At 46.5% G+C, this 72,089-nt stretch overlaps 2 long non-coding RNA genes across 2 annotated transcripts; both read left to right on the forward strand.

Moving 5' to 3' along the window:
- The first annotated feature begins 48,134 nt into the window (after positions 1-48,134).
- Positions 48,135-49,433, forward strand: LOC123133684 (uncharacterized). The gene is made up of 2 exons (XR_006465348.1): positions 48,135-48,262; positions 49,155-49,433. It is a non-coding gene; the product is annotated as an uncharacterized lncRNA (long non-coding RNA).
- Positions 49,434-51,255: 1,822 nt separating this feature from the next.
- On the forward strand, positions 51,256-52,193 carry LOC123133685 (uncharacterized). The gene is made up of 2 exons (XR_006465349.1): positions 51,256-51,600; positions 51,699-52,193. It is a non-coding gene; the product is annotated as an uncharacterized lncRNA (long non-coding RNA).
- Positions 52,194-72,089: the final 19,896 nt, after the last annotated feature.

The following is a 72,089-nucleotide window of genomic DNA, read 5'->3' on the forward strand; positions in this document are numbered from 1 at the left end:
CCGGACACCCCCTAATCCAGGACTCCCTCAGTAGCCCCCGAACCAGGCTTCAATGACGATGAGTCCGACACGCAGATTTGTCTTCGGCATTGCAAGGCAGGTTCTTCTCCAAATCCCATACACCTGTCGAATAGTGTCCGGCTTCTGATGAATGTCATGCTCCTCAGCTTCCGCGCCCAATAATGGCCATTTTCCACATGTCAAAAGAATGTGAAAAGACAGGGGTTCTTTTTATCATTTACCCCCTTAGCTGCACAAAGGGGCCGCCTATAAAAGAGACGGGGATTTTAGGTCCGAAATCACACCATCTTCCCTCCGCGAGCATCCATCAGAGCGCATTCCGCAAAGATCCATTCTACCATGGCCGGTCAATGCAGCTCCTCCTCTCGCCCCTCCAGCCCTCGGCCCGGAGATTGGGAAAGGTGTTCCGTCCCGCACAGCGAGCTAGTAGCGCTTCAAACCAAGGGGCTCCTCCCTCCAGCATACATGGTCCCAGTTCGAGCCGGGCTTGCTACCTATAGTGGTGGAGAACAGGCTGAGAGCATCCCCAATCCCTCCAAAGGAGAGTGGGTATGCTTTGTCCCTTATTTAATAAGAGGGCACAGATTTCCAATTCATCCATTTCTCCGGGGGTTACTGGAGTTCTATGGCCTCCAGCTGCACCACCTCACGCCTGCCTCCATACTGCATATTGCGGGCTTCGTGGCCCTTTGCGAGCTGTTTTTGGGCATCGAGGACCATTTCATGCTATGGAAGAGGTTATTCTGCCTCGTGCCCCTCTCTCAGGAGGGGTCGATTTATCAAGTGGGCGGAGCCGAATTATGGCGCATCGCCGGGACCGGATATCTATCCAGAACCCCAAAGAAGGCGTCCGAGGACTGGCCTTCAGAATGGTTTTATATAGACGACGTCCCTCTGCCGGACCCTGTGCAGATTGGCCTCCCTGAGTTCAATAATGCCCCTTAAAGAAACGCCTGAGCTGGCGTCCATGGAGCCCTCAGAGGGAAACTGACAAGGACGTCCTTTACCTGATGAGCCGGGTAAGGTTGTTAGCTCATTCTGGACTGACCATGATCGAAGTCATGGCCACATGCATTACGCGGGGGGTGCAGCCGCTTCAGTACAGAGGCCACCTCATGTGGGATTTCAACGGGGAGGACAACGCCGCCCGGTGCGGCCGCAAGGGGCCGAATTCGGCTGCCACTCTAACGAATATCTTATCCACTTTGTATAAGGGAGAAGAGGAGGAATTCCTCCGTGTCAAACCCACGGGGCGGATTCTCTATGTAAAATCCTCCAAGCTAGGTAAGCGAACACTTTCACTTGTCTATTCGTTTTCAAATTCCCGTAGTTAAGTACTTAGTCCAGCAAATTTAACGCAGGAGCTTCGCCAGACTATAAAGGAGATAAACAACCCTCCTCCACAACCCGAGGACCCAGAACGGTCCCTCGACCCGGACTCCCAAGAGGACCCAGACTTATGCGTGGAGCTGATTGATGGGGTGTTTCATCAAATGAGTAAGGACAACACCTTAATGGCCATTATGACCGATTATACCGGACTACTTCCAGCCTCAAAGGTCACCGAGACCGAAGTCCCAGTACTTTCAAGAGGATCCATCCATGCTTATTTTTGATCACCATATACCAATGGCATTTTTTGCAGGGGAAATCCTTGAGGTGGAGGGCCAAGCCCGCGGTGGCTAGCCAACAAGGGCCATTGAGGCCCGGCGGGCTAAAAAGAAGTGCTGATCGGATCGATCCGCCAACGCAACGGTACGGCATGCGACTTTAATGCCTAGGGTTTATGCCTTCAAGGCACAGTAACATTCATGCTCTCTTCAGGAAGAAGAGCGCCCGCCGGACTATATCCACCGGCCAGGCTTCAAGGCTGGGTCCGGAAGAGGAGGTGAACACGGGGCGCGCACCGGACGCTCCTCCGACAGAGGACATGGACGGGCTATCGGCCACCAATTCGGAGGTGGAGAGTGCCATGAACCACAGGCGTCGCCGGACTGTTCTTCATGACGCATGTTTTTCCCAAGAGGCGTTGGACGCCTTTAATACGGGAGATGCGTACCTCTGTGCCGCTCAAAATGGTCTAGCCAGAGCCACGCAGCAGTATGTAAAAGACATACGGGTGAGTAAATCTGATGGTTATATATGTCAGTAGCCCCCGAGACTTGAAACAGTTAAAATAACTAATTTAAGGATCATTTGTTATGCAGGATCTTACAAAAAAGAATACGCAACTGTCCCTGGAGCTGGAAGAGTGCAAGGCCCAACTTGAGGCCGCACTGGCCGCTACAGAGAATGCCAAGGGGACCCCCTCAGGTAATATATGCTTCGAAAGATAAGTATGTTGTGAAGTGCGGCTTGTGTGCAATTCTGACAATAACAGTGCAGATGGGGCCAGAGTGGATCCGGACAAGCAACAACTCTTGCGCCAGTTAAAGGCTGGCGAGAGCGTGCTTACGAGGGTGAGGCAAGAGAAGAACAAGCTTCAAGATGCCAATACCCAGCTGGGCGAGGAACTAAAGGATGTTCGTGCTCAGCTGTCGGATTCCGTAAAGGAAAATCGGCGACTTCGACGCGGCATTTTTAGTAAGTGCTTGAACGAACCTTCGAAAAAGAGTTCGGCGAGGAAGTTGATTGACAGAGTTATGTTTGTAGATATGCTTACAGGACGGCCTGCGGAGGAAATGCCCGGTTCTACGGGTGACCTTCTTCCCGAGCTATCGCAACTGCACGAACGAGTTCGGCAGGCAATGCAAGGCGTCGTCCAGGCTTTGTGGCCATCCCTCTGCATGCCCGAAGGCCTTGGAGAGCTTGCAGGGAAGCTGAAGGGAGCGCGGCAGCGCCTCCGATTATGGAAGATATCGGCCTACCGTCAAGGCGCCAGGGAGGCCAGGGCCATGGTGAAGACGCGGTACACGAAGGCTGACCCAAACCACATGGCCGAGGTCGAACCTGTGGGGCCCGACGGGAAGGAGATCCCTGTCAGTTTAGTGTACGGCCAGGTAGAGCTGGCCGCCAAGTATTCCCAATAGGACTGTAAATTAGACAGCCTGTTGGATGGTATTGAAGAAGAATATACCCAGTCAAATTGACTATGTAATTTAAAATGACATGTAAAATGCCTTCTAGACGGATTGTAGATCGTTTGTCATTGCAGACCTTTTCGCTTCAACCTCCGGACCCGATAGTCCAGAGTGCGTACGAATACCCTCTCGGTTATCCAAGAATCGGGGCATGCGTGGAGACCAGGCGTAGGGGTCATTAGTGCTTTAGCAGACAAGTGCCCGACTAGTTATGTTATATTACATGGTTAGTAAGAAACATCTTCCAGGGAGAATAGTTCCGTTAGGGGTTCCTTTCCCTGGGAGGCATGCCCTAAAGTGCATGTCTGGACTGCGAAAAAAGCAGAAAAGCATATGGGGGCAGATAAATAAACAAGTGAAAAATCATCTTTTAGTTCACCGACCAAATATTCCCTTAAGAACGCTAGCTTTTGGCTTCACCCAGTCTAAGGTACACATCCGGCTGACCCGGCAGTAACAATCGCAGAGGTGCTCCCTTTACCACCTAGCCGAACAATCGGGAACGTAGGGGTAAGCACAGGAGCCAGGCAACCCTGCTTGGCCAAAACTTAAGTCATATCGATGCATATAATGGTGAATAAAAGGTGCATGCGGAAGTGTGACACATGTGTTGGGCATGAGGCCCGTGTATACAAGCTTCTGATAAAGAAGCCCCCAGGTATAATGAGCGCGGGTAGCGCATCAATTATGTGCAAACAATGCGCAAGCGAGCCCTTAAAGGCTTGTAAGAAAAAAGGGAGGGAGAAGGAGAGAAATATAAGGCAGCTAATGTGTAAAAAATAGATAGAGGAAGGAGACGAACACAGAGTCCAGCGCTAGGCGTAGAATCTTCGTAGGCGTGCTACGTTCCATGGGTTCGGCTCGAGTCGGTTGTCCGATGCATTTCGCAGACGGTACACTCCAGCAGTCAGGACTTGGTCGATTACGAAGGGACCTTCCCATTTGGGCTTGAGTTTGTCCTTTTTATTGTCCGGCAGGCGTAGAACTAGTTCACCAACATTGTAAGTTTTGGCCCGTACTTCTCTGCTTTGATATCTTCGAGCCTGCTGTTGATAGAATGTGGAACGGGCTTTTGCCACATCGCGCTCCTCCACCAATGCGTCCAAACTGTCCTGCCGATCGAGCTCAGCTTCTCTTTCTTCATACATGCGCATGCGAGGTGAGTCATGAATTATGTCGCAGGGCAGGACTGCCTCTGCGCCGTATACCATAAAGAATGGTGTGAATCTGGTAGTGCGATTTGGCATGGTCCACAGCCCCCAGAGTACAGAGTCAAGCTCCTCTACCCAGTGCGTGTTAGATTCCTTGAGGGATCGCACTAATCTGGGTTTGATGCCGCTCATGATTAGACCATTGGCTCGTTCGACTTGACCGTTAGTTTGTGGGTGATAGACTCAAGCGTAGTCGAGCTTGATGCCCATGTTTTTGCACCAGAGTTTAACCTCGTCGGCCGTAAAGTTTGTGCCGTTGTCTGTGATGATGCTGTGGGGGACGCCATAACGGTGTCCAACCCCTGATATAAAGTCTATCACCGGTCCGGATTCGGCCATCTTGACAGGCTTGGCCTCTATCCATTTGGTGAATTTGTCCACCATGACCACTAGATATTTTTGCTTGTGGGTTCCCCCTTTAAGGGGTCCAACCATGTCAAGCCCCCAGACCGCAAAAGGCCAGGTAATGGGTATAGTTTGGAGGGCGGTAGGTGGCATGTGGCTTTGATTAGCAAATAATTGGCAACCAACACATCGCTGGACTAATTCCTGAGCATCTGCCCGGGCCGTCGACCAATAAAATCCAGTACAGAAGGCCTTGCTTACAAGGGCCCGGGCTGCGGCATGGTGCCCGCCAAGTCCGGCATGAATTTCAGCCAGAAGGTTCCGCCCTTCCTCTTCCGAGATACACCTTTGAAGGACTCTGGTGGTGCTTTTCTTGTAAAGCTCTCCTTCGTGGACTTTATAGGATTTAGATCGCCGTACTATGCAGCGTGCCTCATTTTGGTCCTCAGGAAGTTCCTGCCTAGTTAAGTAGGCTAAGAATGGTTCTGTCCATGGGGCAATTACTGCCATTATTACGTGGGCTGAGGGTGTTACCTCGTTGGCGGAGTCTTCTGTTGCGTCAGAATGTTCGATTTCGGGTGGTGCGGCTAGGTCCGGATTGTAATTTCCGGATTCCCCTTCCCACTGTACGGATGGCTTGAATAGCCTTTCCAGGAAAATGTTGGGGGGGACTGCATCGCGCTTTGCGCCGATGTGTGCCAAGACGTCTGCTGCCTGATTGTTTTCCCGGGTAATGTGGTGAAATTCGAGCCCTTCGAACCGAGCTAACATATTTAGGACGGTGTTGTGATACGCTGCCATTTTCGGATCTTTGGCATCAAAGTCTCTGTTTATTTGAGATATCGCAAAGTTCGAGTCCCCACGCACCTCTAGGCGTTGAATGCCCATGGAGACTGCCATCCAGAGTCCATGTAGAAGGGCCTCGTATTCGGCTGCATTGTTGGAGTCCGTATACATTATCTGGAGTACATATTGGACCGTGTCTCCTGTTGGGGATGTCAGAACGACGCCAACCCCCAGACCCGCCATCATTTTGGAGCCGTCGAAGTGCATGATCCAGTTGGAATATGTGTCATACTCTTTAGGGAGTTCGGCTTCAGTCCATTCAGCGACAAAATCGGCCAAGGCTTGCGACTTGATGGCTTGCCGTGGCTTATAGGTTATGTCGAACGGGAGGAGCTCAATGGCCCATTTGGCAATCCGGCCTGTTGCGTCGCGGTTGTTTATTATATCATTAAGAGGTACTTCGAAGGCTACTGTTATTGAACACTCTTGAAAGTAGTGTCGTAGCTTCCGGGATGCAATGAACACTGCGTATGCTATCTTTTGGTAATGCGGGTACCGGGACTTGCATGGAGTGAGGAAAGTGGACACGTAGTAGACTGGTTTCTGGACCGGGAATTTGTGTCCGTCCGTTTCTCGTTCAACGATGAGGACTGTGCTTACAACTTGGTGAGTTGCCGTGATGTATAACAACATTGGTTCGCCGATGTTAGGCGCGGCCAGGACTGGTTTTTTTGCTAGTATGGCTTTTATTTCTTCGAGTCCGGCTGTTTGCGGCATCCGTCCACTCGAAGTGTTTAGTGCACCGGAGGAGGCGGTATTGGGGTAATGCCTTTTCCCCCAAGCGGGAGATGAAGTGGCTTAGAGCCGCCATGCATCCAGTCAATTTTTGTATTTTCTTGAGATCTTTTGGAATATCCAATTGTGACAGAGCTCGGATCTTGGCTGGGTTTGCTTCAATTCCTCAACCGGATACGATGAAGCCCAAGAGCTTTCCGGCTGGTACGCCGAAAACGCATTTTTCCGGGTTAAGCCTAATGTCGTATGTTCGGAGGTTATCGAACGTGAGCCTCAAGTCGTCTATTAGAGTTTCGACATGCTTGGTGTTGGCGACCACATCATCCATGTATGCTTCAACCATTTTGCTGATCTGGTTGGCTAGACATGTCTGAATCATGCGCTGATATGTTGCGCCGGCGTTTTTGAGCCCAAAGGGCATTGTGTTGAAGCAAAATGGGCCGTATGGGGTGATGAATGCCGTTGCGGCTTGGTCTGACTCTTCCATTATGATTTGGTGGTAGCCAGAGTATGCGTCGAGGAAACACAATGAATCGTGTCCTGCGGTGGCGTCGATGATTTGATCAATGCGGGGGAGGGGGAAGGGATCCTTTGGACAGGCTTTGTTGAGGTCTTTGAAATCGACGCATAAGCGCCATGATTTGTCCTTCTTTGGTACCATCACCAGGTTTGCTAGCCAGTCCGGATGTTTTATATCTCCGATGAATCCGGCTTCCAATAGTTTGTCTAGCTCCTCTCCCATGGCTTGTCTCTTAGGTTCGGAGAAACGCCGAAGAGCCTGCTTAACAGGCTTGAATCCTTTTAGGATGTTCAGGCTGTGCTCGGCCAGCCTGCGTGGGATTCCTGGCATGTCTGAGGGGTGCCAGGCAAAAATGTCCCAATTTTCGCGTAGGAATTCTCTTAGTGCGGCGTCTACATCAAGGTTTAGTTGTGCCCCGATGGAGGCCGTTTTTGTAGTGTCCGTTGGATGGACTTGGAACTTGACTATTTCGTCTGCCGGCTTGAAGGAGGTGGACTTGGATCTTTTGTCGAGTATCACGTCGTCCCTGTCCACCATGGAGCGCAACGCAGTTAGTTCCTCGGCCGCTAGGGCTTCGGATAATGCCTCGAGGGCCAGTGCGGCTGTCTTGTTTTCGGCGCGGAGCGCTATGTCCGGATCGCTAGCAAGAGTGATGATTCCGTTGGGTCCGGGCATTTTGAGCTTCATGTACCCGTAATGGGGTATAGCTTGAAAAATTGTGAATGCCTCTCGCCCTAACAGAGCGTGGTATCCGCTGCTGAACGGGGCCACTTGAAATGTGACCTCCTCGGATCTGTAATTATCCGGCGTGCCGAACACCACATCCAGTGTGATATTTTCCTGTACAACATGCTTCCCGACTGGGGATTATTCCTCTAAAGGTTGTGTTGCTTCGCTCAATGCGGCTCCAGTCTATTTCCATTTTTCGTAGGGTTTCCTCATAAATGAGGTTCAATCCGCTGCCACCGTCCATGAGTACCTTGGTAAGCCGAAAGCCGTCCACTATCAGACTGAGGACCAGTGCGGCTGGTGCTCGGGCTGTCCGGAATTTAGGTTCATCACTGGCATTAAAGGTAATAGCCGTGTCACTCCATGGGTTTATTATCGCTACCTGGTAGACTTCGGTAAGGCTGTGGAGCATTCATTTCCTCGCATTGTTTGATGCGAAAGTCTCAAAGACTGTTGATACCGTACTGGCGTTCCTGGGGCGGTGCTCTGCGGATTCTGGAGTGAGAAGCTCCTCGCCACTTCTGGCCACCCGCCGGAGTATCCAACATGCTCTAAGGCTATGAGTTGGTGTGGCGCCCTCTGTACTATGAATTTTACAAGGTCCATTGAGCCATCCCTCTAGTACGGTTCCATACCCTATAGAGGGTTTTTGTTTTTTGTTGTTTGGCCCAAGTGCCTGGCTATAATGCGCCCTTTTGTTTCGGACTGGGATTGTATTCAGGTCGAATTGTCCCAAAATTTTGTTTCGGTTTTCCGAATCCTTTCTGTCGCACAGTACTTTCGTACTATGGATGACAAGTTGGCGAAGCGTGTAATTTCACGGTGACTTATGGCGTTGAGGATTTCAATGTCCGTGCAGTTGTTGCAGAAGAATGAAATTGCATCCCCCTCGCAGCAGTCCTTTATCCTGTTCATAACCAGGAGGAATCTGGCCCAATAATGGTGTACTGTTTCTCTGGGCTCTTGCCGAATTTGGTGTAGATCCCTTATATTTGGGTGGGCGGGTGGATTTAAATCCGGAGCCTTGCCCGATCCGAAACTCAGGGGCCAAGAAATTTCCGAACTCGGAAGCTTGGGATTTTGGATGTTATCCAATGAATCAGGCCCGCTGCCTGACTTTAGGTGCAGGGCTTGAGTGACGTCCTCCCCTCCGTGGGTGTCCGGCTTGGAGGGATCAGGAATCTGGACACATCTGGTCCTTAAGATGGGTGAAGATTCGCCGCATTGTTCCCCCACCACTTCGACGTGGTGGGTGACCTGGGGAGAGTCAATCTCTCTCGGATCGGGTTTAAGCCCAATCTGATCGTAGTCTGTAGCGACTCCCAGGGCGGCAATGCGATCCAAGAGCTCGTTTAAGGAAGAGAGCTCCATCGGATCTAACTGCTCGGCAAGTTCCGAGTTGGAGTGGAGATTGCTTTCGATGACCCGAGAAGTCATCGTCGGCGCGGCGACCGAACAGGCGGTCACTAGAAAACCGCCTAGCCGGAGAGTTTGGCCGACAGCCAAAGCTCCTTTAGCAACAGCGCCGTCTTTAAAGACGGGGTGCGGCATCCTTCCTGACGGTGACGACACAGAGTAACTCTCAATGAAAGCACCAATGTCGGTGTCAAAACCGGCGGATCTCGGGTAGGGGGTCCTGAACTGTGCGTCTAGGCGGATGGTAACAGGAGACAAGGGACACGATGTTTTTACCCAGGTTCGGGCCCTCTCGATGGAGGTAAAGCCCTACTCCTGCTTGATTAATATTGATGATATGGGTAGTACAAGAGTTTATCTACCACGAGTTCAGAGAGGCTAAACCCTAGAAGCTAGCCTATGGTATGATTGTTGTTCGTCCTATGGACAAAAACTCTCCGGTTTATATAGACATCGGAGAGGGCTAGGGTTACACAGAGTCGGTTACAATGGGAGGAGATCTACATATCATATCGCCAAGCTTGCCTTCCACGCCAAGGAAAGTCCCATCCGGACACAGGACGAAGTCTTCAATCTTGTATCTTCATAATCCGGGAGTCCGACCAAAGGTCATAGTCCGGCCACCCGGACACCCCCTAATGCAGGACTCCCTCAGTGACCTTCTGAACATGTTGAGCTTGCCTTTCCCCCCTCATGCTAGCCAAAACTCCATGCACCAAGTAGAGATACTACTTGTGCTTCCAAACTTCCTTAAACCAAGTTTTGCCATGAGAGTCCACCATACCTACCTGTGGATTGAGTAAGATCCTACAAGTAAGTTGTCATCGGTGCAAGCAATAAAAATTTCTCTCTAAATATGCATGACTTGTTAGTGCAGAGAAAATAAGCTTTGTACGAACTTGTTGTGGAAGTAATAAAAGCGACAGAGTGCATAATAAAGGTCCACATACAAGGGGCAATACAAAGTGACATTCTTTTGCATTAAGATTTTGTGTATCCAACCCTAAAAGCGCATGACAACCTCTGCTTCCCTCTGCGAAGGGCCTATCTTTTACTTTATGTTTTTACTTTATGCTTGAGTCAAGGTGATCCTCACCTTTCCACTTTTCACCTTTGGCAAGCTCCTCGTGTTTGAAAGGTCATGATACATATATCAAGTTGAATGTAAGTTGGCATAGGCTATTATTGTTGACATCACCTAAAGGTGAATATGTTAGGAGGCAACACAATAAGCCCCTATCTTTCTCAGTGTCCGGCTGAAACTCTATAACCACAAGTATTACGTGAGTGTTAACAATATGGGGGACTACGAGATAGTTGAGTATGTGATCTTGCTGAAAAGCTCTATTATTGACTCTTTCTGATGTTACGATAAATTGCAATTGCTTCAGTGACTGAGATTATAGTTTGTTAGTCCCCAATGAAGTTTATGAACCATACTTGACATTGTGAATTGCTTATTACTTGACCATAGGAAAATGACAAAATCTATATATGTTGCTGTTATTAGAATGATCATGATGCCCTCATGTCCGTATTTTATTTTTATCGACACCTCTATCTCTAAACATGTGGACATATTTCTCGATCTCGGTTTCCGCTTGAGGACAAGCGAGGTCTAAGCTTGGGGGAGTTGATACGTCCATTTTGCATCATGCTTTTATATCAATATTTATTGCATTATGGGTTGTTATTACACATTATATCTCAATACTTATGGCTATTCTCTCTTATTTTACAAGGTTTACCATGAAGAGGGTGAATGCCGGCAGCTGGAATTCTGGCTGAAAAGGAGCAAACGTTGGAAACCTATTCTGCACAACTCCAAAAGTCCTAAAACTCCACGAAACCACTTTTTGGATTTATTAAGAATTTATGAGCGAAAGAAATAGGCCAGGGGGCCAACACCCTATCCAAGAGACAGGGGGCGCCCCCCTATAGGGCGCGCCCCCTATCTCTTGGGCCCCCTGGCGGGCTTCCGACGACCATCTTCTGCTATATGAAGGGTTTTGTCCTGGAAAAATTCGTGGGCAAGCTTACGGGACGAAACTCCACCGCCACGAGGCGGAACCTTGGCGGAATCAATCTAGGGATTTGGCAGAGCTGTTCTGCCGGGGACACTTCCCCCCGGAAGGGGGAAATCTTCACCAACGTCATCACCAACGATCCTCTCATCGGGAGGGGGTCAATCTCCATCAACATCCTCACCAGCACCATCTCCTCTCAAACCCTAGTTCATCTCTTGTATCCAATCTTGTATCCAAAACCACAAATTGGTACCTGTGGGTTGCTAGTAGTGTTGATTACTCCTTGTAGTTGATACTATTGGTTTACTTGGTGGAAGATCATATGTTCAGATCCTTAATGCATATTTTTTAACCTCTGATTATGAACATGATTATGCTTTGTGAGTAGTTACTTTAGTTCTCGAGGACATGGGTGAAGTCTTGCTATTAGTAGTCATGTGAATTTGGTATTCGTTCGATATTTTGATGAGATGTATGTTGTCTCTCCTCTAGTGGTGTTATGTGAACGTCGACTACATGACACTTCACCATAATTTGGGCCTAGAGGAAGGCATAGGGAAGTAATAAGTAGATGATGGGTTTCTAGAGTGACAGAAGCTTAAACCCTAGTTTATGCGTTGCTTCGTTAGGGGTTGATATGGACCCATATGTTTAATGCTGTGGTTAGGTTTACCTTAATACTCCTTTTTGTAGTTGCGGACGCTTGCAATAGGGGTTAATCATAAGTGGGATGCTTGTCCAAGTTAGGGCAGTACCCAAGTGTCGGTCCACCCACATATCAAATTATCAAAGTACCGAACGCGAATCTTATGAACGTGATGAAACTAGCTTGACGATAATTCCCAATGTGTCCTCGGGAGCTCCTTCATTATTATTAGAATTTTTCCAGGCTTATCCTTTGCTACATAAAGGATTGGGCCACCTTGCTGCACCTTATTTACTTTATTTACTTTTTCTCGTTACTATTTATCTTATCACAAAACTATCTATTACCTACTATTTCAGTGCTTGCAGAGAAAACCTTACTGAAAACCGCTTATCATTTTCTTCTGCTCCTCATTGGGTTTGACACTCTTACTTATCGAAAGGACTACGATAGATCCCCTACACTTGTGGGTCATCAAAGATCAAGAGGAACCAGACGATGTGCCCGATGATGATGATCTCTACCGGGTCATTGTCGATGCAAGGACGCAATGCAAAAGTCAAAAGAAGAAGCTGAAGTTCGATCGCATGTTAGAGGATCACAAAAAAAGGTTGTACCCCAATTGCGAAGATGGCAACACAAAGCTGGGTACCGTACTGGAATTGTTGTAGTGGAAGGCAGAGAATGATGTGCCTGACAAAGGATTTGAGAAGCTACTGAAAATATTTAAGAAGAAGCTTCCAAAGGATAACAAATTGCCCGAGAGTATGTACGCATCAAAGAAGGTCGTATGCCCTCTAGGATGGAGGTGCAGAAGATACATGCATGCCCTAATGACTGCATCCTCTACTGCGGTGCGTACGAGGATTTGAATGCATGCTCGGTATGCGGTGCATTGCGGTATAAGATCAGACGAGATGACCCTGGTGATGTTGACGGCAAGCCCCGCAGGAAGAGGGTTCCTGCGAAGGTGATGTGGTATGCTCCTATAATACCACGGTTGAAACGACTGTTCAGAAACAAAGAGCATGCCAAGTTGATGCGATGGAACAGTGAGGACCGTAAGAAAGACGGGAAGTTGAGAGCACCCGCTGACGGGTCACAGTGGAGAAAAATCAAGAGAGAGTACTGGCTGAGTTTGCATGTGACCAAGGAACATATGGTTTGGTTTAAGCACGGATGACATTAATCCTTTCGGGGAGCAGAGCAGCAATCACAACACCTGGCCCATGACTCTATGTATGTATAACCTTCCTCCTTGGATGTGCATGAAGCGGAAGTTCATTATGATGCCAGCTCTCATCCAAGGCCCTAAGCAACCCGGCAATGACATTGATGTGTACATAAGGCCATTAATTGAAGAACTTTTACATCTGTGGAATGGAAACGGTGTACGTGCGGGGGATGAGCACAGACAGGAGGAATTTAACCTGCACGTGTTGCTATTTGTAACCATCAACGATTGGTCCGCTCTCAGTAACCTTTCAGGACAGACAAACAAGGGATACCACGCATGCACGCACTGTTTAGCTGACACCCAAAGTATATACCTGGACAAATGCAGGAATAATGTGTACCTGGGCCATTGTCGATTTCTTCCGACCAACCATCAATGTCGAAAGAAAGGCAATCATTTCAAAGGTGAGGCAGATCACCAGAAGAAGCCCGCCATGCGTACCGGTGATCACATACTTGCTATGGTCAATGATTTACACATAATCTTTGAAAAGGGTCCCGGCGGACTAGCTGTTCCGAGTGACGCTGGGGGAAACACACCCATGTGGAAGAAGAAATCTATATTTTGGGACCTACCCTACTGGAAAGACCTAGAGGTTCGCTCTTCGATCGACGTGATGCACGTGACGAAGAACCTTTGCGTGAACCTGCTAGGCTTCTTGGGCGTGTATGGGAAAACAAAAGATACAGTTGAGGCACGAGAGGACCTGCAACGTTTGCACGAAAAAGACGGCATGCCTCCAAAGCAGTATGAAGGTCCTGCCAGCTACGCTCTTACCAAAGAAGAGAAGGAAATCTTCTTTGAATGCCTGCTTAGTATGAAGGTCCCGACTGGCTTCTCGTCGAATATAAAGGGAATAATAAATATGGAAGAGAAAAAGTTCCAGAACCTAAAGTCTCATGACTGCCACGTGATTATGACGCAACTGCTTCCGGTTGCATTGAGGGGGCTTCTACCGGAAAACGTCTGATTAGCCATTGTAAAGCTATGTGCATTCCTCAATGCAATTTCTTAGAAGGTGATCGATCCAAAAATCATACCAAGGCTAAGGAGTGATGTGGTGCAATGTCTTGTCAGTTTCGAGCTGGTGTTCCCACCATCCTTCTTCAATATCATGACGCACATCCTAGTTCATCTAGTTGACAAGATTGTCATTCTGGGTCCCGTATTTCTACACAATATGTACCCCTTTGAGAGGTTCATGGGAGTCCTAAAGAAATATGTCCGTAACCGCGCTAGGCCAGAAGAAGCATCTCCATGGGCCATCAAACAGAGCATGTCATTGGGTTTTGTGTTGACTTCATTCCTGACCTTAAGAAGATAGGTCTCCCTGAATCGCGGTATGAGGGGAGATTAACTGGAAAAGGCACGCTTGGAAGGGACTCAATAATATGCAAGGACAGATATTCTTGGTCTCAAGAACACTACACAGTTCTATAGAACTCTACCTTGGTGACCCCGTATGTCGATGAACACAAGAACAGTCTGCGCTCCAAACACCTGGAGTAGTGCGACGACTGGATTACATGTGAACACATCAGGACTTTCAGCAGTTGGTTGGAAACACGTCTCAGAGGTGACAACACTGTTTGTGATGAGCTATACTCGTTGTCCAGGGGACCATCTTCGAATGTATTGATTTACAAAGGATATGAGATAAATGGGAATACATTTTACACGGTCGCCCAAGATCAAAAGAGCACCAACCAAAACAACGGTGTCCGCTTTGATGCAGCAACCGAGAGGGGAAAGGATACATATTATGGTTACATAGTGGACATATGGGAACTTGACTACGGATATGATTTTAAGGTCCCTTTGTTTAAGCGCAAATGGGTCAATCTGTCAGGAGGTGGGGTACAGGTAGACCCATAGTACGGAATGACAATAGTGGATCTGAACAATCTTGGGTACACTGACGAACCATTCGTCCTAGCCAATGATGTGGCACAGGTTATCTATGTGAAGGACATGTCTACCAAACCGAGAAAAAGAAAAGATAAGGAAGCGAATGCATCATACGATGAGCCAAAGCGCCACATAGTTCTTTCAGGAAAAAGGGACATCTTGGGAGTGGAGGGCAAGACAGACATGTCCGAAGATTATGAAAAGTTTCATGAAATTCCTCCCTTCAAAGTCAAGGCTGACCCAAGCATCCTGATAAATGATGAAGATTATCCATGGTTATGGCGCAATAAGGAAATTACACAAGTGAAGAAAAAGTGAAGACTTTCTCCACAACTATTATGATGATACCATGCCAACTTTCAACCTTTTCGTAGTTCATTTGAAATGCATGTTGTAACAGACAAGTTTCCGTATGAAATCCTGATACTTCGAAAGAGATTGTCCGTTTTGTACATGAAGTGCATCCAGTTTTTGCCGTAACCCTCTCAAATTTCAACCTTTTCAGAGTTCATTTGAACTGCTTTTCAATTTCAGGGTCTTATAGCTCAAAATAATCAGTAAATGCATGAGAAATAACAAATGAAGTCAGAAAGGGTTGAAAATTGATGATGTGCCTTTGAATGGTGCATTTTGAACACACAAAAAGTCAGGAATTCAAATAAGTTTAAAAAAAATGAAATCCCTTTGTAACAGACGAGTTTCCGTATGAAATTCGTGATACTTCGAAAGAGATTGTCCGTTTTGTACACGAAGTGCATCCAGTTTTTGCCGTAACCCTCTCAACTTTCTTGCACATGCTATGTGGATGAAATGATGATACCATGCCAACTTTCAACCTTTCCAGAGTTCATTTGAACTACTTTTCAATTTCAGGGTCGTATAGCTCAAAATAATCAGTAAATGCATGAAAAATAACAAATGAAGTCAGAAAGAGATGAAAATTGATGATGTAAATAGAAACCAAATAAAATAAAATAAACTTTAATAAAATATATAAGTAGAAATAAAATAAAATAAACTTTAATAACATAAATAAAATTTATGGACCTAAAATTACCAAAGTATTTTTGTTCAAAACATTATAAGCAAAAAGAATTTTCCTGAAATAAATAAAATAGCAACAATAAGTATTTTGTTGTAAGTAGAAACAAAATAAAATAAATAAAGCAAAAAAGAAAATAAATAAACTGGGAAAAATTAAAAAAATTCCACCTACTAGGCTACCACGGCCTGAATACGACTAGAAACCCATCCATGGGCCAGGATTCAGGCCCGCAGAAGGCCCAGCAGGCCCACATGCATAACAGTGCAAGATTAGGCCTAGTGGCCTGCAGTTGAGAGGAGCTCAATGGAGCTGGCGGGGCAGGGCTTATAAACCGTTCATGCCGCTCCTTGGCTAGCGAGGTGGGACTAAACATCCCATCGCACCGTGGCTTTGGCAGCCCTAGGACATTGGTCTCGGTTGGTGCCACGAACCGGGACCAATGCACACCTTTGGTACCGGTTCGTGGCACCAACCGGGACCACAGCCGCCCTTTAGTCCCGGTTGGTGCCACCAATTGGGACCAAAGCCCTCTGCTTCCCGCCCTTTGGGATGCTGAAAAGAGACCTTTGGTCCCGGTTGGTGGCACCAACCGGGACTAAAGGGGGTCTTTGGTCTCTGTTGGTGTGACGAACCGGGACCAAAGCCTTTGCTATATAAGCTAGCACTTAGGAAATTTTCAGATTTCCATTGCCAGTTTCCCCCAACGCGCTCCTCCTCGACGCTGCCAGGCTACCCCGCCATCGTCACCGTCGCCCGTGCCCATGCCGACGCCGTCCGCGGCCCACGCCGTCGCCGTCGCCCTCTCCGCTGCCCCGAGCGCGCCCGGCCACGCCCCCCTGCGCCATGACCCGCCCCCACCGTCGTCGCCGTCGCCGGCCACGCCCTGCCCTGGCCCGCGCCCCCCACCATAGCCGTCGCCGACGCCCCCGCCGTCGCCCTCGCCAGCCGCCCCCGATGTGAGCCGCCGCCGCCACGGCTCTGTTCAGTGCTTTTTTTTCATATAATCTGTATTATTTTTTTGTTCATTGCATTTTTTTGTTTGTATGAATAATGTGGTAGCTATATGATGAATGGATGTGGCTATGTATGTATGAATATAATGTTCATAGCATTTTTTGTTTATATATGTTTTTTTCATATATGTATTAATTTTTTATTTAGGTTAGTAGATATCGATTTTAGGTTAGTGCTTAGTAGTTGAACTAGTTGATTTAATAAAACTACTTTATTTACTATATATAGAAGTAGTTTATTTTTAGTAAGTACTACTTTATTTTATTTATTCATAGTAAGTGTTAGGAGTTGAACTAGTTGATTTAATAAAACTACTTTATTTTACTATATATAGAAGTAGTTTATTTTTAGCAAGAAAATTAATAGAACTAGTTTATTTTTTTAGCTCAAGCAATTAACCCCGCATCGACGTCGACGATGCCTATCCCGCATCCTCGCCACTGACTCGGCGGAGGAGGTCGGCTTGATCAGATGGGCCATGTCCGGGACTGGGCTCCGCCGGGCTGGTATTGGGAGGTGCTACCTTTTGGGGGCGTAGGTTGGTGAGGAGCCAGCCCATCATTGACCCGATCCTTGTTTGGTGGCGGTCGCGTTGGCCAGTAACGGTGCCGAGGCTTCCGCACACCGCTGAGGTGGTAAGTCACCGTGTTAGCGAGGAGGACGAGCATGTCCGTTGCTACATGGTTGCGTTGGAGGGCAGGTTCGACAATACCTGACAAGTTCTTTAGGGATCTCATTGGAGCTATAATCCTGTGATGGTTCCTTCTCTTTGGGTGTCCACCACCCGCGACGATACCCGTCGGGCGCTACGGTTCTAGCTGTATTAGCGATGCTATATATATATATATATGATAGTATTCGAGGAGTATTAGTGATAATATTCGACGATGTAACGGACACAAGAGATGATGTAATTTTGCTTATAATTGAATGCATGCTAATTTGAATACCACTTTATTTTACGATTTGGTTTTGATTATTGAGAATGCTCAAATTAATTGGAAAAGTACTCCTACTTTGAATGCTAAAATTGGAGAGCACTATATATGCAAGGCGTATGCATTTGATTACTTGATAGCTTATAGGGTTTTTGTTTTTACAGAAATCTAGGAGCCCCCTCCATCATTTGCGCCGTCGTCCCCGTCACCGACCCCCCTCCGACCTCGAGGTGAGACCGGCCAAATCTCCATGTCAATATGAGTCCTATAATATGAGTCCTCGGGTTGACTTTAAGCCTGCCGAGTCTCCACCATATATGAGAGGACGAAGAATCCCGACTGTTGTCGTGCGGGTAGGTTCTCCTTCGTTCACGTGTGCTAGACACAATTTGGTGTAATGCACTCGGGAATGAAAGGAGGAGCTACCATCACCGACGGTCGCAAATATCAGAGAGGAATCAGTGAGGGAGAGTCTCCAACCATATATGTAGAGGACGAAAAATCCCGACTATTGTCCTGGGGGTAGCTTCTCCTTCATTCCCATGTGCTAGACAATTTGGTATAATATGCACTCGGAATGAAAGAAGGAGCTACCATCACGGACGGTCAAATATGTACACCACGTGAGCTAAGAGTTTTCAAGAAAAGGCTCGATAGATGGATAGTCAACCCGTGATGAATAATAATGATCTAATTTAGGTTTTTTAGTACATATATTTAATTGTATAAGTTTAATATTTGAATTATGAACATAGGAATGTCGTACTCGGACGATGAAAACCGCCCGGGGGAGTGCGACTGGTGCCACGGAGACCGAGGTATGTGCGACAGGTTCCTTGAGCTGGACGAAGATCGGCGCTTCAGCATTAAGCTCAAGAAGACCTTCGACGTTGAAATGGTATGCAATGACGACAAGAGTTTTTTTTTGTAATTAAGCACGACTTCAACTATTTCAACATGTACTTTTCATCTTTTCCAATTCGACTAGCTTATCCCATGCTATGCAAGACGCTATGTCTTGGAGAGGATGGGTTTTAAAGACCATGAAAGTATGGAAACAAAAAAATTCACCTAAGGACCCATCATGGTCTGGATTTCGAAGTAAAGTTGTACAATTCTGAGAGTGTAACCCATTTTGGTTGCAAAAATTGGGAAGCACTTTGTAAGATGTATGGTTTTGATGAAGGTATGCTTGTCACCATGGATCTTGGTGATCCTAAAATCGAGCAAGACAATATGGACATTTGAGTCCTTGTTGATACGCTTCCAATTCTTCCCCTATGTGAGCTTCTCAAACATAGTTATTAAGTAATTTATATTGTTTATTTCAAAATAGTTGACAGCTTATTTCCATTGACAGCTTATTTTCATTCTTCAAAAAATGTGCGGAAGATGGCACACAAAACCCACTACACCGATGGCTCCGAATTAACTTATCCGGAGAAAAATCATCTGATCGCATTTTGTAATGATCTTGAGAATTACAATATTTACAATCGAACTCCTCAACATTATGGTCAAGACGTGCCACTAGTGCACGTGTTGAACTACGGTAACTACCATGGAGATACCCTGGTAAGATTATTTACTATTACGACATCCGTGCACCTTTGCATACTTCTAAAACTAGTACATCATTGCTAACTACGAAGTTATTACTATGTTTTTCAACAGATAACCCCGAATGATTGTGTGCCTCATCTAATGTATCAGCATGGTCACCTTCATGTTTTGAACATACAACCAGGTCATCCTACGAATCTCAACTGTCCATACCGGATTTCTAAAAGAAGTGGAGACATGACAATAAAAGAATGGAAAAAATGTATGGACAGTCGTAAGGAGGTTCTTGGAAGCAAAAGGAAGCAAAGAACAAGAATTGGAGACATGATGATCTCCATTCTCCATAATGGAGAGTCAGGGTCTATATTGTTTTATGCTATTTTACCTTAAGGGTATTTAGGTCCTACCTGATACTAATGATCATGTGCTAAGAACAATTAAGTAGGGTTGGTTCGATGACTATGAGGATGATGATCGTATGACTTGTTATTAATAATGAGTAGAAGTTGTATGATGATGCATGATTAGTAGGACTTGTTATTATATATGATGATGCATGATGCGAGCATGAAGAGTTATTATATATCAGCGGGTGAAATGAACATATCAGTAGCGTTGGTAAACCAAGCACGAAGATATAAGAGAGGACACTTCTCTCTATTAGCTAGCTAATAACAACCTAAATTTACCCCCAAAACCCCTAAACCAGCCCCTTTCAAAAAAAACCCTCAGCTCCAGCTAGCTACTGACGCGTGGATGCCTTTTGGTCCCGGTTGGTGCCACCAACCGGGACCAAAGGCCCCCCTGCCTGGGCTGGCCGCAGCGGCCACGTGGAGGCCCATCTGTCCCAGTTCGTGTAAGAACCAGGACTAAAGGTCTAGGGCATTAGTAACGACACTTTAGTCCCGGTTCATCAACCGGGACAAATGGCCCTTACGAACCGGGACAATAGGACCTTTATCTACTAGTGCACGCGGTCGCCCTCCTTGCGCCCGACCTCCACGTGAGGGCACCGGCTTGGGTTTTCTACTAGTCGTCGCCCTGCTCATCTCCTCCAAGGCCGCCAGCGACAACAACCAGTGCAGTTGGTCGCCCTGCCGTGCTGCAGCCCAGCATGAGGCATCTCAGCTTCTGCCGGCTACACACCAAAGATGGCGAGGTGGCCAGTGATGTCAAAGGCGAGGCTTAAGGTTGTCGTAGTCGACAAGGGGGCTTTACACGACTCGTCGGCTGGCCACAAAGGGGCCTTCACGCGAAGAAAAGTTTTACTTGGGCGAGTAGAGGTTGAGTAAAAATAGGCGCCCGTTAGGCGGAGGAGTAATTTTGTTTTTACTTCTCTAACAGGTTTAGTAGACCAGCTAGGTGCCTGTTAGGGAGTAAAACCAAAATTTTACTCGTTGATAATCTTTTAGGGGATCGCCTAGAGTTGCTCCTAGAATCCAGAAAAACGAGACGCGTTGAAACCCCTAGCTCCTCAGCGATTTCGGCCTCTCGACCGTCCGATCGGTTCCCTTGATGTGTTCTCGGCCGTCGGATCGAGTCGCCAGCAGATCTCGTTCGTTGGATCCAATCCCGCCCCCCTGTAGCACGTTTGATCCCGCCTGGCTCGTGCGTCGGTTAATCCAGGCACCTGGTCGGATCTCACTGACCTGTGGGGTCTCGGCTGGAGGGCCCCATCCGTCGGCGAGCGGGTGCGTGAGTGCGGCTGGTGCGTCCAATACCGCGCACGCGGGCGCTAAATATCCCGTGCCACCGCTGAAATTCCCGTCCCCCACCAAGGGCATTTTAGTCATTTTGCGTCTAGCTCAACACTTGCCGTTTTGCGATTCGCTGCCTCCTCCCCCAATGAGTGCAGGGTTCGATCTCTCCTCACTCTCTTTCTTCCCCGCACGTCTCTCTCTCCGAGCCGCCGCCGCCAGTCATTCTCCTCGTCCGTCGCCACCGCCATCCATCCGCAGTCGCGCCACCATCCCCTTCCCGTTCCTCTTCCGCCACGCCACCACCCCCTCCCAGCTCCGCCACGCTACCATTCCCTCCTCGTTCCTCTCCCGCCGCGCCACCATCCTCTCCCCATTCCTCTCCCGTGGCTGAGCCAGCCATGGCCGGCCCTCCTCCTCCCGCATCCCACCTTCGTCGCCAGGCGCACACTGCCACCACTCTTCCTCCTTCCCTTCTACCGTCCTGATCGACCAAGCTCAGGGTCGAGAGGCGCGCCAGATCCGGGCGCGACGGCTCGTTGGTGAGCGTGGTGGCGGCTATTGACATGCTCGAGCTCTGGCATGTGGGCGCGTTGGTGAGCGCAGCGGCAGCCTTGGGGGCAGCGGCGTGCTGTTGAGCACTGATACGTCTCCAACGTATCTATAATTTTTGATTGTTCCATGCTATTATATTACCTGTTTTGAATGATTATGGGCTTTATTATACACTTTTATATTACTTTTGGGACTAACATATTAACCGGAGGCCCATCCCATATTGCTGTTTTATTGCCTGTTTCAGTATCGAAGAAAAGGAATATCAAACGGAGTCCAAATGGAATGAAACCTTTGGCATCATGATTTTTTGGAAGAATATCATCCTGGAGGCTTGGAGATCAAGTCAGAAGATCCTCGAGGAGCCCACGAGATAGGAGGGCGCGCCCCCCTTACAGGGTGGCGCCCCCTATCTTGTGGGCCCCTTGAGCACCTCCCGACCGACTTCTTTCGCCTATATAGTCCCACGTACCCTAAAAACATCCACGGAGAAGATAGATCGGGAGTTCCGCCGCCGCAAGCCTCTGTAGCCACCAAAAACCTCTCGGGAGCCCTTCTCGGCACCCTGCCGGAGGGGGGATCCTTCACCGGTGGCCATCTTCATCATCCCGACACTCTATGACAAGGAGGGAGTAGTTCACCCTCGGGGCTGAGGGTATGTACCAGTAGCTATGTGTTTGATCTCTCTCTCTCGTGTTCTCTCTCGTGTTCCCTCTACGGCACGATCTTGATGTATCCCGAGCTTTGCTATTGTAGTTGGATCTTATGATGTTTCTCCCCCTCTACACTCTTGTGATGAATTGAGTTTTCCCCTTTGAAGTTATCTTATCGGATTGAGTCTTTTATGAGAACACTTGATGTATGTCTTGCCGTGCTTATCTGTGGTGACAATGGGATATCATGTGCCTCTTGATGTATGTTTTGGTGACCAACTTGTGGGTTCCACCCATGAACCTATGCATAGGGGTTGGCACACGTTCTTGACTCTCCGGCAGAAACTTTGGGGCACTCTTTGAAGTACTTTGTGTTGGTTGAATAGATGAATCTGAGATTGTGTTATGCATATCGTATAATCATGCCCACAGATACTTGAGGTGACAATGGAGTATCTAGGTGACATTAGGGTTTTGGTTGATTTGTGTCTTAAGGTGTTATTTTAGTACGAACTCTTTAATAGATTGATCCGAAAGAATAACTTTGAGGTGGTTTCGTACCCTACCATAATCTCTTCGTTTGTTCTCCGCTATTAGTGTCTTTGGAGTGACTCTTGGTTGCATGTTGAGGGCTTGTTATATGATCTATCTATGTTATTATTGTTGTGAGAACTTGTACTAGTGAAAGTATGAACCCTAGGCCTTGTTTCCTATCATTGCAATACCGTTTATGCTCACTTTTATCATTAGTTACCTTGCTGTTTTTATTATTTCAGATTTCAAAAACCTATATCTACTATCTGTTTTGCACTTGTATCACCATCTCTTCGCCGAACTAGTGCACCTATACAATTTACCATTGTATTGGGTGTGTTGGGGACATAAGAGACTCTTTGTATTTGGTTGCAGGGTTCTTTGAGAGAGACCATCTTCATCCTACGCCTCCTACGGATTGCTAAACCTTAGGTCATCCACTTGCGGGAAATTTTCTACTGTCCTACAAACCTGTACACTTGCAGGCCCAACAACGTCTATGAGAAGAAGGCTGTGTAGTAGACATCAAGCTCTTTTCTGGCGCCGTTGTCGGGGAGGCTAGGTAAAGGGCACTCACTCACACCCCGTCAACTAAGCTCTTTTCTGGCGCCATTGCTGGTGAGGTGAGTGCTTGAAGGTATATCTTTAGATCTTGCAATCGAATCTTGTTGTTTCTTGTTTTATCACTAGTTTAGTTTATAAAAGAAAACTACAAAAAAGATGGAGTTAAGTTTGTCTCGTACGCTTCGTCTTTTTAATATCTTTCGTGAGTTTGATGGAAAGGAAAATTGTGCTCAAGTGCTAGAAGAAGAATGCTTTAAAATGCTTGGTACTAAATCTTTTAGTGATGAGCATGATTGCAATGTTGTTAGTATAAACTCCTTGAATATCCATAGTACTAATGATGATTGCTCTAGTCATGATGAAAATATATCTTATGAGCATGTCAACTTTTGTGGAGTGCATGTTTGCATGAACACACCAAATAGAGAAGATATTTATTGCAAGAAGCATAAGTATTTAGGAACTAAGAGGTTGCAAGAAAGGCTAGATAAGAGTGCAAAGAATTTAAGATATCTTTCCCGTTGTGAATTTTGCAATAAACAAGATCATTTACACCTCCAATGCAAATTGTTTCATGATCGGATCGTGTCCAAAAATTGTGATGATTTGATCTCCCATGCTCATTACAATGAACTTAGATTGCTTTTGGGTTGTGAAGAGTTGAAACGTTTAACTAAGACTATTCCTGAATTTAATCTTAGGCATTTCCTTGATATTGATCTAGAAAAGATTTATATGTTTTGTGCGGTGAATTGCATTGAAAATCCTTATATTGCCAATTACCTAAAGAAAAGAAAGCAAATAGAAGATGAAGAGAATACTAATGAAAGGGAAGATACTTCCCAACCTCCTACTATTATTTCTTATGATGATTCAGGTAACGAGGAGGAGCTTTCTATTCAACCAATCCCATCAATAAAGAAGGTTGAACCCACACATAATGCGAAGAAGAAAAGGAAGAGAAGGGGCAGCAAAGGTAAAAAGGTATCCCTCCCAAATGATGTTGCTCCTACTACTCATTATGATGATGATATTTGCTTTACTATTGGTGCTATCCATATTTTTAATGATGAGAGTGATTATGCTTATGATATGAAAGGGCCCAAGCTTGGGGAAGCTATGTTTGATGAGTATGAAATATTTGAGAATATATTTGCTGAAATTAATGTTTGTCCCGAGCTTGGGGATGCTATGATTAATGAAGATGATATTTTTAGCATCCAAAGTTTTGATATGCAAAGTTGTTATGATGATAGCATGCCTCCTACCTATGATGATTATATTTATGAAAGTCGGTTCGGAAGAGTGTCAACTTTATTTAGTGATTCCACTATCTTGGGAGAGGTTTCAATCGATTATGATGAGAACGAAGTTGCTACTTATGATGATTATTGTGATGAAACTTATGGTATAAAAAGTAGTGATGATTATATTTACAAAACTTGTCATGATTATGATTACCCTTTTTCTGAACATTACTCTTTTAATGTGGAAACAATTTTTAATGTTCAAGTCTCTTATGATACTCTCACTATTCTGAATGAGAAGAATTTTGCTTATGTGGAGAGTAGTAAATTTTCTATGCTTTTAGATCATGAAAAGAATGCTTTAGGTGCTGGTTATATTGTTGAATTAATTCATGATGCTACTGAAAATTATTATGAGGGAGGAATATATGCTAGTAGGAATTGCAATAATATCAAGTTTCCTCTTTATGTGTTGAAATTTTTGAAGCTATGTTTGTTTCACCTTCCTATGCTAGTTGATTATTGTTCCCATAAGTTGTTTGCTCACAAAATCCCTATGCATAGGAAGTGGGTTATACTTAAATGTGCTAGTCATATTCTTCATGATGCTCTCTTTATGTTTCAATTCTTATCTTTTATGTGAGCATCATTGCCATCATCATGCCTAGCTAAAAAGGCATTAAAGAAAAGCTCTTGTTGGGAGACAACCCAATATTTATCCTTAATGTTTTTGTGTTTCCACATGATTATGATACTGTAGTAATCATGTTTTATAGCTTTTGTTTCAATAAAGTGCCAAGTAGAACCTTTGGGAAGACTTGGGTGAAGTTTATGTGATCTTGCTGTAAAAAACAGAAACTTTAGTGCTCACGAGTTTAGCTGCCATTTTTTTACTGGAGAGTGATTTTAGGTTGATTCATTTTGCAGATGATTAATAGACAAATTACTCAGGTTCAGAAATTTATTTCATGATTTTTGGGGTTCCAGAGGTATACGTTTTATACAGATTACTACAGACTGTTCTGTTTTTCACAGATTCTGTTTTCATTGTGTTGTTTGCTTATTTTGATGCATCTATGGCTAGTATTAAGTGGTATGAACCATAGAGAAGTTAGAATACAATAGATATTACACCAATATGGATTTAGAATGAGTTCATTACAGTACCTAAGTGGTGGTTTTATTTTCTTATACTAACGAAGCTTACGAGTTTTGTTTTGAGTTTTGTGTGGTTGAAGTTTTCAAGTTTTGGGTAAAAGATTCGATGGACTATGGAATAAGGAGTGGCAAGAGCCTAATCTTGGGGATGCCCAAGGCACCCCAAGGTAATATTAAAGGACAACCAAGAGCCTAAGCTTGGGGATGCCCCGGATGGCATCCCCTCTTTCGTCTTCGTTCATCGGTAACTTTACTTGGATCTATATTTTTATTCGCCACATGATATGTGTTTTGCTTGGAGCGTCATTTTATTTTGCTATTTTTTGCTTGTTGTTAGTTAGAATAATGTTTTGCATCTTTAGTTTCAATAAAAAAGGTCAAGGATAGCCTTTGCCATGCTTATTTTGCTAGTATACATGTGCTGTTTGAAAACAGAAAGTCTACCGTTGTTGCAAAAATTCCCTAGAAAAGTCAGAGAATGGTCTAACGTTGAATCGTTTTGCATATTAAGCTCTGATAAATTTATTACAGTGGAAATTTTAGTTCATAATTTTTGGTGTCAGGGAAGTATTGATACTCTTGCATTCTTTACAGATTGTACTGTTTTGACAGATTGCTGTTATGGTTGCATTGTTTGCATATGTTTGCTTGTTTAATGATTCTATTTGAGGATAGGAGTATTAAATATGCAGAGACATTTAGTATTCAATGTTGAATAATAATGTTAGTGATTTGTTACAGTAGAAGATGTTATGGTTTTGCATTGGTTTATACTAACCTATCTCACGAGTTCTTGTTGAGTTTGTTGTGAATGAAGCTTTTGATAAAAAGAGAAACCATGATATGAGAGGAATTAAGGAGACATAAAAGCTAAAGCTTGGGGATGCCCAAGGCACCCCAAGATAATATTTCAAGAAGTCTCAAGCATCTAAGCTTGGGGATGCCCCGGTAGGCATCCCACCTTTCTTCTTCGACAACTATCGGTTAGTATCGGTTGAGCCTAAGTTTTTGCTTCTTCACATGAGTTGTGCTATCCTTGCAATGTCATTTTGTTTTGTTTTTCTTGATGCTTGAATACAATACCAAGATCTGAAATTATTTAATGAGAGAGAGTCTTCGCATAGTTGCATAATCATTTAGCTACTCATTGATCTTCACTTATATCTTTCGGAGTAGTTTGTCGTTTGCTCTAGTACTTCACTTATATATTTTTAGAGCACGGCGGTGGTTTTATTTTGTAGAAATTGCTAGTATCTCATGCTTCACTTATATTATTTTTAGAGTCTTAAACAGCATGGTAATTTGAATGAAAACTATCATAGGAAGTGAATTGGATGCTATGATCAATTTGTTGCTTGATAATTGTTTTGAGATATAAAGGTAGTAATGTTAGGGTCATGCTAGTGGATAATTATGAAATTGAGAAATACTTTTGTTGAAGTTGGCAAGACCCGTAGCATGCACGTATGGTAAAAGTTATGTGACAAATTTGTTGCATGAGGTGCTCTTTTGATTATCTTCCTTATGAGTGGCAGTCGGGGACGAGCGATGGTCTTTTCCTACCAATCTATCCCTCTTGGGGCATGCATAGTAGTACTTTGCTTCGAGGGCTAAGTAGACTTTTGCAATAAGTATATGAGTTCTTTATGACCAATGTGAGTCCATGGATATACGCACACTCATCCTTCCACTTTTCTAGCCTCTCTTATTACCGCGCAACTTTCGCCGGTATTGAACCCATTATTTACCTTCCACAAAACAGCCACCATACCTACCTATTATGGCATTTCCATAGCCATTCCGAGATATATTGCCATGCAACTTCCCATCGTTCCGTTTATTATGACAAGTTCCATCATTGTCATATTGCTCTTTGCATGATCATGTAGTTGACATCGTATTTGTGGCAAGGCCACCTTCATAATTTTCATACATGTCACTCTTGATTCATTGCATATCCCGGTACACCGCCGGAGGCATTCGTATAGAGTCATATCTTGTTCTAGCTTTGAGTTGTAATTCTTGAGTTGTAAATCAATAAAAGTGTGATGATCTTCATTATTAGAGCATTGTCCCAGTGAGGAAAGAATGATGAAGACTATGATTCCCCCACAAGTCGGGATGAGACTTCGGACTTTATAAAAATAAAAGAGGCCAAAGAAGCCCACCAAAAAGAAAGAAAAAAAGGGAAAAAGAAAAAAAAGAAAGAAAGAAAAAGAAAGAAGAAAAATAGAAAAAGAATGAGAGAAAAAGAGAGAAGGGACAATTGCTACTATCTCTTTTTCCACACTTGTGCTTCAAAATAGCACCATGATATTCATGATAGAGAGTCTCATATGTTGTCACTTTTATATACTAGTGGGAATTTTTTGATTATAGAACTTGGCTTGTATATTCCAATGATGGGCTTCCTCAAAGTGCCGTAGGTCTTCGTGAGCAAGCAAGTTGGATGCACACCCACTTAGTTTCTTTTGTTGAGCTTTCATATATTAATAGCTCTAGTGCATCCGTCACATGGCAATCCCTACTCACTCACATTGATATCTATTGATGGGCATCTCCATAGCCCGTTGATACGCCTAGTTGATGTGAGACTATCTTCTCCCACTTTTTGTCCTCACAACCACCACCATTCATCACCATAGTGCTATGTCCATGGCTTGCGCTCATGTATTGCGTAAGAGTTGAAAAGTTGAAGCGCGTTAAAAAGTATGAAACAGTTGCTCGGCTCGTCATCGGGGTTGTGCATGATGGGAGTATTTTGTGTAATGGAAATGAAGCATGGCCTAACTATATGACTTTGTAGGGATAAGTTTTCTTTGGCTATGTTATTTTGATAGGACATGATTATTTGTTAGTATGCTTTGAAGCATTACTATTTTTATGTTTTATAAGCTTTTATCTTGAATCATTTGGATCTGAACATTCATGCCAAATTAAAGAAAATTACATTGAGAATCATGATAGGTAGCATTCCACATCAAAAATTCTGTTTTTATCATTTACCTACTCGAGGACGAGCAGGAATTAAGCTTGGGGATGCTTGATACGTCTCCAACGTATCTATAATTTTTGATTGTTCCATGCTATTATATTACCTATTTTGAATGATTATGCACTTTATTATACACTTTTATATTACTTTTGGGACTAATCTATTAACCGGAGGCCCAGTCCATATTGTTGTTTTATTGCCTGTTTCAGTATTTCGAAGAAAAGGAATATCAAACGGAGTCCAAACGGAATGAAACCTTCGGCATCGTGATTTTTGGAAGAATATCATCCTGGAGGCTTGGAGATCAAGTCAGAAGATCCTCGAGGAGCCCACGAGATAGGAGGGCGCGCCCCCCTATCTCGTGGGCCCCTCGAGCACCTCTCGGCCGACTTCTTTCACCTATATAGTCCCACGTACCCTAAAAACATCCATAGAGAAGATAGATCGGGAGTTCCGCCGCCGTAAGCCTCTGTAGCCACCAAAAACCTCTCGGGAGCCCTTCCCGGCACCCTGTCAGAGGGGGGATCCTTCACCGGTGGCCATCTTCATCATCCCGGCGCTCTCCATGACGAGGAGGGAGTAGTTCACCCTTGGGGCTGAGGGTATGTACCAGTAGCTATGTGTTTGATCTCTCTCTCTCTCTCAGGTTCTCTCTCGTGTTCCCTCTATGGCACGATCTTGATGTATCCCGAGCTTTGCTATTGTAGTTGGATCTTATGATGTTTCTCCCCCTCTACTCTCTTGTGATGAATTGAGTTTTCCCCTTTGAAGTTATCTTATCAGATTGAGTCTTTTATGAGAACACTTGATGTATGTCTTGCCGTGCTTATCTGTGGTGACAATGGGATATCATGTGCCTCTTGATGTATGTTTTGGTGACCAACTTTCGGGTTCCGCCCATGAACCTATGCATAGAGGTTGGCACACATTCTTGACTCTCCGGTAGAAACTTTGGGGCACTCTTTGAAGTACTTTGTGTTGGTTTAATATATGAATCTGAGATTGTGTGATGCATATCGTATAATCATGCCCACGGATACTTGAGGTGACAATGGAGTATCTAGGTGACATTAGGGTTTTGGTTGATTTGTGTCTTATGGTGTTATTCTAGTACGAACTCTTTAATAGATTGATCCGAAAGAATAACTTTGAGGTGGTTTCGTACCCTACCATAATCTCTTCGTTTGTTCTCCGCTATTAGTGTCTTTGGAGTGACTCTTGGTTGCATGTTGAGGGCTTGTTATATGATCTATCTATGTTATTATTGTTGAGAGAACTTGCACTAGTGAAAGTATGAACCCTAGGCCTTGTTTCCTATCATTGCAATACCGTTTACGCTCACTTTTATCATTAGTTACCTTGCTGTTTTTATTATTTCAGATTTCAAAAACCTATATCTACTATCTGTTTTACACTTGTATCACCATCTCTTCGCCGAACTAGTGCACCTATACAATTTACCATTGTATTGGGTGTTGAGGGAGTCCTGGATTAGGGGGTGTCCGGATGGCCGGACTCCCGGACTATGAAGATACAAGATTGAAGACTTCGTCCCGTGTCCGGATAGGACTTTCCTTGGCGTGGAAGGCAAGCTTGGCGATGCGATATGAAGATCTCCTCCCATTGTAACCGAGTCTGTGTAACCCTAGCCCTCTCCGGTGTCTATATAAACCGGAGGGTTTTAGTCCATAGGACGAACAACAATCATACCATAGGCTAGCTTCTAGGGTTTAGCCTCTCTGATCTCGTGGTAGATCAACTCTTGTACTACCCATATCATCAATATTAATCAAGCAGGAGTAGGGTTTTACCTCCATCGAGAGGGCCCGAACCTGGGTAAAAACATCGTGCCCCTTGTATCCTATTACCATCCGCCTAGACGCACAGTTCGGGACCCCCTACCCGAGATCCGCCGGTTTTGACACCGACATTGGTGCTTTCATTGAGAGTTCCTCTGTGTCGTCACCTTTAGGCCCGATGGCTTCTTCGATCATCAACCACGACGCGGTCCAGGGTGAGACTTTTCTCCCCGGATAGATCTTCGTGTTCGGCGGCTTCGCGCTGCGGGCCAATTCGCTTGGCCATCTGGAGCAGATCGAAAGCTACGCCCCTGGCCATCAGGTCAGATTTGGAAGTTTAAACTACACGGCTGACATCCGCGGGGACTTGATCTTCGATAGATTCGAGCCACGGCCAAGCGCGCCGCACTGTCACGATGGACATGGTCTAGCTCTGCCGCCGGACAGCGCTCAAACTGCCGCTCAGGTGTCCGCTCCGACCCTTAGCTCGGAGCCGACCGCGCCAATCGGGGACGGACGGTTGGACGCCGCCCCGGAAGCTGCAATCTCTACGGCGATCGAGCCGAATACCAGCCTAGTCCTTTGTGAGGTCTGTGACTCCAAGGTGCCGGACTCCTTTCCGGACTCCGAATCTTCCGCACTCCTTCCGATCGAACCCAATTGGGCTCCGATCATGGAGTTCACTGCCGCAGACGTCTTTCAGGACTCGCCCTTTGGCGACATCCTGAATTCACTAAAGTCTCTCTCTTTGTCAAGAGAGCCCTGGCCGGACTATGGTCAACAAGGTTGGGATGCGGACGATGAAGAAATTCGAAACCCACCCACCACCCACTTTGTAGCCACTGTCGACGATTTAACCGACATGCTTGACTTCGACTCCGAAGACATCGACGGTATGGACGCCGATGAAGGAGAAGAACAAGAACCAGCACCTATAGGGCACTGGAAAGCCACCTCGTCATATGACATATACATGGCGGACACCTCGAAAGCAGGGAATGGCGATGAAAAAACAGAGGATGACCCCTCCAAGAAACAACATAAGCACCGACATCAGCTGCGCCGCTCTAAATCCCGCCAAAGCAAAAACGACGAGTCCGGCGCTGGAGATAACAACACCCCGGACAGTGCCGAAGACAACCCCCTCCAGTAGGATTCAGCGCGGGAGGACGGAGAAGCCAGCCCTCATGAGAGAGCGGCAGACAGGGAGGTCGAGGACGACAATTATAATGCTCCCTTCAAAGATGAGGCAAGCCTCGACGACGACGAATTTGTCGTGCCAGAGGATCCCGTCGAACAAGAGCGTTTCAAACGCAGGCTTATAGCCACGGCAAGCAGCCTCAAGAAAAAACAGCAGCAGCTTAGAGCTGACCAAGATTTGCTAGCCGACAGATGGACTGAAGTCCTAGCGGCCGAAGAGTACAAACTCGAACGCCCCTCCAAGAGCTACCCAAAGCGCAGGCTGCTACCCAAACTAGAGGAGGAAGCAACTAAACCTACATCACCAGCGTATGATGCGGCCGATCGGCCACCCCGTGGCCGCGACAGAGAGGCCTTTCGGCCCTCAACTCAAGCCACACCCCGGCGCCGCTCAAAAAATACCAGAGCACAAGGAAACGCACCAGACCTGTGAGACATATTGGAGGATAAGGCAAGGCAAACAATATCAATCTACGGATCGCGTGGGTGCCCCACGTCACGTGACGATAACCGTCACGCCGGGTATGACAAATACGGCCAGGCCGAACACAACAGACAAAGCTCATCCGAGCTACGTCACGATATAGCCCAGTACAGAGGCGCCGCACACCCACTATGCTTCACAGACAAAGTGATGGATCATCAAATCCCCGAGGGTTTTAAACCCGTAAACATCGAATCATACGATGGCACAACAGATCCTGCGGTATGGATCGAGGATTATCTCCTTCATATCCACATGGCCCGTGGTGATGATCTATATGCCATCAAATACCTCCCGCTCAAGCTTAAAGGACCAGCTCGGCATTGGCTTAACAGCCTGCCAGCAGAGTCAATTAGTTGCTGGGAGGACCTGGAATCCGCATTCATTGACAACTTCCAGGGCACTTATGTGCGACCACCAGACGCCGATGACCTAAGCCACATAATTCAGCAGCCACAGGAATCGGCCAGACAATTCTGGACACGGTTCCTAACCAAGAAAAATCAAATAGTCGACTGTCTGGACACAGAGGCTCTAGCAGCCTTCAGGCACAACATCCAAGACGAATGGCTTGCCCGACACCTAGGACAGGAAAAGCCGAAATCTATGGAAGCCCTCACGACACTCATGACCCGCTTTTGCACGGGAGAAGACAGCTAGCTAGCTCGTAGCAATAACATAACCAAGAGCCCTGGTAACTCAGATACCAAGGACAACAATGGCAGGTCACATCGTAACAAGCACAAGCGCCGCATTAACGGCGATAATACTGAGGATACAACAGTTAATGCCGGATTCAGAAGCTCTAAACCCGGTCAGTGGAAGAAGCCATTCAAAAGAAATCCTCCGGGCCCATCCAGTTTAGACCGGATACTCGATCGCTTGTGCCAGATACACGGCACCCCCGAACAACCAGCCAATCACATCAACAGGGATTGTTGGGTGTTCAAGCAGGCAGGCAAGTTAAGCGCCGAAAATAGAGACAAGGGGCTACATAGCGATGACGAGGAGGAGCCCCGGCCGCCGAACAACAGAGGACAGAAGGGCTTCCCCCCGCAAGTGCGGACGGTGTACATGATATACGCAACCCATATCCCCAAAAGGGAGCAGAAGCATGCTCTCAAGGACGTCTACGCGTTGGAGCCAGTCGCCCCAAAGTTCAACCCATGGTCCTCCTGCCCGATCACTTTTGATCGAAGGGACCACCCCACTAGCATTCGTCATGGCGGATTCGCCGCATTGGTCCTAGACCCAATCATTAACGGATTTCACCTCACTAGAGTCCTCATGGACGGCGACAGCAGCCTGAACCTGCTTTATCAGGATACAGTGCGAAAATGGGTATAGATCCCTCAAGGATTAAACCCACAAAGACGACCTTTAAAGGCATCATACCAGGTGTAGAAGCCAGCTGTACAGGCTCAGTTACACTCGAAGTGGTCTTCGGATCCCCGGATAATTTCCGAAGCGAAGAGTCAATCTTCGACATAGTCCCGTTCCGCAGTGGCTATCACGCCCTGCTCGGGCGAACCGCATCCGCAAAATTTAATGCGGTGCCGCACTATGCATATCTCAAGCTCAAGATGCCAGGCCCTCGCGGAGTCATTACGGTCAATGGAAACACCGAACGCTCTCTTCGAACAGAGGAGCACACGGCGGCCCTGGCGGCAGAAGTACAAAGCAGCCTCTTAAGGCCATTCTCCAATCCGGCTGTTAAACGTCCGGACAACGTCAAGCGCGCCCGAAGTAACCTACAACAAAACTTGGCTGGCACGTTCCGAGCAAGCATAGCAGTGCGGCCCCAACCCCAGCCCTCGCGAGATTGCAATAGCAGTACCACGCGTACATAACTACGCTCTGAAAATACCATGGGCATAAGGGGAGGGGCACAACCACGGCACGCCCAGAATGCGGCTCAACCGCACTAGGGTCTCCCGATTTTGCCATTTCTTCTTTTTATATACTTTCAGGACTCCACTATTCGGAAGGCCTGTCCGGCAATACACTCGCTGAACACACGATGCAACAGCCAGGAGACAACAAGCCACGTCAAATATCCAGGTGGTCTCTATAACGAGCTAAATACCTGTCTTACTTAAAGTCTCGCAGCTTGCCCCTGGAGGGAGAAATGTCAAATAATCCCATCTCTTGCTTATCGCACTATTTGTATCGTTCTGCTTTCATAGCAGCCCTTTAATAAACAATACATAGCTCTTGTCTGTTATTGTATTCATTCATTTTTATATAAATATGTCCAGTCATGACATTATGCAACCATACACTTTGGTACGGCCAATACACCAGGGGCTTAAGTACCCCACAATACGGTATGAGAAGACCGAACACTCTCATGAGTGCGGCACCCCGAACTTATAGCATTATATGCATCGGCTCCAAATCATGTCTTGGGTCAATAGTTGGGTTTGCCCGACTCCCATGTTTTGGTACCTTATGTTCCGCAATGTCGGCTAAGGTAGCGCTAGGAGAACTACTGCGATTGTGTCCCAGTTGAGCTGGGTTAACACCTCAGTAGAGAAAGCTAAAACTGACCGTCATGATAGGGCGAGAGACCGGTCGCTGTTCGAGAGGTTTTTCGAGTCCCTAAAGACTTATGCCGCTTAGAGCGAGGAGCTGGATTTATCCGTCCTAGGCGCGGATAGCACCCCGAACTCGGTCTTCCGAATACTAGGGGCTTCGCCAAAATTTAAAATTATAGAATTCTATGGCTAAGTGAGAGTGATAAAGCATTATAAGTCCGACGGCCTTGTTCGTTGTGCTGAGTGCCTCCCTAGATGGACCCAATAATGGGAACAAGAGCGCTCAGGTTTATCCCGAACACCCCAGCACTCGTGGCATGGGGGTAGAAGCCGACGACTTGCATCTCTCAGATTTCATAAATGGCCGCACAGAAGGTAATATTTTAAATTCAAAAAGCGTTGCTTAGCGCATATGAACAAGTTTTCAGCGTACAGGATAAACACGAGCGAGTTTACTCAAAAATTACATCCTCGGTACATTCATTCGCTACAAGACAGGCACCCTTCAGGACGCCCTCATAATACATCTCGGGCCTGCGATGCTCCTTCCCCTCCGGTGGCCCATCCTTTACCAGCTTCTCAGCATCCAGCTTGCCCCAATGCACTTTAGCACGGGCAAAAACCCTACGGGCGCCCTCGATGCACACGGAGCGCTTGATTACTTCAAGCCGTGGACAGGCATCCACCAGCCGCCGCACCAGCCCAAAGTAGCTCAAAGGCATGACCTCCCCAGGCCACAGCCGGCCTATCAGGCCCTTCATGGCCTATTCGGCTTCCTTATGAAGCTCGACTAGCTGCTTCAGCTGGTCGCTCAAGGGCACCGGGGATTCGGCCTCAACATACTGGGACCAGAACACCTTCTCCGTCGAGCTTCCTTCCTTGGCCTAGTAGAATGCGGCGGCATCAGATACACTGCGGGGCAGATCTGCGAATGCTCCTGGGGAGCTCCGGATGCGGGTAAGTAACAGGTAATTTACTTTCACGTGCTTGCTTTGCATAAAGAATGCCTTACCCGCCGCAAGTCTTTTCATCGCCTCAATTTCCTGGAGGGCTTTTTGGGCTTCGCCCTTGGCAGATTTGGCGCTTTCAAGTGCCGAGGCAAGCTCGCACTCTCGAGTCTTCGAGTCAAGCTCTAACCTCTCATGTTTTTTCACAAGAGCATCGAGCTCTTGCCGCACCTCCGCCACCCGCGCCTCTTGCTTTTCTCGCTCAGTGCGCTCCATGGCCGCATTGTCTTCGGCCTTGGAAAGTGCTTCCTTCAGGGTCGCCACCTCGGATGTGGCCCCTGCAACATTCATGTTGGTCCTGTCATTATTTGCAACTAGGTATTTTTTATATACTTACATAAGGTATTACATACCTTCCTTGTCCTTGAGCTGCTTCTTGGCACGGCCGAGCTCGTTCTCGGACCGCTCGAGGCTCTGCTTCAATGCATCGACCTCCGCAGTCAGTGCGGCAGAGGTCAGCAGCGCAGCCTCCATTCCCATATTGACATATTTATGTTAGACTCCTGCGTATAACTTTTTTTAGATCCTCAGTCCGGCTTTTCCTTCCGAACACCAAACTGAGCATCAGGGGCTACTGTCTATGCGGTAATATTTTTATATGTTTTAAACACATACCTCAAAGCCTATTAGAAGGCTGGTACATGCTTCTGTCAGCCCGCTCTTGGCGAACTAAACCTTCTGAATCACCGCACTCATAACAGTGCGGTGCTCCTTGTCGATGGAGGCGCCGTTAAGCACCTCCAACAAATTGTCCGGCGCCTCTGATTGGATGGAGGCCGCAGGCGTCGTAGGCTTTCCCTTCTTACGAAGGGGCTGCCTGCCGAACTCCAAAACCACTGAAGGTTCCGGAGCGGTGTCCGGCCCAGGGCCGGACTTAGATCCCTCTGGGGCTTCATCCCCTTTGGGCCTGGAGTCCGGGAAGTCGCCTTGCGGCACCTCTAGGACCACCTCCTCTTGGTTTAGTCCCTTTTGGGACTCCACCTCGGCATCGTCCGTAGGGCGAGGGGAGGAGGCCGTCGGGAGTGAAGCGCTATTCACGTCCGACGAATCCAGGGAGCCGCTCGACGAATCGCTGAGCTGAGCCTTGGGCGGGCTGCATAATTGAATTCGGCATCAGAAGGTACTGTACAATAGAGGAACGCCATAAGTTATTCTGGTATCCGGATACTTACGATTTTGCCAGGGGCTTGACCTTGGATGGACATTCCTCTCCACCGTCTTCGGCGTCGGAGGCGTAGTCCGGTAGAAGGGTCCTCCCCTTCTTGGACCCTCCGGCCTCCCCAGTTAGGGTGGCCTTCCTTTTCTTTCCTCCCCCCGCTGGAGGGAGATAGGCTTCTTCTTCCTCCTCCTCGTCTTCGAAGGCGGAGGGTGCTTCGGGGTCGTCAGGCGATGAGTCCGACACCACCAGGCGTCGGGAACTCTTTCGAGTCCCCGTGGCCTTCTTCTTGGCCTTCTTCTCCGGCACCACGTAGGGTGCCGGAACCAGCAACTCTGTCAAATGGGCGTCCGCTGGGTCTTCGGGCAAAGGTGCCGGACAGCTGATCTGTCCGGCCTTCTTCTACCAGTCCTGTTAAAGGGATGGGAGTTTAGATCCCGCATAGAGTCAAACTATGGAAAACAAATACCCCGTAATGGGAAAATGGAGCTTACCACGCTGGCTTGACGCTTCGCGCAAAATCCACGATCCTCGGTAATGGGAGGGTGAACCTCGGAGCTCTTGAAAAGCACCTTCCAGGCATCTTCGTGCGTTGTGTCGAAGAGCCTGGACAGAGTTTGGTGCTGGGCCGGGTCGAATTCCCACAGATTAAAAGCCCGTCGTTGACACGGGAGGATCCGGCGGAAGAGCATGACCTGGACTACGGTGACGAGTTTAACCTTCTTGTCGATCAGGTCTTTGACGCAGGTTTGAAGTCCGGTCACCTCTGCCGAATTACCCCACGACAGGCCCATCTCTTTCCATGAGGTGAGCCATGTGGGGATGCCAGATCGGAATTCGGGGGCCGCTGCCCATTCAGGGTCACGCGGCTCGGTGATGTAGAACCACCCCGATTGCCACCCTTTGATGGTTTCCACTAAGGCGCCCTCGAGCCATGTAACATTGGCTATCTTGCCCACCATGGCGCCTCCGCACTCCGCTTTTCGCCTGCCCACAACCTTCTACTTGACATTGAAGGTCTTCAGCCATAAGCCGAAGTGGGGCTGGATGCGGAGAAAGATCTCACACACGACGATGAACGCCGAGATGTTGAGGATGAAGTTCGGGGCCAGATCGTGGAAGTCCAGGCCGTAGTAGAACATGAGCCCCCGGACGAACGGGTGAAGAGGAAAGCCCAGTCCTTGGAGGAAATGTGGGAGAAACACGACCCTCTCATGGGGCCTAGGAGTGGGGATGAGTTGCCCCTCATCTGGAAGCCGGTGCGCGATGTCGTTAGACAAGTATCCGGCCTTCCTCAACTTTTTGATGTGCCCCTCCGTGACAGTGGAGGCCATCTGTCAGGACCCCGACTCAATGCCACATCGATCTAGCATGTAACACCTCATATCACTTTGCGGCCTCACGCACGGTATTCCCACGGGTGTCGCCTTACCTTTACCCGGGACTGTTTGCGCCTTTTGGCACACGTATATGACAGTGTCGCTAGCATCTATATGATAAGGAGCACGGGCTGACATGGCTAGTCGTAAACCCAAAGTGGCACAAACTTACAGGGACAGGCATCCATGACCCAGCATCGAACGTGTCGGTCATCAGCGAGTGAATCCAGGCTGTAGCACTGGGCTAGCAGGACTCCGGTGAACCGGGCTGTAGCGGGCTAACAGGACTCCGGTATTCACCGCGTGACATTTCCCCGAAGGGACAGACACAGGAACGAAGAAGGACACATGCCGGCCAGCCTAAGTGTTCCGGAGCAGTAGCAAGCTACCATGGCTCGGTGGAAACACTAGGAGACATTTCCCGGTAAGAGATGCTACTAAGGATAAACAACTAGATAGCCAGATCCCACACATACCAAGCATTTCAATAACATACACACAATATGCTCGATATGTGCAAACACAACATGGCATCACAACATGATTCTACGACTCAAGTATTTATTCAATAGGCTCCGAGGAGCGAGATATTACAAACATAGGTCTCATGACCCAACATTCAGACCATACAAGTCAAAGCACAAGCGGAAGCTATCATGTCTGAGTACAGACATCTATAAATGAAAAAGGCTAAGAAACCTGACTATCTACCAGATCCTGCCGAGGGCACAAGATCGTAGCTGAGGTAACAAGCTAAACGTCGAAGTCCAAGCGGAACTACTAGTGAGACTGAAGTCTCTCTGCAAAAACATAAAATAGGCAAACGTGAGTACAAATGTACCCAGCAAGACTTACATCAGATCTATCTACATATGCATCATTATCAACAAAGGGGGTGGTGGAGTTTAACTGCAGCAAGCCAGCTTTGACTCGGTGGCTAACCTGAACTACGACTACAAGTAACTCTTTTGAGGTGGCGCACATGAGTCCACATATTCACCATATCAATACACCACTATGGATCCGCTCCCGTCTCCCTACGAGAACGCCATCCATAGCACTCACGCTTATCTTGCGTATTTTAGAGTATCCACTTTCAATTGTCTATGAACTATGCAAGGGTCCAAGTTTCCATATCCGAGGAATCCGGCTATTCGAATAGATGATGTTAACCCTGCAGGGGTGTACTTCTTCACACACGCTCTCGCCACTTATTGCCCTGTACACGTCATGTACCTCGGCAACCTTCAAGCGGAAGCCGGGCGAGGGAGTCGGCCACGACCTGACTAACCGAACAAGTCTCTAGTCCAGGTTTATCGCCTATTCGGGTTCCATCCGCAAGGAGATCCGGCCGGGGTGTCGCTCACGGCCCCAAACGATGTGAGCAGGGTTCCCAAGCCCACCATCCGGGTGCCACTTGGTACACCGTGCCACTGTGCCTAGTCTGTCCCAAGCCCACCTGTACCGGGTGCCACTTGGTAGACTACTAACACTACCTACAAACACCAGAAACTAGTTGCAACTCCTGGACAGAGATCAAGTTGATTAATAAGTCGAGAGAGCTTGGAGCGCCCGGAGCACAATGTGGGGTAGTAACTGATCATGGATCACAAACACAGAACTCAGTTCCTGAGGACGGCTGAAATGAGACAACCCACCATGTACTCCTACATGGCCTCTCACCGCTGCCTTTACCAAATCGTGTTCACACACTTAGCTCACACACAGTAGGACATGTTCACACGCCTCTGATTCATCCCCGATGAATCAGACCTGACTCAACTCTAAGCAGTAGCAGGCATGACAAACAAGCATGAATGAGTAGGCACATCAGGGCTCAAACAACTCCTACTCATGCTAGTGGGTTTCATCTATTTACTGTGGCAATGACAGGTCATGCAGAGGATAAAGGGGTTCAGCTACCGCAGCAAGTAACAAATATGTCGTTGTTGTCCTAATGCAGTAAAAGAGAGCAGGAGCAAGAGAGTGGGATTGTATCGGAATGAACAAGGGAGTTTTGCTTGCCTGGCACTTCTGAAGATAGCATTGAGTCTTCATCAGTGTCAACGATCACATCGTCGGAACATCATCTACCGAGAGGGGACAGATACCGGCAACAAAGAAGAAATACAATCAATGCAATGCACAATATGATGCATGCTCATGACATGGCAATATGAGTGTGTTTTGGGCTAATGCACCTAGACCAGGTTAAATGAAGTTGGTTTGAATCCAAGATTCAAACTCAAACTCCATATGTGGATATTTAAATGCCATTAATATGATTTGTGCTAAACAGCACCTATAAGTTGTTCTAACATGCATGAAAATGGTACAGATGGATTCCCTGAATTTTTTTGATAATTTTTCATATATAAATTATTTAATTTGGAGTTACGGTTGAATTTCTATGAATTTTAGAAGTTTAAATCATTTTCTGGAATTTCCTGAATTAAAATAAATCCAGAAAATGATTTATTGCGTCAGCCTGACGTCATTGTGACATCAGCAGGTCAACAGGGGCCGGTCCAGGTCAAACCTGACACCGAGGCCCACATGTCAGTGAGATAGAGAGTTAACAGGGGGTTATTTAACTTAACCCGTGATTTTAACAGCAGCGGTCCCACATGTCATGCACAAGGGTTTAATTAACCGAGTGATTAGCACCTAACCTAATGCTCCACATCAGCTCTAATCGGTGTTTAGCCGCCGGCGTAACAGGGCACGGCGAGGTCGCTCGTCCGGCCAACTCCGGCGACGGGAGGTCGCGCGGCCGGGTGCGTTGGAACACCCGCAGCAGGGCGCGTACGATGGTGGTGGTGGCTGGAGCTGATGCGGGCTGTAGCGGCACCGGCGATGAGCTCGGCGGCGGCGATGCTCGGGCTTGGCCGAGGCGCGGGGCTGCAGCTTGCTAGCGAGCGGGTTGAGCGGCGCAGGAGCACCAGGGGAGCTCCTGGAGCACTACCGCGTGCTCGGGCGTGAGCAGATCGAGCTCAGGCCACGGCGGCGATGAGACACGACGGCAGAAGCTCTCGGCGATGGCGGGAATCGAGCTAGCGAACCAAATCCACCATGGGGTATGAGGGGAAAGGGAGAGGGGCTCACAGGGAGTCGTATGGAGGTCTCGTCAGGCTCGGGGACGAACTACGGACGACGAATCGAGCGGTGGCATCTGGCGGAGCAGAGCTCGGAGACGGCGATGGTGGCGTCGATGCGGGGCCTTCGGGCTCGCGTCCTTCGGTGGAGAGGTTAGTCGGGGCTTGGCGAAGCTTTTGGACAGCTGGTGGAAGCGAGACGACGATGGTGGCCAGCGCTGGGATTTGGACGGCGGCGACGGGCGCGTTTGGTCCGGGCGAGAGAGAGGGAGCAGAGGAGAGGAGGGCCATGGGGAAGAGTGAGAGGGTTCGAGGGGGGGGGTGTGCGTGGCGACGTTACAGGAGGCCAGGGGAAGCAGGCAACCAGGAGGTGGTGGGGCGCGTCGGCGCTCGCCACCGAGCTACTTTGGGGCGAGGGGGAGGAAGACGACACGGGGAGGTGGCGGTGGTGGGCTGGGCCAGGCCTCAGCCACAGTGCCGGGCCAGGTGGGCTGAGAGGTGAGCGCCAGGTAGTCCTTCTGCTCTTTTTTAATTTTTCTCCTGTTTTATTTCAAAGACAGTGACAAAATTCCCCTGAACATTTTATTTAGCACAATGGAATTATACCAAAGCACATAAAAATGTTTCAGTTATTTGAACATATATTCAGTAATATTTGGATATAAGTTCAAATTCAAAATAGTATTGATTTAAATTGAAAATCCCAAAATAAATCCTTAAAAATGTTCAATATTTTGGTTGGGACCAGAACCCTTGCCAAAAATTACCAAACATTTAAGAAGAGCATTTTGGAACAATGAATGAGATTTTTAGGGTTTTTGCCCTTCTTTTATTTACGGTTTTGAGGCTTCCAATTTCCCTCAGTTCAAGTTTCAAAATTATAGACATGATGCACACATGAAGCTAGCCTAGAGCACTACCAGCAGCTAGGGATGTGACACCATCCATCTACCTCCCGCTCCGGACATGATTGGAGAAGGTTGAGGTGGGAAGTGCGGACTTGGGCGCTGGAGTCGAGTGCGCAGGAATGGATAAGCAAAGGAGGAAGAAGGCGTAGATGGAAAGGGCGGATCCTTATCCCCTTATATGGGCGGCCGAAACTATGAGCCCCCACCAGCCTAATAAAACTCGCTTATCTCCCAAGCGCCGCGGTTAATGGCGCGGTTGGGTTACCCACGCCCGTATTGATGAGAATCCCGGAATAAGGGTACACGATCTCTGCTTTGACAAGACGTGCCAAAGAAACCGCCTCGTTAAACGCGCTGAGGTGGGACAGTAAAATGATTCGAATAAAGGTTTGGCCGTAGCATGATGTCACACTATGGAATACGTCAGCAGATTAGATTTGTGCAGATATTATTCTCTCTGCGGTGGTATGTGGAACTTATTTTGCAGAGCCGAACACTATCCTTGTGTTCAACATCTTCTATGAAATATTCGGAGGAGGAACCCGCCTTGCAATGCCGAAGACAATTTGCGTGCCGGACTCGTCATCATTGAAGCCTGGTTCAGGGGCTACTGAGGGAGTCCTGGATTAGGGGGTGTCCGGATGGCCGGACTCCCGGACTATGAAGATACAAGATTGAAGACTTCGTCCCGTGTCCGGATAGGACTTTCCTTGGCGTGAAAGGCAAGCTTGGCGATGCGATATGAAGATCTCCTCCCATTGTAACCGACTCTGTGTAACCCTAGCCCTCTCCGGTGTCTATATAAATCGGAGGGTTTTAGTCTGTAGGACGAACAACAATCATACCATAGGCTAGCTTCTAGGGTTTAGCCTCTCTGATCTCGTGGTAGATCAACTCTTGTACTACCCATATCATCAATATTAATCAAGCAGGAGTAGGGTTTTACCTCCATCGGGAGGGCCCGAACCTGGGTAAAAACATCGTGCCCCTTGTCTCATGTTACCATCTGCTTAGACACACAGTTCGGGACCCCCTACCCGAGATCCGTCGGTTTTGACACCGACAGGTGTGTTGGGGACACAAGAGACTCTTTGTTATTTGGTTGCAGGGTTGTTTGAGAGAGACCATCTTCATCCTACGCTTCCTACGGATTGATAAACCTTAGGTCATCCACTTGACGGAAATTTGCTACTGTCCTACAAACCTGTGCACTTGCAGGCCCAACAACGTCTACAAGAAGAAGGTTTTGTAGTAGACATCAAGCACGGTGGCGGCCATGGCTGAGTGCGAGCGCCTCGTTCTTCGATGGCTTTTGTTGTTATCGTGGTTGATTTGCTTGATTACTTTCGGTTTGGCCAGGGTCTCACGTGGGATTTTGTTGCAGGTTCTGAAGAGCCACCGATTGTTCCGTTCGTCGAGGCTTCAACCGTCCTGCCGACTGCTGCTGCATCGAGAGGTTGCAAGGCTTCTGGTCTGTGAGCTCTTCTTTTTCCTTTCTATCTAGCTAATGTTTCTTAGATTGGTTGTTATGTGTGGCTTCAATAGTTTCTTAGATTTGTTGGCTGCTCATATCTGGCTAATGTTTTTTTTGGATGCATTAGCTACTCGAGGCTGGATATGGTCGGATTCCTTTGATGGATTGGTGGATCTACTTGGATCCTTGGTATTTTTTGTTGCCATGTGGGAGGCTCGGCCGCATGTCTAGATTCCTGCCAGTTTGTTTGTTCCTTTATGAATTTGTCTGCTGCTTATGGGTTTGGCATTGTCTGCTGTTGTTAGCTTGGTTTAAAATATTTTGCCACTCTCACTGTTGGTTTCGGTTAGTCCCTAGGATTAGTTGTTGGGTTATGTTAGGCTCAAATGTATGGCCATTTGGATTAGTAACTGATTATGTTAGCTCAAATGTATGGCCATTTGGATTAGTTGCTGATTATGTTAGGCTCAAGCGTATGGCCATTTTGGATTAGTAGCTGATTATGTTAGGCTCAAATGTGATGTGCATTTAGGGTCATTTTTATTAGTACCTGATTTTTGTTCTTTGGCTTAAGGAGTAGTTGGATGAATCACATGGCTGGCATATTGTAGGGGTTGTGGCTGTTGTGGATGTGGTTTAGTGGATTTAGGAAGCCATTCTTAGGTGCTTGATTGGAGCTTGTTAAGTAAAGGGGGTGAGATGATTGTGTTGATTGATTGATTCAAGATCTGCCTGGTCATTTGTTTTTGGGATCAGACATCTCACACGTTGGTTTGAGGGAATGGTGGGCCATCAGGGGATGGATTTGTTTCTGTCTGATTGGGGCTTGCAAAAGAGTGGTGTGGGGCAGGCTGTTGCTGTATGATAGGTTCCAAGAGAGAGGTGCGGGGCAGGCTGTTGCTGTATGATAGGCTATTGACGGGCTCGAGCTCTGGCATGTGGGCGCGTTGGTGAGCGCGGCGGCGGCTGTGGGGGCAGCGGCATGCTGTTGAGCACGGCGGCGGCCATGGCTGAGTGCGAGCGCCTTGTTCTTCGATGGCTTCTGTTGTTGTCGTGGTTGATTTGCTCGATTACTTTCGGTTTGGCCAGGGTCTCACATGGGATTTTGTTGCAGGTTCTGAAGAGCCACCGGTTGTTCCGTTCGTCGAGGCTTCAACCGTCCTGCCTACTGTTGCTGCGTCTTAAGCACCGTCGGCTCTAAATTTGAGTTAGCTAACCCATGTCGAGGAGATCATTAGAGGTGTCAGATCATGTGGAAACTTTAAATCTTTTATCTATGCTGAAAATTAAAATAGGTCATGCATTATTTTTGGAAAGCTTCTTACCTGTCTAAATCCTGCTAGGTGTGGGGCTTTTTTGGCATGCACGGTTACTGCTCTTATTCTTTTCTCTGAACTGGCATAGCATGGATCTGCTGTCATGAAAGTGTATGCTATAAATTATGTGAGGTTTCGTTTGATCTGGTCCAGTTTCTTCCTTGGATCAGGGTTTGGGTGCAATAAACTATGTGGCCTTTGATTTAATTTGGTGCATTGCAGTTAGAACACTTAATTTGTGTTTGTTTGGTCTGCTTGTTTTTTATTGCCATCTTCAAGTTTGTTTCCTGTGTTAGGTCCATGGTTTGGTCATCATGGCTCCTTTGGTAGCATAGTCTCAGAGAGACTGGGATCTACATGTGCCTATTAGTGGTTCTTGCTGGTTACTGTCGCAGCATCAGTTGGTTTTCTATGTTCCTTGTTTTGGTTCTTGTTTTTACTTTCTGCTTGATTGTTTGTTTCAGTTTGGAGGTGAGACGTTGAGGCACTTTGTGCTGTTGGAGGCTGCTGGGTACTGTTGAAGCCGTTTGGTTCATTCATATGTAAGCACACCTTTTTGCTGTACTTTCTGATAAACTGTTCTGACTATTCATGAATGTTTGTTCCTTTATTTGTTCACTCTATTTGTGTGATGGAGTATCAGGTGGCCTGCTGTTTTCATGTATTTGAGATGCACGTAAACTGAAGATTTTCTTTTTTACTTCGGAACCAAAGAGATTATTTACCTAGCCGAAAGAGAAATTTCTTTGTACATATTGCTTTGTTTACATGTATATGAGATACACGTATATGGCTAATACCTGAAACATATGAACTGAGAGTCGTTCTTTTCTTCCTGGACATGTTGATATCTATCTCCTTTGGTATGGCATATCATTCTATATTATTTAACAAAATTCTTTGCTACCAGTGAAATATCCTAAACAATCTCGAAAACGTATAGCTTGAATGGGTAATCGTGTTCTGCTTAATTAAATGGAATGTTAGCCTACATAGTTTTAACCCTCATTCATGTTCTTGCGTTCTGCTTCTACCTTATTAATGTCAGATGCTGAATGCATTAAGTGAGCAGTAAATACTTGCAACACTCTTACTCTCAAGGTAAGCCACAAATCACTCATTTGTTTACTGATGTTTATAAACATGTTGCTTTGTGCAAGTTACTGGGACTCCCAAAGTCTTAACAATACCACAGACTCTGGAATTAGGCATTTTTTTAAGCTGGAACAAGCCACAATTCAGTTTGAGTAACCACACCAATCTTTGTGCCTGGATACTCAGTGTAGTTCTTTGTTTGATTGAATGCCGCTCCTTCCATTTTGTGCTTCTTAATTTGTCTTGAATGGTCTTTGATGACCGTGTGCATTGTGTTTGCGGCTTCTAAGAATAGAGGAAGAACTTGGAAGTGAAGGGGTTTACGCTGGTAAAAATTGGAGAACTACCCCGAGCTGACTCGTGGCTCACTGGATTCCGCTGATGCGGTCCAGGGGGGGTTCTGTAAAGATGTGTTTTGTGCTTGCTCAGCAAAGATAAAATTGTAGCATTTGTTTGTTAACAAAGGATCCTTAAATTCTCCCTTGAACCTCATACCTTGCCCTGTTTTCCAGCTCAGGGTTGTAATTTGTCTAGGAGCCCACTACTGGGTCAGGCGTGGTTAATTTTAGTTGCTCTGTTTCAGAAATTTTGCTTGTTCCTCAGTGTCTAGGGCGACCAGTATTTTTTTTTGCTGTTGGTAGTTGTCACAACTCACAAGTAGATTTGGTGTACTGCGCAATATATATAAATGCTGCCTGTAGCCAAAGATTGAGTACCTCTAGATGGATAGATTCATTTGATTGCATGACCTAAATTTATTATACCCATTTTATAGTACAGAAGATGCACGAGGCATCTGTTTTTTGTCATAAAAATGCATAGGACCATTTCCCTTTTCTTGTATTGTTACCCACTTTGGAAGAGTAACCTGTTATTGTGACGAATCAGGTTGTTATCGTGCTGAGGATGCTACGGGAAAACAGGGACATGTTTGATCTTGTTATCAGTGATGTGCACATGCCAGACATGGATGGCTTTAAGCTTCTTGTATATCCACTATTACATTGTCTTATATATCTTACTGTGTCGTGATATCTCTATAGGCTCTGTCTACGTCCTTTTGACATTCCAAGTTTTATTTTTCTATGGCATATATTTGACTCCTTTCCATGCCTTTTGACTCTGAAATTTCCTCATGGTCATGTCTACTGCTATATAGGGCACTAAAGCCACATATATTGTTATCTACAGACTGCACCATAAATCTCTATTTTACACGGAATTTTCGCTTCCTGGTATTAGGTTATATGGTTCAATCGTTGTCGACCATAAAAGCGCAGGTCACGGCTCACGCCGTTGTTCCGTCGGGGTCACCATCGCGTGGCCGTCGTCCTCTCGCTGTGCGCGCGCTCAGGTACTGCATCCCAGCTTCCTCCCTCATGTTTAATAAATTTCAGGTTTCATATTTCCTTCGTGATCTTGGAGGTGGCCACATGTCTAGCTTTTTTTTACTTTTTGCACTGTTGGGTAAATCAGTGACTTTTGCTTCAATGTCTGGTCTAGGTAGCTATTCATTTTGCATCAATCTGTCTGTAGCTGAAGAATGTTGGTTCCATCCAGCTTGAGTAGGTTGTCTTAGCTCAGCACTTAATTTTGTGGAAAGTGTGTGCTGCAGATTAATAATTATATAGGCAAAATTGTTTTATTTCTCTTAATTGCAACTCTAGCTTTCTGATGTTCACTTTCACAATTTTTTTGGACGTTTCTAGCTCACTTTCATTCTAAATTTGCATACCTTTTTGTAGGACAAGAAATAGAGGCACAAGGACCTGTTCGTTTTTAGACAAAATAGCCTATTTTTTTCCAGTATTGACTTTTGTTTATATTTTTAGATTGTGCAGCAAGACATTTGTGCATTCTATTGGAAGGAAGAGAGAGAGGGGGAGGGAGGGAGGGAGTTGCAAACTTCTGTCTATTAAACCACGTAAGATAAGTACTTGGTGTCACGCCAACAGTGGTTATATGAGCCCATTAGCTTAGATTGAATGAGTTTTGTATAGTTGTTGCAGGCTACATTTGAGACTGAGAGGACTAGCCTTTGGAGCAGGTTACAGTTTCTACTTGGTATTAAAAGATTTGGAGCAGGCTACATCTGTGATGACCCAGATCGATTATGCATAATCTCTTGGTAATGAAACTCTTAATTTGCCTGTACCTGGTCGTGTATGTTCCATTCTTTTGCCTTTGAGTGGATTGCTATATGGAATACCATCTATTTCTAATGAAATTATATGTTGCTTGCTGCCTTCTTTAATTAGATAGATCCAATAACTATACCAAATATACTATCATGCTCCAAATTTAGCTGGCGATCAGTGCACATGTCTGCCAGGAATCAGGGAATCAGGAAACAGTCCTTGAGCTACTGATTATGGCCGTTGTTGATAACGGTGTAGCTTGCTATTTGTAGTAAAGTTTGGCTACATATGGTCTCTTGGTCCATTAGTTAGTCCTTGGTCCTCCTGGCTGTCGTTGAATGATTGTTATTTTGTATTTTAGGCCAGCTTTGTATGCTCCTATTGCTCGAGTGTGAGTTTTGTCCCACAAGGTTAATGCCACTTCCATTTTTTAGCCCCCCCTAACCTTTATATTATGCACGTGAATAGATAGCCTGTCAAAAGTTCCTAATATGATGTTTCTTAGGGTAGTATCGTATATAGCGATTGATGTATACATACACCATTTTTACCCCCTATCATATACTGCTTCTCTCTAATTATTCTAACAACTAAATCATCCATCTAATTATAGCATCTAAGAATAGCTATCTTTGTCAGTTACGAAATCTCCATCACATGGAACAATCGTCTGATGTCTGTATTAGAATGTCTAACCCATGTTTCATCTTTCTTTGGATCTTTTTTCTACCAGTACTATGCAAAATTAGTTAGTCAAGGCTCTTGCAAAATTCATTACTCCACTGTTGCGAAAAAATTCCTAGGTTCCAAGTTCTGAATAGGCGTTAATCGAGCATCTATTGTTGACCCTATAGATGAATTTATCCCCAGATGTTTATGCAGGGAAGGAGGAGGCATACCGTCAATAGTTTGAATCAAACCAGTAGAGGACGCCACAGTTGGTTATGGTGCGACAGAACTGCAATAATCTGGCAGTGTGACCGTTAACCTCCTTATGTTCGTCGCTTTAAACTCACTCAATCTTTATCCTTAAATTCGCTGTATAGCCATGTATCTGTAAATTCCCTGCATTATTCTCATGACCGTCGAATACACCATGTAACACAGTGAACTCAATACTGCCTTATTATCTCAATATCATGCACTTAGTACTTGGTCTAATGTTTGTGCTTTTAGTATTATACTCCCTCTGTTTTTTATAAGACGTTTCAGACAGCACACATTAAACTGTTTTGACTGCTGTCTGAAATGGCTACAACGTCTAATGAAAGTGAACAGAGGGAGTACTATACTAAATGTCAAGTGGTTACCTTTGTGGTCTCATGAACACAGTGAACTTGATACTGCCTTATTATCTCATGACATGTTGAACCTGATGATGTCTTGCTTCTATTACGATTTCATGTTTCTTCTTTCTTTCTTTTTGTTGTCCTGCCTCAATACGTACCCTAAACCAAGATTGCTACTAACTTGAGCATTACCTGCTTGACCATATTGTTAGGACCGGCACCCTCGCGCTAAGGCGCGATACCGATCTAGTAGCATATGCATGGGCATGAGGGTCAACCCTCTACTCAAATCAGTTTCTCGACAAACACCAATCCCTAGCCTTTTTCTTGTAGCACCAACCTCTTCAATCATTAGCACCAACCAAACTCGACGCTAAGATTTCTTAGCACCAAATGTTGACCAACATTGCTCACCCTAAGGTGTTCCCGAGTTGATGAATCAAGAGAGAATGCCCAAGCGTTGAGATGCTCGAGCAGGCAGGAATTCTCAAGTTCATCTCGTGGCTAGAGATGAGAAATCGGCGAGGAAGTTCCAATTTTTTTCGACAAGAAGGATAACCCCTGACCTCTGCATCATCAGATTTAATCCCAACTTAAAAAAAATCAAGTTTATGCTTTCTCTACTCCTATAAAAAGCTGAGTTGGTGAGGATGATGTCCCTGCCATCCTTCATTTACAACCGTTTGATTTACATCCAACGCATCTAAGACAAACTATGCCAGTTTTGCAAAAAGACCCCTGCACGCCACTCCTCGTTTGTAGATAACCCGTTGCCTCTCACCTCATCTAGCCATCTAATGGAAAAACAAGAAGGATCTGAAAAGGTCGCTGCTCTTGGTGTCGTCTGTCCCCAACGCCTCTGATGCCTTAGCTTAGGCCGCATTGCCGACCACCACCACGACCCCCTCCTCCTCGCCATCTCCTCTGCCCGCTTCCAAGTCATCCTGAGTTACATTCATGGCTGTCTAGAAAAAAAATAAACAAAATCGATACTCAAAAAATATTTTTTGAAGACTATTTTTTTGCAAAGCACAATAAGTGTTATTTTTCATGAAGTTTTGGATGCAGGTTGAACACTTGAACGCTTTTGTTTGCAAAAATATATTTTTATCTATTTTTTCTACATTTACTATTCATCCGGATGCTTATGAGCTCTAGAGAAGAATGAATATCCGAAGAAACCTAGCGATATTTGTTAAACATGAGATGTCCCGGATCAATGCATTTCGGAGTTGCGTGCAACGCGGTCATCTTACTAGTAAAGCCAAACATCAAACTTGGTTGATCCAAAAGAGACTTAGTAGATATATCGTCAGTTTTTCATAAAACTCCTACCCAACGTCCCAAATCACACGCCGAACCACCGCAGCTCCTTCCTCCCTTCGTAAATCAGACCACAAGCGCGACCTAGCTGTGTCCCTGAGGCTGGTCATAGTGAAGAGTAACTTAGACTAGTAACATACATATGTTACTAGTCTATGTTACTACCTTCATAGTGGGTAGTGTCATAGGTGTGGTAACATAGTTGCCTTCATTTATTACTTTGTAGACTCATTATGCATTGGAAACCGCTATGTGATGGTAACATATTATGTTACTCTATTTGCTTCTCTCCTCATTAACTACTTGCCACATTACCAATTTTGCTTATGTGGCATTTATGTTACTACCTATGTTACTCCCACTATGACCAGCCTGATACACGGGGCCGAGAAAAGAAGCAGAGGAGGAGGGCCACACGCAGCGAGTGAGGGTGGCGTCAATTGTCTGAGCACGACACAGTGAGCGGAAACGAACGGACAGGCTCGAAACTAGCACCTGATCGAACGGCCACCGTTGGAATGACCGTGAGAACCCCTCTCAGGTTCAGGAAGCTTCCAGCGGTTTCTTTCTCGCCCTGGACTACTTTCCCCTCTCTCTTCCCCCAGATCAGCTCCAGAGCTCTCCCGGCGACCGGCGACCGGCGCACCTCGTCTCGCCGGCACTTCTCCCCTTCCGGCGCAGCTCTTCGACGGATCACCTCACTCGCCACATCGGCAGTAAGATTCCTGTTTCTTCTCCTCCGCTCCCCTTCCCTCCCATCCCCTTCTTCTTCTAAAGTTCTAATCCTCTCCCCCCTTCTTTTTTTCTCTCGAAGGCAGATGGCAGAGCCCGGCGCCGGCGGTGACCTTTGGGCGGTCCTTGGACGCGCTCTGTTCATGTTGGTGACCTCCCTTTCCCCGATCGCAGCGTCGTACGGCGTCTTTCTGCTGCGCAACAACTTCAGGCGGCCTAAGCAGAAGAAGATGAAGGGGGAGCAGGATCTGCGGCGGGACGAGCTTTTCCGGCGCGAGCAGGAGCTCCGGGCACAGGTGGCCGGCCTGCAGGCCGCCCTTGCCCGGAAGCACGCTCTTGCCCGTAAGTGACGGAGGATAAGGACAAGGAGGTCTTGCAGCTCTTGCTCTGTGCTTTTAGTTCTTTGTTGGTGATTGGTGTGCTCGTGTGAACCTCAATTGTGCCCGTCTGACGATTAATCGTGTGCCCTAGGAGTAGGAAGCGATGCCCCTTGCTTGTTTACAAGCATCTGATGCCTGTCACCAACTTGATCTAGTTTTATTAGTATGTACTTTGAACTAGCCTGTGTCAAGTTTTATTAGTATGTACTGGAGTAGTAGTTTGAACCATCTTCAGTGGAGATGGCACCTACATACGTACTATAAACTAGAAACCAGGAATGACCTATTCCAAAAAATACCGGAAAATGGGCTTGTGTTTCGGTCTTTATGCCCAACTCCGGCCTGTCTTTCAGTAATGCACAACACTATTTGCTATGACCAAGCTGCAGAGCATCTGCATTACCAAACAGCGATTTAAGATTAAGGCAAATGGAATGCACTAGATAAACACAGATCGAATAGGTTTTCTACACTCAGGCACATGTCTATAATTACAGCTTCACATCCATGGGAACACTGGTGCTAAAAAGAGAAGGCATGCATGAGTCCTAGAGCAAGTGCCTGAATAAACAAGACGAGCACTTGGCTCACTAGCGGAGCGGTAGGGGGTGCAGCCTGAACATCTTCTTGCACACTAGGTGGAGTAACACTAGCTAGATCACTTCTTGAAAAAGATAACTTTGTGCCACATCTACCAGTTGAGCTTCGGTTGGCATTGTGCTTTGAACTGATACACTAGATCTGCGTTCAACAAGCACACTGAACACAAACCATTTTTGCACTAGCAGTGATGGGTTGACCTTGCAACATGGCTTCTTGAAGAGCTGCAAGCCTTTCCCTCTCTTTGGTTTCAGCAACCATCTGCTGTTTGGGTTCAGTTCTTTTGCTGGAAGTTGCACTGAACTGGCATCCAAGCAACCGATCTGAACAGAGCACACTGAGCAAAGCAAACACCTGTGAAATTATATAAAAACGGCGATTTAAGATTAAGGCAAATGGAATGCACTACATAAATACAGATCGAGTAAGTTTCAAACACTCAGGAACATGTCTATAATTACAGCCTGACATTCACGGTGGAATTACATCCACTTCCACACCATCATCATGGATGGAAGCTAAATAGAATCCCCACTGGCTGAATTGCCACAATCCGGGCATGGCATGAGCAGCAAGATCTCATTGGCCGCAGAGGAAGACAGGCTAGGCTCTAGAATCTAGATCGAAGAAGTAGTCACCAGGGCGAGACGGTAAGGAGCACTGCCGTGTGTGGGATAGGGCTGGCCGGTGGAGGAGGAGATGAAGGTAGAAGGAGGCGGATGGTAGGTGCCTGATCAACAACATCAAGCATACTGCCTATAGCTCAGGAACCCGTGGCCGTCTCAAATTCTCAATACATTTCCTGACGCATTTCAGCGGATAAGAATTGAGTTCTTAGTGAAAGATCGATCCATTCTCATGTGTTCGTATTTTGTGATTACTTTTTACAGCAAACAAAAATAAACAACAAGCCGGTACTGCCTTGATGCAAGATTAATTAGGAGCTGTGCCAGCATTGTGTTTCTTGCGATCCACATTTTTATATGTGCAACTAAATCCTTTAACGAAGCACAAACACGAAATGGAGAAGAACTCTACTACTTTGAAGGGTAGGTTTTCACTCAATTAGGTAGTGAGATCAATGTTAATTCTAGATATCATCTAGACAGAATGGATTGTGTTGAGGGTCATATCTTTGAGTGACGTCGTGAAATCTTCTTATTCATGTAGATCTAACGATCGAGCAGCTGGCGTCCTGGTGACGTTACCGATAGTTGCTTCATTATCTTGATGGTCACCATCGTGACCCCGATGTTTCCAGTTCAGTTTATCTCACTCTGTGCTTGTCTTCTAACTCTTCTAACCCAGCATTACACTAAAGTTAAACACTGCAGCTGTAGTGTATCATGAACAAACAAAACCTTCCCCATGCCAAATTTTGGTAGGTCGAGTCCACCAATGTGCACCTATAAACCATGCAAAAGCACTGATGACATCGTGTTTCCTGGGAGCACCCGGAAACATTACCACATGTTAAATACTGCAGCAATGGTACCCGGACGCCTGCCCACAAATGTACTATGAGGTCATGCATATTACAGTGGGTTTGTCTTCCATTAATGAAGTGGTTAGCTCTGTGACTCTTTCGTTAGAGTCAGCTTAACTCGGTGCCCTTTAGCTGGCTCAATCCCTTCAATTCATCCTAATTGATTACGTACTTCCAAGTAGCAAATCCTTACTTCTTTTCAGCAGTAGCAGCAATGAAATTAAAGTGCTTGTAGTAGCAGATAAATTAATATGATGCGCAGCGCATGTGCCTCATGTAACTACCTAGCTCTATAAAAAGAAGTTTCAGAGGAGCAAGCAACTATGGACGAGCTTTCTTTGATTTCTTATCTCCCTGGATCCCATTCTTGCCTTCCATGATGAGCTCACTCCCTTTGAGGTCTTGCCACATGTTTCAGCTAATTAGGCCTGGGAGGCAACGGGAAATTAAGGTGCACGATGAATTTCAGAGTTGTTGGTTTCATGGCTTATCCACGTGTACCTAGCCCTATCCTTCTAGTAAATCTATGGATGCACCGCATACAGCTTATGCAACACCCGAGGGAGATGGGAGGGATTTTGGATCCTAGGGGATTTAATTCCCCTCGACCCCCTTCAAATCTACCTCAACCGAACAAGCCCTTGGGCAAGAATGGTCCTGTGCTAGCTTAATTGGGCTTGGGAGACACCAGGAATCTGTAACATTGAGAGAGGCTACATACTGGTATATAAGAAAAGATACCTCCTTTGATTCCACGACAATAGGAAACATTTATTTGGAGAACTGTAGCTGATTGCACTTCTACTATCAAGCACAACGGTAGCTATGTTGGGTTTACAACAGAGTTCCATCTTTATTTAGTTAGCGTCTTATGTTGAGTTATGTTGTCTTCATTAAGAAAGATATGCCTGATCACTAATCAAGCATACTGCGAATAGCTCAGAGACCCGTGGCCATCTCAAATTCTGGTTTGTCCCTAAAGCTTTTCATCCGCGAATTCATCTTTCTGCCGTATGTCGACCTCTTTGACCTGGGCGCTGATGAGTTCCGGTCTTCCCTGTCGGAGATCTATACAGATTGGTGTATGTCTCCCCTGGATATTTAGGTCGGAAATTTTCTGGTCGCACGCGATCATATTATCAGCCAACATGGACTTATGAGGCTGCGGCATGAAGCTTCGCTTTCCTATCGGTTTCCACGGGACATGTCTAAATCAAGATTTTCAAGGCACTGATAGAGGTGGAGAAAGTAATGGCTGCTGTGATAACAAAACGAACAAACTCCATCACCATTGATCACCACCAATCACCGTCTAAAATTCGTTGTCTGATTTGTAGAAGGTGGTTTTTCTTTACCTTGTCAGCATTTTGTCGAGAAATTGGCAGCCACGACCCTTCTTGCTGGTTGCGGCCTCCGATCGCGCCGGTGTAGTCGCCGCCGGGATCACTGAAGGCGCTGCATGAGGCGCCAGACGTGGACAAGGCGCCGGAGTGGTCTTCTTCTTCCTCTTCTTCCCGGCCTCCTTGGCGAGGGCCACCGCCGCCGTTGGACATCGAGCTCTCTTGGATCCAACAGGAGCCGCGGAAGGGCGGTGGGCCGTCGCCACCTTAGTGACCTTTGTCGTGGTTGGAGCTGGAGCTTGAGGCCAGTAGAGCTTTTTTATCCCCAACCTTTTCTTCGACGAGGGCGCCGACGCGGTGGTGGTTTCCAGCGGCGACAAGCCGGTGGGGTGGCACAAGGGTCCAGCCTATCCATTCTGGCGAGAGGGCTGGTCATCGATGGCGGTGATGGCGGCGCGTGGGACCAGCTGCGATGGGAATGCAGGAGGCGCGACCCGTATTGCCCCGCGAATCCATCATCCGAATCAATCGGCGTTCACAAATGGTACTGCCTCCGTTTCTTTTTAGTCTGCATATAAGGTTTGGTCAAAGTCAAGTTTTGCATAGTTTGACTAACTTTATATTAAAAAATGTCAACATTCACAATATGAAATCAACATTTTCGGATGCACCATGAAATGTATTTTCATATTATATAGTTTAAGTATTGTATATGTTCATGTTTTTTAATATAAAGTTGGTCAAACTTTATGCAGTTGGACTTTGACCAAAACTTATACGCGGAGTAAAAAGGAACGGAGGGAGTAGATTTATTCTGGATGGGATCCTAGTCCTTCATGACATCCTTCATGAAGTTAGGCAGAAACGCCTTCGGGCGGTCTTCTTTAAGATAGACTTCCACAAGGCTTACGAGTCAGTGCACTGGTCCTTCCTTCGGGAGGTTATGCTAAAACGCGGATTCGACCCTCATTGGGTTGCCCGTGTGATGCAACTCGTGACTAGTGGGCGCATGACGATTAATATCAATGGGGAGGTGGGGCCATATTTTCCCATTGGTCAGGGGTGCGTCAGGGTGACCCTCTTTCCCCCTTCCCCTTTAACTTGGTGGTAGACGCCTTGGCTACAATCTTGGACTTTGCAAGGCGTGCTGGCCACATTAGAGGTATTTGTCCCCATCTCACCGGAGATGGGGGATTAACTCACCTTTAGTATGTGGACGACACAATACTGATGGTGGAGGGCTCGGATGAGGACATCTAGCACCTTAAGTTCCTGCTCCTTTACTTCCAGGAGATGTCGGGTCTCACCATTAACTTCGCCAACAGCGAGGTGATGTTGCTTGGTTACTCCACGGAGGAGGCGACCCGTATAGCTAACCGCCTCAACTGTCACTTGGGGACCTTCCTGACGACTTATCTAGGCATGCATGCTGATTAGTGATGTGCGCCTTTAGGAAAAGGATCTCCGCCCTACGGTATCCAAACTTCAATTTTGGGTAGAACCGTGGCAAGGGAGATGGCTTTCCAAGGCTGCACGGGTGGTTCTCATGAACTCTTCCCTCATTAGCTTGCTCATGTATATCATGGGATTCTATAGTCTACATGAGTCCCTCCATCAAGAGATCGCCAAGTACCTCTCCCAGTTCTTCTGGGCGGGAGAAGGCAATTAGCAGAAGTATCACATGGTCAAGTTGTCTGAAATCTGCAAACCCAAGGATCAAGGTGGCCTTGGCATTATCTCCTCGAAGCGCATGAATATCTCTCTTCTTGCCAAGTGGCTGTGGCACATTGAGACTAGCGCCGGTGGCCTATGGTTGGACATTATCCGCACAAAGTATCTACGCGGACAACCTCCCGCCTTTGCCCCCCGGGTTGGGGGTCCCAGTTCTGGCAATCAATTATTCAATTGATGCCCGTCCTCCGGATTGGCACCTCAATTGCGGTGGGTTCTGGCTCTAATACCCTGTTCTGGCTAGACAGATGGTCAGGATCTAGGCCGTTTGCGGAATGGTTCCACACCCTATTCTTGATATGCTCCCACCCACGTCTGGCGGTGGGAGCCGCCCTTCATAACATAGGCACCATCATCTTCCGTCGCACCTTCGGGGCGCTAGAACGAGAGCAATGGGAGGAGCTCCTAGAGTGCATAGCTCTGCACACTCCCTCGCTCGAACAGGACTCTATTGTGTGGCACCTTGAGCCGAGTGGGACCTTCTCCACTAAGTCGCTATACCGCGCGATCTTGCCTACCCCAGGTCCCAATGAGCTCATGGTGCTATGGAAGATTAAGCTATCACTTTAGATACATATCTTCTTGTTGGAAATATTCCCTAGAGGCAATAATAAAATGGTTATTATTATATTTCTTTGTTCATGGTAATAGTCTATTATTCATGCTATAATTGTGTTATCCGGAAACCGTAATACACGTGTGAATACATAGACCACAACGTGTCCCTAGTGAGCCTCTAGTTGACTAGCTCGTTGATCAACAGATAGTCATGGTTTCCTGACTATGGGCATTGGATGTCATTGATAACGGGATCACATCATTAGGAGAATGATGTGATGGACAAGACCCAATCCTAAGCATAGCTCAAAGATCGTGTAGTTCGTTTAGCTAGAGCTTTTCCAAATGTCAAGTATCATTTCCTTAGACCATGAGATTGTGCAACTCCCGGATACCGTAGGAGTGCTTTGGGTGTGCCAAACGTCACAACGTAACTGGGTGACTATAAAGGTACACTACGGGTATCTCTGAAAGTGTCTGTTGGGTTGGCACGAATCGAGACTTGGATTTGTCACTCCGTATGACGGAGAGGTATCTCTGGGCCCACTCGGTAATGCATCATCATAATGAGCTCAGTGTGACCAAGTGTCAGGTCACGGGATCATGCATTAGGGTACGAGTAAAGTGACTTGCCGGTAACGAGATTAAACGAGGTATTGGGATACCGACGATCGAATCTCGGGCATGTAACGTACCGATTGACAAAGGGAATTGTATACGGGATTACTTGAGTCCTCAACATCGTGGTTCATCCGATGAGATCATCGAGGAGCATGTGGGAGCCAACATGGGTATCCAGATCCCGCTGTTGGTTATTGACCGGACAGGCGTCTTGGTCATGTCTGCATGTCTCCCGAACCCGTAGGGTCTACACACTTAAGGTTCGGTGACGGTAGGGTTGTAGAGATATGAGTATGCAGTAAACCGAAAGTTGTTCGGAGTCCCGGATGAGATCTCGGACGTCACGAGGAGTTCCAGAATGGTCCGGAGGTAAAGAATTATATATAGGAAGTGAAGTTTCGGCTATCGGGAAAGTTTCGGTGGTTACTGGTATTGTACCGGGACCACCGGAATGGTCCCGGGGGCCCACTGGGTGGGGCTACCTATCCCGGAGGGCCCCATGGGCTGAAGTGGGACGGGAACCAGCCCCTGGTGGGCTGGTGCGCCCCCCCTTGGGCCCCCCTGCGCCTAGGGTTGGAAACCCTAGGGGTGGGGGCGCCTCCACTTGCCTTGGGGGGCAAGCCACCCCCTTGGCCGCCGCCCCTCCTAGGAGATTGCATCTCCTAGGGCCGGCCCCCCTAGGGGCCCTATATAAATAGGGGGGGGGGAGGGAGGGCAGCCGCACCCATGCTCTTGGCGCCTCCCTCTCCCCTTGCTACACCTCTCCCTCTCGCAGACGCTTGGCGAAGCCCTGCCGAGATCACTACTGCATCCACCACCACACCGTCGTGCTGCTGGATCTGTTGGAAATATGCCCTAGAGGCAATAATAAAAGTATTATTATTATATTTCCTTGTTCATGATAATTGTCTTTTATTCATGCTATAACTGTATTATCCGGAAATCGTAATACACGTGTGAATACATAGACCACAATATGTCCCTAGTGAGCCTCTAGTTGACTAGCTCGTTGTGATCAACAGATAGTCATGGTTTCCTGGCTATGGACATTGGATGTCGTTGATAACGAGATCACATCATTAGGAGAATGATGTGATGGACAAGACCCAATCCTAAGACTAGCACAAAAGATCGTGTAGTTCATTTGCTAGAGCTTTGCCAATGTCAAGTATCTCTTCCTTCGACCATGAGAGCGTGTAACTCCTGGATACCGTAGGAGTGCTTTGGGTGTATCAAACGTCACAACGTAACTGGGTGACTATAAAGGTGCACTACAGGTATCTCCGGAAGTATCTATTGTTTTATGCGGATCGAGACTGGGATTTGTCACTCCATGTAAACGGAGAGGTATCTCTGGGCCCACTCGGTAGGACATCATCATATGCGCAATGTGACCAAGGAGTTGATCACGGGATGATGTGTTACGGAACGAGTAAAGTGACTTGCCGGTAACGAGATTGAACAAGGTATTGGATACCGACGATCGAATCTCGGGCAAGTAACATACCGATAGACAAAGGGAATTGAATACGGGATTGATTAAGTCCTTGACATCGTGGTTCATCCGATGAGATCATCGTGGAACATGTGGGAGCCATCATGGGTATCCAGATCCTGCTGTTGGTTATTGACCGGAGAACGTCTCGGTCATGTCTACATGTCTCCCGAACCCGTAGGGTCTACACACTTAAGGTTCGATGACACTAGGGTTATAAAGGAAGTTTGTATGTGGTTACCGAATGTTGTTCGGAGTCCCGTATGAGATCCCGGACGTCACGAGGAGTTCCGGAATGGTCCGGAGGTAAAGATTTATATATGGGAAGTCCTATTTTGGCCACCGGAAAATGTTCGGGATTTTTCGGTATTGTACCGGGAAGGTTCTAGAAGGTTCCGGAGTGGGGCCCACCTGCATGGGGGGACCCACATGGACGTGGGTAGTGGGGGCAAGGCCCCACACCCCTGGTCAAGGCGCACCAAGATCCACCCTTAGAAGGAATAAGATCATATCCCGAAGGGATAAGATCAAGATCCGTAAAAAGGGGGGATAACAATCGGTGGGGAAGGAAATAATGAGATTTCTTTCCTTCCACCTTGGCCAACGCCCCAATGGACTTGGAGGGCAAGAAACCAGCCCCTCCACCCCTATATATAGTGGGGAGGCGCATGGGAGCCAGACACGAAGTTCTGGCACAGCCCTACCTCTCTCCCTACTCCTCCTCTCCCATGGTGCTTGGCGAAGCCCTGCTGGATTGCCACGCTCCTCCACCACCACCACGCCGTTGTGCTGCTGTTGGATGGAGTATTGCTCAACCTCTCCCTCTCTCCTTGCTGGATCAAGGCGTGGGAGACGTCACCGGGCTGTACGTGTGTTGAACACGGAGGTGCCGTTCGTTCGACACTAGGATCATCGGTGATTTGAATCACGACGAGTACGACTCCATCAACCCCGTTCACTTGAACGCTTCCGCTTAGCGATCTACAAAGGTATGTAGATGCACTCTCTTTCTACTCGTTGCTGGTCTCTCCATAGATAGATCTTGGTGACACGTAGGAAAATTTTGAATTTCTGCTACGTTCCCCAACAGGATCTTCATCAACCTCTCCTTCCCCCTTGCTGGATCAAGAAGGAGGAGACGTCTCCCTGACTATACGTGTGTTGAACGCGGAGGTGCCGTCCGTTCGGCGCTAGGATCTTCGGTGATTTGGATCACGACGAGTACAACTCCCTCAACCCCGTTCTCTTGAATGCTTCCGTTCGATCTGCAAGGGTATGTAGATGCACTCCTCTCTCTTGTTGCTAGATGAACTCATAGATTGATCTTGGTGAAACCGTAGGAAATTTTTTATTTTCTGCAACGTTCCCCAACAGTGGTATCAGAGCTAGGTCTATGCGTAGTTCTTTTTGCACGAGTAGAACACAAATTTGTTGTGGGCGTAGATGTTGTCAACTTTCTTGCCACTACTAGTCTTATTTTGCTTCAGCGGTATTGTGGGATGAAGCGTCCCGGACCGACCTTACACGTACGCTTACGTGAGACAGGTTCCACCGACTAACATGCACTAGTTGCATAAGTTGGCTAGCGGGTGTCTGTCTCTTCCACTTTAGTTGGAACGGATTCGATGAAAAGGGTCCTTATGAAGGGTAAATAGAAGTTGACAAATCACGTTGTGGCTTTCACGTAGGTAAGAAAACGTTCTTGCTAGAACCCTATTGCAGCCGCGTAAAACATGCAACAACAATTAGAGGACGTCTAACTTGTTTTTGCAGCATGTGATTGTGATGTGATATGGCCAAAAGTTGTGATAAATGATGAATGATATATATGTGATGTATGAGATCATGTTCTTGTAATAGGAATCACGACTTGCATGTCGATGAGTATGACAACCGGTAGGAGCCATAGGAGTTGTCTTAATTATTGTATGACCTGCGTGTCAATGATTTAACACCATGTAATTACTTTACTTTATTGCTAAACCGTTAGCCATAGTAGTAGAAGTAATAGTTGGCGAGCAACCCCATGGAGACACGATGATGGAGATCATGGTGTCATGCCGGTGACGAAGATGATAATGGAGCCACGAAGATGGAGATCAAAGGAGCTATATGATATTGGCCATATCATGTCACTACTATTTGATTGCATGTGATGTTTATTATGTTTTTGCATCTTGTTTACTTAGAACGACGGTAGTAAATAAGATGATCCATCATAATAATTTCAAGAAAAAGTGTTCCCCCTAACTGTGCGCCGTTGCGAAAGTTCATTGTTTCAAAGCACCACGTGATGATCGGGTGTGATAGATTCTAATGTTCACATACAACGGGTGTAAGACAGATTTACACACGCATAAACACTTAGGTTAACTTGACGAGCCTAGCATGTACAGACATGGCCTCGGAACACAAGAGACCGAAAGGTCGAACATGAGTCGTATGGAAGATACGATCAACATGGAGATGTTCACCGATGATGACTAGTCTGTCTCACGTGATGATCGGACACGGCCTAGTCTACTCGGATCATGTATCACTTAGATGACTAGAGGGATGTCTAATCTGAGTGGGAGTTCATTATATAATTTGATTAGATGAACTTAATTATCATGAACCTAGTCTAAAATCTTTACATTATGTCTTGTAGATCAAATGGCCCACGTTACCCTCAACTTCAATGCGTTCCTAGAGAAAACCAAGCTGAAAGATGATGGCAGAAACTATACGGACTGGGTCCGGAACCTGAGGATCATCCTCATAGCTGCAAAGAAAGATTATGTCTTAGAAGCACCGCTAGGTGAAGCTCCCATCCCAGAGAACCAAGACGTTATGAATGCTTGGCAGTCTCGTGCTGATGATTACTCCCTCGTTCAGTGCGGCATGCTTTACAGCTTAGAACCGGGGCTCCAAAAGCGTTTTGAGCAACACGGAGCATATGAGATGTTCGAAGAGCTGAAAATGGTTTTCCAAGCTCATGCCCGGGTCGAGAGATATGAAGTCTCCGACAAGTTCTTCAGCTGTAAGTTGGAGGAAAATAGTTCTGTTAGTGAGCACATACTCAAGATGTCTGGGTTGCACAACCGCTTGACTCAGCTGGGAGTTAATCTCCCGGATGGCGCGGTTATTGACAGAATCCTCCAGTCGCTTCCACCAAGCTACAAGAGCTTTGTGATGAACTTCAATATGCAAGGGATGGAAAAGACCATTCCTGAGGTATATTCAATGCTGAAATCAGCGGAGGTAGAGATGAAGAAAGAACATCAAGTGTTGATGGTGAATAAAACCACTAAGTTCAACAAAGGCAAGGGTAAGAAGAACTTCAAGAAGGACGGCAAGGGAGTTGCCGGGAAGAATTCAAAGAATGGACTCAAGCCTAAGACTGAGTGCTTTTATTGCAAGGGAAGTGGTCACTGGAAGCGGAACTGCCCCAAGTACTTAGCGGACAAGAAGGCCGGCAACACTAAAGGTATATGTGATATACATGTAATTGATGTGTACCTTACCAGTACTCGTAGTAGCTCCTGGGTATTTGATACCGGTGCTGTTGCTCATATTTGTAACTCAAAATAGGAGCTGCGGAATAAGCGGAGACTAGCGAAGGATGAGGTGACGATGCGCGTCGGGAATGGTTTCAAGGTCGATGTGATCGCCGTCGGCATGCTACCTCTACATTTACCTATGGGATTAGTTTTAAACCTCAATAATTGTTATTTAGTGCCAAGTTTGAGCATGAACATTATATCTGGATCTCGTTTAATACGAGATGGCTACTCATTTAAATCCGAGAATAATGGTTGTTCTATTTATATGGGAGATATGTTTTATGGTCATGCCCCGATGGTCAATGGTTTATTCTTAATGAATCTCGAACGTGATGTTACACATATTCATAGTGTGAATACCAAAAGATGTAAAGTTGATAACGATAGTCCCACATACTTGTGGCACTGCCGCCTTGGTCACATTGGTGTCAAGCGCATGAAGAAGCTCCATGCTGATGGACTTTTAGAGTCTCTCGATTATGAATCATTTGAAACATGCGAACCATGCCTCATGGGCGAAATGGCCAAGACTCCATTCTCCGGAACAATGGAGCGAGCAACCAACTTATTAGAAATCATACATACTGATGTGTGCGGTCCAATGAGCTTTGAGGCTCGCGGAGGATATCGTTATGTTCTCACTCTCACTGACGACTTGAGTAGATATGGGTATGTCTACTTGATGAAACACAAGTCTAAGACCTTTGAAAAGTTCAAGGAATTTCAGAATGAGGTAGAGAATCAACATGACCGAAAGATAAAGTTCCTACGATCAGATCGTGGAGGATAATATTTAAGTCACGTACTTGGAACGCACTTAAGGAAATATGGAATCGTTTCACAACTCACGCCGCCTGGAACACCTCAGCGTAACGGTGTGTCCGAACGTCGTAACCACACTTTATTGGATATGGTGCGATCTATGATGTCTCTTACCGATTTACCGCTATCTTTTTGGGGATACGCTCTAGAGACAACTACATTCACTTTAAATAGGGCACCGTCTAAATCCTTTGAGACGACACCGTATGAATTATGGTTTGGGAAGAAACCTAAGCTGTCATTTCTAAAAGTTTGGGGATGCGATGCTTATGTCAAGAAACTTCAACCTGAAAAGCTCGAACCCAAGTCGGAAAAATGCATCTTCATAGGATACCCCAAGGGAACCATTGGGTATACCTTCTACCTCAGATCCGAAGGCAAGATCTTTGTTGCCAAGAACGGGTCCTTTCTGGAGAAAGAGTTTTTCTCGAGAGAAGTAAGTGGGAGGAAAGTGGAACTTGATGAAGTACTACCTCTTGAATCGGTGAGTAGCGCAGCTCAGGAAGATGTTCCTGTGGTGCCAGCACCAACTGGAGAGGAAGTTGATGATGATGATCAAGGTACTTCGGATCAAGTTACTACTGAACTTCGTAGGTCCACGAGGACACGTTCCACACCAGAGTGGTATGGCAACCCTGTCCTGGAAATCATGTTGTTAGACAACGGTGAACCTTTGAACTATGAAGAAGTGATGGCGGGCCCAGATTCCAACAAATGGCTTGAAGCCATGCAATCCGAGATAGGATCCATGTACGAAAACGAAGTATGGACTTTGACAGACTTTCCTGATGATCGGCGAGCGATAGAAAACAAATGGATCTTTAAGAAGAAGACGGACGCGGATGGTAATGTTACCATCTATAAAGCTCGACTTAACGCTAAGGGTTATCGGCAAGTTCAAGGGGTTGACTACGATGAGACTTTCTCTCCCGTAGTGAAGCTAAAGTCCGTCCGAATCATGTTAGCAATTGCCGCATACTATGATTATGAGATATGACAAATGGATGTCAAAACGGCATTCCTTAACGGTCATCTTAAGGAAGAACTGTATATGATGCAACCGGAAGGTTTTGTCGACCCTGAGAATGCTAACAAGGTATGCAAGCTCCAGCGATCTATTTATGGGCTGGTGCAAGCATCTCGGAGTTGGAACATTCGCTTTGATGAGATGATCAAATCATTTGGGTTTATGCAGACTTATGGAGAAGCCTGCGTTTACAAGAAAGTGAGTGGGAGCGCCGTAGCATTTCTCATATTATATGTAGATGACATACTTTTGATGGGAAATGATATAGAACTCTTGGACAACATTAAGGCCTACTTGAATAAGTGTTTTTCAATGAAGGACCTTGGAGAAGCTGCTTACATATTAGGCATCAAGATCTATAGGGATAGATCGAGACGCCTCATAGGTCTTTCACAAAGCACATACCTTGATAAGATATTGAAGAAGTTCAATATGGATCAGTCCAAGAAAGGGTTCTTGCCTGTATTGCAAGGTGTGAGATTGAGCTCGGCTCAATGCCTGACCACGGTAGAAGATAAAGAAGAGATGAGTGTCATCCCCTATGCCTCAGCCATAGGGTCTATTATGTATGCCATGCTGTATACCAGACCTGATGTAAACCTTGCCGTAAGTTTGGTAGGAAGATACCAAAGTGATCCCGGCAAGGAACACTGGACAACGGTCAAGAACATCGTAAAGTACCTGAAAAGGACCAAGGATATGTTTCTCGTTTATGGAGGTGACAAAGAGCTCGTCGTAAAGGGTTACGTCGATGCTAGCTTCGACACAAATCTGGATGACTCTAAGTCACAAACCGGATACGTGTATATTTTGAATGATGGGGCAGTAAGCTGGTGCAGTTGTAAGCAAAGCGTCGTGGCGGGATCTACATGTGAAGCAGAGTACATGGCAGCCTCGGAGGCAGCGCATGAAGCAATCTGGGTGAAGGAGTTCATCACCGACCTAGGAGTCATACCCAATGCGTCGGGGCCGATCAAACTCTTCTGTGACAACACTGGAGCTATTGCACTTGCCAAGGAGCCCAGGTTTCACAAGAAGACCAAGCACATCAAGCGTCGCTTTAACTCCATTCGTGAAAATGTTCAAGATGGAGACATAGATATTTATTAAGTACACACAGACCTGAATGTAGCAGATCCGTTGACTAAACCTCTCCCTAGGGCAAAACATGATCAACACCAAAATTCCATGGATGTTCGATTCATCACAATGTAACTAGATGATTGACTCTAGTGCAAGTGAGAGACTGTTGGAAATATGCCCTAGAGGCAATAATAAAATGGTTATTATTATATTTCTTTGTTCATGGTAATAGTCTATTATTCATGCTATAATTGTGTTATCCGGAAATCGTAATACACGTGTGAATACATAGACCACAACGTGTCCCTAGTGAGCCTCTAGTTGACTAGCTCGTTGATCAACAGATAGTCATGGTTTCCTGACTATGGGCATTGGATGTCATTGATAACGGGATCACATCATTAGGAGAATGATGTGATGGACAAGACCCAATCCTAAGCATAGCTCAAAGATCGTGTAGTTCGTTTAGCTAGAGCTTTTCCAAATGTCAAGTATCATTTCCTTAGACCACGAGATTGTGTAACTCCCGGATACCGTTGGAGTGCTTTGGGTGTGCCAAACGCACACCGTAACTGGGTGACTATAAAGGTACACTATGGGTATCTCTGAAAGTGTCTGTTGGGTTGGCACGAATCGAGACTAGGATTTGTCACTCCGTATGACGAAGATGTATCTCTGGGCCCACTCGGTAATGCATCATCATAATGAGCTCACTGTGACCAAGTGTCTGGTCATGGGATCATGCATTACGGTACGAGTAAAGTGACTTGCCGGTAATGAGATTAAACGAGGTATTGGGATACCGACGATCGAATCTCGGGCATGTAACGTACCAATTGACAAAGGGAATTGTATACGGGATTACTTGAGTCCTCGACATCGCGGTTCATCCGATGAGATCATCGAGGAGCATGTGGGAGCCAACATGGGTATCCAGATCCCGCTGTTGGTTATTGACCGGAGAGGCGTCTCGGTCATGTCTGCATGTCTCCCGAACCCGTAGGGTCTACACACTTAAGGTTCGGTGACGCTAGGGTTGTAGAGATATGAGTATGCAGTAAACCAAAAGTTGTGAGTCCCGGATGAGATCCCGGACGTCACGAGGAGTTCCGGAATGGTCCGGAGGTAAAGAATTATATATAGGAAGTGAAGTTTCGGCTATCGGGAAAGTTTCGGGGGTTACCGGTATTGTACCGGGACCACCGGAATGGTCCCGGGGGCCCACTGGGTGGGGCTACCTATCCCGGAGGGCCCCATGGGCTGAAGTGGGACGGGAACCAGCCCCTGGTGGGCTGGTGCGCCCCCCCTTGGGCCCCCCTGCGCCTAGGGTTGGAAACCCTAGGGGTGGGGGGCGCCTCCACTTGCCTTGGGGGGCAAGCCACCCCCTTGGCCGCCGCCCCCCTAGGAGATTGCATCTCCTAGGGCCGGCGCCCCCTAGGGGCCCTATATAAAGAGGGGGGAGGGAGGGCAGCCACACCCATGCTCTTGGCGCCTCCCTCTCCCCTTGCTACACCTCTCCCTCTCGCAAACGCTTGGCGAAGCCCTGCTGAGATCACTGCTGCATCCACCACCACGCCGTCGTGCTGCTGGATCTTCATCAAACTCTCCTTCCTCCTTGGTGGATCAAGAAGGAGGAGACGTCTCCCTGACCGTATGTGTGTTGAACCCGGAGGTGCCGTCCGTTCGGCGCTAGGATCTCCGGTGATTTGGATCACGACGAGTACGACTCCCTCAACCCGTTCTCTTGAACGCTTCCGCTCGATCTACAAGGGTATGTAGATGCACTCCTCTCTCTCTCGTTGCTAGATGAACTCATAGATTGATCTTGGTGAAACCGTAGGAAATTTTTTATTTTCTGCAACGTTCCCCAACACTTCTTGTGGCAATGGGTGTGTGGCCGCTTGCCCTCGGGCACCGAGGTCCATAAGCGTAATGGCCCAGGTGATTGCCTCTGTCCCTTATGTGACATACCGGAAGACTCCAATCATATCTTCTCCCGGTGCCCGGCGGCATGTTTCCTATGGAGCTGCTTTCGGGAGGTGGTTGGTGGGGCATGGTGTCATGATAATCTCCCAGACTTGTTTAGGGAGATCCTTGATTCCCCCCTTATTAGTAGGCCTTCCCTCTGGGTGGCTATGGGTTCCCTAGCGTGGACCCTTTGGAATTGTCGCAATAAATTGGTGATAGAGCATGTGATCCCTTGCCGTGTGACTGACTCCATCTTCAAATTGTGTGGATTCCTACAGTTCTGGAGACCGCTTAGCAAGCGGCGCGACCGTGGCTTCATCGACTCCATCATCGCAGGTCTTCGCTCTTCGGCTGCCGCAATGTCCCCGCCTCCATCGCCACCACCGCCGGAGCCTGACTAGAGTCGCTTTTCTCATGCTTTTGGGGCTTGTTTGGTTGTGCCCCCAGCCGGACCTCGTTTATTTTAGTTTGTTGTGTCTCGTCTGAACTTGTACTCTTATGTGTTGGATGCTTGGTGGTATGCTTTATAATATAAAGCGGGGAACCCTTTTTGGGAATGCAGGAGGCGCACGGGCGGGGGAGAGAAGGCGTCACTTTTACTCGACCGCGCAACCGGTGAGGATATTTAGGCGGGTGGGAGGGGTTTATCCTTCTCTATTCGGTTTAGGGGTTCGGCTAGGTGCGGTATAGAGGAGGAAAACATAATTTATCCTTCCGTATAACCGGATAGGGGATCGGTTAGAGTTGACCTTAACTTGGTACGAAATTAAACCCATCAGCAGTTTGGCCGAAATTTGTACTCTAATGATCTAATCCCTATCTCTATGGTCTAATGTGTGCGTTGCTTCCATGTTTTGTATTTGCAATCTCCTGGTTGGAATCTTTCTGGACACCTTTGGCGGTAAATTTTGTATTTGTATGGTGAAGAAAAATTTGGCCAAAAGAACCCAACAAACTCCAGTCGCTAGCTTTCAGTATGCCAGAAACTCAGGCGGAGGAGTGTTGAAGCCTCCCTCCCTGCTTAATGCTCAAAGCTGTGTGGTACAAATAAATGTGTGGATCTCACTTACTGTAAATGCAAGCATGAAAATCTGCCGACTGCTATGGAACTTCATTCCATGGTAGTTTGTTCATTCTTAAGCACTTGCTTGTCATGAAAGCTAGCAAGCATAACATTTGTCATCTATTTAAGATTTATTAAACTAGATATATACTGATAAACTTCCAAACCAATACTCGACATATATCTTGGTAAAAAAAAGAACCCTTAAAAACACGGTCTCTATCATATACTAGTATAATCCAGGGGTCATCTTTTAACGATGAGAAAGCTAACAAACCGGCAGAAGTGACGTAAAAATGCTGGTCATGAAAAATGATGATTCTGTAAAGTGCAGTTTCAGAGCATGAAAAATGATGATTGTAGAGGTCAATTGCAGGAAAGGAGTTAAGGAGGGATGGGGAAGATAGGTAGTAGGCGGCGCTCAAGATTGAGACGTGGCTGGAGGGGGTGGCGCAGATGGGTAGTGGGTGGCGGTGGTTGGCAGAGATGCAAAAGGGGTAGGGGCGGAGGAGCAGCCGGAGACAAGCAAGGGACAGAACGCGGCGCAGAATCGTCCACAGTCAGCGGAGATGCACAAGGTGTAGGGGAAGGAGCAGCCGAGCAGGGGAAAGAACCTGGCGGAGAACCATTCGCAGTTGGTGGAGTGATCTACGAGAGGGCTCTGAAGGAGTGAGGCAAGAGGCTAGTAGCGTGGTGCAGGAGGGGGCCGCCGATGAGCAGGGAGGGGGCGACTGAGATGAGCAAAAGGGAGGATGCGGAAGCTGAGTGGGGGAGAGGCGATGGTGGAGATGCTACGTAGGACGACACTTCGGAATAATGGACACTCTGCCATGCCGTGTGAATCAATTTTTTGGTGAATCAATAATTCTGTGAAACATTTGTGTGGAAAAGAGATGTGAGAATTGAATTGGTTTAAAAGTTCATTTAAAGGTTGGTATGGTGTGACCCAATCATCCAAATAATTAGGTAGAATTGTAGTTCCATGAGGTACTTCCAGTTATTAGAACCCATCCACATACGGGTTGAGATCCTCTGCAGTACCGTATGGTGCTGTAGTGTCGATGACATGTGGGGCCATGTCCCACATGGCAGTGACTGTACAACACCGTGCAATACTGCAGAGGATCCTAACCCTCCACATACCACCATATTGACACTTATGTATGTTGGTTTTTCATGTGCTTAATTACCCGATTCAACTTTAATTTACTTTTGGTAATTGAGAATGGGAAGTGTCTGGAAAGGTGACACGTGACTGCACAAATATTTGAACTACCATAGCAACCTTGGCAAGAGCCGAACTTGCCATTGTTGGCATATCATTACAAAAAGTGGTTTGTCAGTGTTAATTTGCTTCTCAGGCTTTGCACATATTTCTTAGTGCAGCCAAGCCACAAGAGGTAAAAGTTACTTGTATCACGGGTGAGCCACGAGAGGTAGTTTGTAAAAGAAAATAGAGTGGTTATATGGTTTAGGTAACACCTACATAGAGATGTTTTGTTAGCTACGATTGTGGTTATAGCATCATGAATAAGCTAATGTAAGTTAGCGTTTCAACCTAGTTTAAACCAGCTCTCATAAAAATAGTATATGGTGCTCTAATTAATATGCATGTTGAATTTAATCGGACCGTCAATGATGTGGACAAAATAGGTTTAAACAAAATATTTATATCCGAGTCTTGTCACGTACCTGGGTTGGATACACCATGTATCCGTGCTATACAAAACAAGAAAATGTGTAAGAAAAGCAGAGTTGCTAGACACAATCTGTTTCTACTTCCGCCCTTGTAGCTTTCTAGGTTTTGCTCATATTTAAATTGTCTTTGTTTTCTACAGATCGGTTTGGCTTTTGACCCAATAAATGTCAAACGAAAACATCTACTAGCTACATATTGTTGAGAAGTGAGAACATGTTCTTCAATATCCTGGCATGATGAGCAATTTTGGCAACAGAAAAAGATTTGAAGAAGTGCCACACCCACACAACAACATGACCAGACAATCACATCGACGCGTGGACGCACTAGTGAAGCCACTTCAATTCACATATAAAAAATAAGGGTGAAAGTCCCTGATCTCTGCATTGAATGATGCACACAACCATGTATATAGTTGAAAAACTTCTGATCATCTTTCTATATTCTAGTTGAAAGTGTATGATCCGCACGAAAGCTGCAACTTATGGCCAATTTCCATATAGTTCGGCATCTTAGTTTTCTCCAAGCTGTATAGCTTAGTTTGGAAACTTAGTTTAGACCAAATTTCATAGTTCAGGAACTTAGCTCTCTCCACATTTGATGTTCAAAAACATAGTTTTGCATATCCTCGAAATAAAATGAGGAACAACGTTGTATTTAGGTTCAAAATGATGGTATATTTTCTATCATAATGTCATGGTACTTAGTAGGCACTAGTTTCCTGGTTGGATAGTCGTTGAGGAGAGAGGGAGAGAGTGAGAGAGAACATGTTCTTCAACTCCCATAGTGAGCAATTTCGGAAGGGAAAAAGAGTTGAAGAACTGCCACACATAACATGACCAAACAATCAGATCAATGTGTGGGCGAACTAGAAAAAAAATTTGAATTCACATTTTGTTGAAAAGAAGAGTAAAAGCCCCCAATCTCTGCATCGAATTATGCACACAACCATATATTTGAAAAACTTTGGATCATCTTTCTCTAATCTACTTGAACGTGTATGATCCGCACAAAAGTTGCAAGTTATGGCCAAGTTCCATATAGTTCAGCATCTT

The sequence above is a fragment of the Triticum aestivum genome, chromosome 6B, assembly GCF_018294505.1.
Source record: "Triticum aestivum cultivar Chinese Spring chromosome 6B, IWGSC CS RefSeq v2.1, whole genome shotgun sequence".
Classification (NCBI taxonomy): Eukaryota; Viridiplantae; Streptophyta; class Magnoliopsida; order Poales; family Poaceae; genus Triticum; species Triticum aestivum.